The 72,089-nt window shown below is 40.5% G+C and overlaps 1 protein-coding gene across 1 annotated transcript; it reads right to left on the bottom strand.

Annotated features, from left to right (window-relative positions):
- Positions 1-29,760: 29,760 nt before the first annotated feature.
- Positions 29,761-65,686, bottom strand: LOC126336508 (uncharacterized). Its single transcript, XM_050000286.1, has 4 exons — positions 65,444-65,686; positions 64,691-65,158; positions 55,428-55,571; positions 29,761-30,009 (listed from the first exon to the last, which is right to left on the bottom strand). The coding sequence occupies exons 1-4, from the start codon at positions 65,535-65,537 to the stop codon at positions 29,930-29,932; spliced, it is 786 nt and encodes a 261-aa protein (XP_049856243.1). The 5' UTR covers positions 65,538-65,686; the 3' UTR covers positions 29,761-29,929.
- Between the last annotated feature and the right edge of the window lie 6,403 nt (positions 65,687-72,089).

The raw sequence follows: 72,089 nt of genomic DNA, 5'->3' as shown, positions 1-72,089 counted from the left end.
TCCTGGAAATTGAAATAAGAACACCGAGAATTCATTGTCCCAGGAAGGGGAAACTTTATTGACACATTCCTGGGGTCAGATACATCACATGATCACACTGACAGAACCACAGGCACATAGACACAGGCAACAGAGCATGCACAATGTCGGCACTAGTACAGTGTATATCCACCTTTCGCAGCAATGCAGGCTGCTATTCTCCCATGGAGACGATCGTAGAGATCCAGAATGAGATTTTCACTCTGCAGCGGAGTGTGCGCTGATATGAAACTTCCTGGCAGATTAAAACTGTGTGCCCGACCGAGACTCGAACTCGGGACCTTTGCCTTTCGCGGGCAAGTGCTCTACCAACTGAGCTACCGAAGCACGACTCACGTCCGGTACTCACAGCTTTACTTCTGCCAGTATCCGTCTCCTACCTTCCAAACTTTACAGAAGCTCTTCTGCGAAACTTGCAGAACTAGCACTCCTGAAAGAAAGGATACTGCGGAGACATGGCTTAGCCACAGCCTGGGGGATGTTTCCAGAATGAGATTTTCACTCTGCAGCGGAGTGTGCGCTGATATGAAACTTCCTGGCAGATTAAAACTGTGTGCCCGACTGAGACTCGAACTCGGGACCTTTGCCTTTCGCGGGCAAGTGCTCTACCAACTGAGCTACCGAAGCACGACTCACGTCCGGTACTCACAGCTTTACTTCTGCCAGTATCCGTCTCCTACCTTCCAAACTTTACACAAGCTCTTCTGCGAAACTTGCAGAACTAGCACTCCTGAAAGAAAGGATACTGCGGAGACATGGCTTAGCCACAGCCTGGGGGATGTTTCCAGAATGAGATTTTCACTCTGCAGCGGAGTGTGCGCTGATATGAAACTTCCTGGCAGATTAAAACTGTGTGCCCGACCGAGACTCGAACTCGGGACCTTTGCCTTTCGCGGGCAAGTGCTCTACCAACTGAGCTACCGAAGCACGACTCACGTCCGGTACTCACAGCTTTACTTCTGCCAGTATCCGTCTCCTACCTTCCAAACTTTACAGAAGCTCTTCTGCGAAACTTGCAGAACTAGCACTCCTGAAAGAAAGGATACTGCGGAGACATGGCTTAGCCACAGCCTGGGGGATGTTTCCAGAATGAGATTTTCACTCTGCAGCAGAGTGTGCGCTGATATGAAACTTCCTGGCAGATTAAAACTGTGTGCCCGACCGAGACTCGAACTCGGGACCTTTGCCTTTCGCGGGAAAGTGCTCTACCAACTGAGCTACCGAAGCACGACTCACGTCCGGTACTCACAGCTTTACTTCTGCCAGTATCCGTCTCCTACCTTCCAAACTTTACAGAAGCTCTTCTGCGAAACTTGCAGAACTAGCACTCCTGAAAGAAAGGATACTGCGGAGACATGGCTTAGCCACAGCCTGGGGGATGTTTCCAGAATGAGATTTTCACTCTGCAGCGGAGTGTGCGCTGATATGAAACTTCCTGGCAGATTAAAACTGTGTGCCCGACCGAGACTCGAACTCGGGACCTTTGCCTTTCGCGGGCAAGTGCTCTACCAACTGAGCTACCGAAGCACGACTCACGTCCGGTACTCACAGCTTTACTTCTGCCAGTATCCGTCTCCTACCTTCCAAACTTTACAGAAGCTCTTCTGCGAAACTTCCAGAACTAGCACTCCTGAAAGAAAGGATACTGCGGAGACATGGCTTAGCCACATCCTGGGGGATGTTTCCAGAATGAGATTTTTTCACTCTGCAGCGGAGTGTGCGCTGATATGAAACTTCCTGGCAGATTAAAACTGTGTGCCCGACCGAGACTCGAACTCGGGACCTTTGCCTTTCGCGGGCAAGTGCTCTACCAACTGAGCTACCGAAGCACGACTCACATCCGGTACTCACAGCTTTACTTCTGCCAGTATCCGTCTCCTACCTTCCAAACTTTACAGAAGCTCTTCTGCGAAACTTGCAGAACTAGCACTCCTGAAAGAAAGGATACTGCGGAGACATGGCTTAGCCACAGCCTGGGGGATGTTTCCAGAATGAGATTTTCACTCTGCAGCGGAGTGTGCGCTGATATGAAACTTCCTGGCAGATTAAAACTGTGTGCCCGACCGAGACTCGAACTCGGGACCTTTGCCTTTCGCGGGCAAGTGCTCTACCAACTGAGCTACCGAAGCACGACTCACGTCCGGTACTCACAGCTTTACTTCTGCCAGTATCCGTCTCCTACCTTCCAAACTTTACAGAAGCTCTTCTGCGAAACTTGCAGAACTAGCACTCCTGAAAGAAAGGATACTGCGGAGACATGGCTTAGCCACAGCCTGGGGGATGTTTCCAGAATGAGATTTTTTCACTCTGCAGCGGAGTGTGCGCTGATATGAAACTTCCTGGCAGATTAAAACTGTGTGCCCGACCGAGACTCGAACTCGGGACCTTTGCCTTTCGCGGGCAAGTGCTCTACCAACTGAGCTACCGAAGCACGACTCACGTCCGGTACTCACAGCTTTACTTCTGCCAGTATCCGTCTCCTACCTTCCAAACTTTACAGAAGCTCTTCTGCGAAACTTGCAGAACTAGCACTCCTGAAAGAAAGGATACTGCGGAGACATGGCTTAGCCACAGCCTGGGGGATGTTTCCAGAATGAGATTTTTTCACTCTGCAGCGGAGTGTGCGCTGATATGAAACTTCCTGGCAGATTAAAACTGTGTGCCCGACCGAGACTCGAACTCGGGACCTTTGCCTTTCGCGGGCAAGTGCTCTACCAACTGAGCTACCGAAGCACGACTCACGTCCGGTACTCACAGCTTTACTTCTGCCAGTATCCGTCTCCTACCTTCCAAACTTTACAGAAGCTCTTCTGCGAAACTTGCAGAACTAGCACTCCTGAAAGAAAGGATACTGCGGAGACATGGCTTAGCCACAGCCTGGGGGATGTTTCCAGAATGAGATTTTCACTCTGCAGCGGAGTGTGCGCTGATATGAAACTTCCTGGCAGATTAAAACTGTGTGCCCGACCGAGACTCGAACTCGGGACCTTTGCCTTTCGCGGGCAAGTGCTCTACCAACTGAGCTACCGAAGCACGACTCACGTCCGGTACTCACAGCTTTACTTCTGCCAGTATCCGTCTCCTACCTTCCAAACTTTACAGAAGCTCTTCTGCGAAACTTGCAGAACTAGCACTCCTGAAAGAAAGGATACTGCGGAGACATGGCTTAGCCACAGCCTGGGGGATGTTTCCAGAATGAGATTTTCACTCTGCAGCGGAGTGTGCGCTGATATGAAACTTCCTGGCAGATTAAAACTGTGTGCCCGACCGAGACTCGAACTCGGGACCTTTGCCTTTCGCGGGCAAGTGCTCTACCAACTGAGCTACCGAAGCACGACTCACGTCCGGTACTCACAGCTTTACTTCTGCCAGTATCCGTCTCCTACCTTCCAAACTTTACAGAAGCTCTTCTGCGAAACTTGCAGAACTAGCACTCCTGAAAGAAAGGATACTGCGGAGACATGGCTTAGCCACAGCCTCTACCAAGTTTGGAAGGTAGGAGACGGATACTGGCAGAAGTAAAGCTGTGAGTACCGGACGTGAGTCGTGCTTCGGTAGCTCAGTTGGTAGAGCACTTGCCCGCGAAAGGCAAAGGTCCAGAGTTCGAGTCTCGGTCGGGCACACAGTTTTAATCTGCCAGGAAGTTTCATATCAGCGCACACTCCGCTGCAGAGTGAAAATCTCATTCTGGAAACATCCCCCAGGCTGTGGCTAAGCCATGTCTCCGCAGTATCCTTTCTTTCAGGAGTGCTAGTTCTGCAAGTTTCGCAGAAGAGCTTCTGTAAAGTTTGGAAGGTAGGAGACGGATACTGGCAGAAGTAAAGCTGTGAGTACCGGACGTGAGTCGTGCTTCGGTAGCTCAGTTGGTAGAGCACTTGCCCGCGAAAGGCAAAGGTCCCGAGTTCGAGTCTCGGTCGGGCACACAGTTTTAATCTGCCAGGAAGTTTCATATCAGCGCACACTCCGCTGCAGAGTGAAAATCTCATTCTGGAAACATCCCCCAGGCTGTGGCTAAGCCATGTCTCCACAGTATCCTTTCTTTCAGGAGTGCTAGTTCTGCAAGTTTCGCAGAAGAGCTTCTGTAAAGTTTGGAAGGTAGGAGACGGATACTGGCAGAAGTAAAGCTGTGAGTACCGGACGTGAGTCGTGCTTCGGTAGCTCAGTTGGTAGAGCACTTGCCCGCGAAAGGCAAAGGTCCCGAGTTCGAGTCTAGGTATACACTCGCGCACACACACACATATCCTTCCGCACATACACAGACACAGGGGCCTTCACAAATGCAGACATTTGTAAAGGCCCTTGTGTCTGTGTATGTGCGGATGGATATGTGTGTGTGTGCGAGTGTATACCTATCCTTTTTTCCCCCTAAGGTAAGTCTTTCTGCTCCCGGGGTTGGTATGACTCCTTACCCTCTCCCTTAAAACCCACATCCTTTCATCTTTCCCTCTCCTTCCCTCTTTCCTGACGAAGCACCCGCCGGATGCGAAAGCTCAAATTTTGTGTGTATGTTTGTGTGTCTATCGACCTGCCAGTGGTTTTGTTTGGTAAGTCACATCATCTTTGTTTTTAGATATATTTTTCCCACGTGGAATGTTTCCCTCTATTATATTCTATTACTTATATCTTCAAAAAATGATTATTTTTGTTGATATATTTCTTTCTTTTTTGTTTGTTATAACACTGTCCAGACATGATAACTGTCTTGTTGTTTGCACAAAACATAGTTTTACAATCATCTGCATGAAAAATGAGCAACCAGAGGACTCATTTAACTAAAATATTTCTAGCAGACTACATTTAACACAACAAAGTACAGATGCCTTTGCACCCAAAATATGGTATTGTTTCTTATTCATTGGTTTTATATCAGCATTACTCAGTTTGTAGAACACATATAAATTATAAATATGTATAGGTAATATCACAGTTGTATGAATATATGAATATGAAGATGGTATCTGTTCTTTTGGACATGTCCGAAAGAACAGATACCATCTTCATATAGTTAAGGCTGACTGGCCATTGATCTTCTTGGGTGCGGATGCACACACATTGCCTGAGCTCTTACGGGACTCAGTAAGATTGTCTGCCACAAGTAATGAGTGTAATGGGCAGGGGCGCTATGAATGTAGTGTGAGGACATTAAATTGGGAATGTGGGTCTCATGTGGAGTGTGCAAGGGATAAATCCCTGCAATGCACTATCCTCTGGGCCCTCGGTGGCTCTGCATCTGCCATGTAAGCAGGAGATCCCAGGTTCGAGTCCCGGTCGGGGCACACATTTTCAACTGTCCCCATTGATGTATATCAACACCTATCGGCAGCTTAGGGTCTTGATTTAATTATCATTTCATTAATTATAGGAATAGTCAGCTTCTGTTCTGTAGCTAATAATAATGATGAACATTCTTTAGAGTGCTGCACAACACTACTCAAATTATTGTTAGCAGTATTTTCAATAGCATATCTCAGACTAGAGCATTGGCATTGCTGTGGACTGTTTGATGCAACAAAATGAAAATTACGTCAGATGTAGTTGGGAGCTTGAGGAAGCACGTTTTTATTTTTTCACTGTGTGCTCTGACAAAAAGTTTGTGAGAGGTAGAAACTGGACCCTGCAGGGTTCTTGAGTACTGTGACTGTTGAAGACCTCTGGTCAGAGGTCATACATCAAAATCGAAACTTTACATGGCAAAAACCCAATGGAAATCCACAGTGTGTTAAGTGAAGTTGTGGTGAGTTTACAGTTTCACGTTGGGTTCATCATTTTTGTGGCAGTCGTATGAGCACAGACGATAATCCAAGACCCAGAAGGACAAAAGCGCTAACAGATGAACGAAGTATAAAACTATTCAGTCATGAGCAAGCAGTATTGCGTAATGGACATGCTGCTGTAGTGTGTCAATGTACTTGTGTCACAAATCGCAATGGAGTGACTTTTCTAAATCAAATGTTCAAGACATTGTCCAGAAAGTTTTGAAGAAGAGAAAAGTGTTGGGTCTTGCCCACTCATCTCTTATAGGGTGCCTAAGGGATGCTGCATCCTCGGAATGCTATACAATTCAAGCAAGTAACATTAGTAGTTTTATTTCTATGAAGCAGATTGACAATACTTAACTTTAATGTACAAAGGGGTCGCAAGCGATGGGCGACATGCAATGTAAATCTGAGTCCCTGCATGTTTGACACACAGAGGCGAACGTGACCTGAAGGTTTAGGGAGCAAAACCAGTGGACTTGCCCACTGACTAGTTGATATAGGTGCAATAACTCCGTTATCTTCAATTCTTGAAGTTCAGCAGGAACTTTGTCCCATAATGCAGAGGGAAGACTTCCGGCCTGGCAAAATTTCGGCTGAGCATTGTCTTTCAGCATAATATGTGCAACAAAATTGTTAGCTGTGCCTAAACCTTCAGAAAAGAGTTCTGGGAATTCCTTTAGCAAGCTAGTTACACTGTCTTTTGTATTGAATGCAGACACTGAAAACACATTGTCCTGGATGTCAAAGCCAAACAAATCAAAAGAATGAACACCAAATATGTTCTCACACTCGCATGATTGTAGCACTGTAAAAGTCACTGTTCGCGTATGTAAGCAAGCATGGCAGGAAAAGAACATGTTCCGAGAAAGGGAATGTCTTGTCCATTATAAGCTGTCAGTTGCACACTAGTTTTAGACAGGCATGGGGAGCCTAACAGTTCATATATGTGATGATTTAGCAGTGTGACAGAGCCACCCCTGTCCAATGAAATTTCCCACAAAGAAATAAATGAACAAAAAGTTAGTTTGACTGGTGTATCACTGAAGAAACTGCATGCTTGCTAGTTTTGCAAATGCCTATTGCAGACTTTGAATATACCGCATTAATGACATGGGGCTAGTGACTAAAATTTTGTGAGTGGGCCGAGAATTCTTATGTTCCTTCTGTTGCAAACATACAGATTGCACATGTCCTTTCTTACCACAAGCGAACACTGAGCTTATTAGGAGGGGCAGCCTTGGCATTTGTGCCATGAATCTGTGTAGCGAACTGCTTACATGGCGTGCAGCGTTGTTTACTCTGCGAGGCTAGCGCAAGCCACCGATGCAGAATGGGGCGATCGCAAGCAAGAGACTCAATCTGACAAACAACTGGCTGCTCAAATGTATGAGCTGACACGGCACTGGAATCGTACTGATCGTGTATTTGCACAACCTGCTGAAATGATAGATCAGACTGTTTCAAAATCTGTTATCTGAGTTTGGCATCAGGTACACTGTACATTATCGCATCATGCAACATAATATCTGAATATAAAGTACTGCAAGCACATTTGAATTTGCATTTCCTTGTCACACCCTGCAAATCTTTTAACCACTCGCAGTAAGTTTGTTCTGACCATTTTTCGCAATTGAAGACTTGATTTCTAGCTGCTATCACATTCACTTGTTATTCATAATAGTTTGTTAGTGAGTCTACACTGCGTCATAAGCAAGTTCACTCAGAGTGGCATTAGGAAAGAGTTTTTGAATTAATCTGAACACTGCACTTCCTACGGTGGAGAATAGATATGGAAGTTTCACAGTACCTGGGATATTGTAAACTAGCATAGGGGCATCAAACTGGTGCAACCACTCGAGCCATTCCTTGTCTCGTTCAGTAAACTATCGAAAAGGTTGTATAGCAGCTGTAGTAGGCGGTGCTTGTTCTTTCGGCTGTGCAGCGTTGGCTAAGTGCTGCTGCACCGTATTGAGCAGTGAAGATATTTGCTGCATCTGAAACTGAAACATCTGCATTATCTGTGTGGCATCTACCGCTTGCAGCTGTGGCACTTGAGCAGCCGGCAGGACAGGTGGGGGTAAGGGGGGAGGGCATATTGGAAGAAACAAATGCAACAAAAAGACAAAAATATGTGCAAAGAGAATTCTGCAACAGCCACCTGAAGACACTGATTAGCAAAAACGAGAAGAAACTGCAAAGAAAAAACAAGAGGGATCTACAGCGCCAGCACAATATAAACGAAACATTTGTGGCCGTCGGGCACTGGGTTCAGAGGATTCTCATGGCCAGTTGTTGGGTCTTGCGAACCCATCTCATACAGGGTGCCTACGGGATGCTGCGTTTTCAGAATGCTATACAACAATTCAAGCAAACAACACTAGTAGTTTTACTTCTATAAAGCAGATTGACAGTACTTAACTTTTATGTAGAAAGGTGTCGCAAGCGATGAGTGACATGCAACGTAAATCAGAGTCCTTGCTATATGCAATGTTCCTGCAAGTTTGACACACAGTTTGTGGATCACTTCTAACTGTTCTTGTACCACTCTCTGCTAGGCTGTGCTAATACTCTGCGACTACTGTCCACTAATGTCCAGCCGAGGCTGGCAGGAGGGGTGCTTATATTCACTTCGGCTAGATGCCGCTCCTATCATGGTGACGTCCTGGTCAGCGCACTATTGGCCGACATTGTTGCACCACCTTCTATGGTCTTCCTTTCTTCTTCTTCGTTCCAGTGCTTGTGGTTACACCAGAACACAAAGTGTTTGCAACGTTTGTAACATACATCATGACACCTGAACGAAACAATGATGGGTAGACCCCTGCTGTGACTTCGTTGAAATGCAAAACACAGACAGTTCTTTTCCGGAGAACTATCAACACATTTACACACAACACAAAAGATACACACCTCAAGCCCTGTCATAATGTTATCTGACAAACAATTAGAAACTGTAAACACAACTAAATTTATCAGAATATGGATCCAAGAAAACCTAAAATGGGACAAACATGTAAGCTTCATCAATAAGAAATTAAAGTACCACCTGCTATTGCATGACAATTTAATTCTTACTGGCAGCATAACACAACAAATGATACAAAAATATACACTCCTGGAAATGGAAAAAGAACACATTGACACCGGTGTGTCAGACCCACCATACTTGCTCCGGACACTGCGAGAGGGCTGTACAAGCAATGATCACATGCACGGCACATCGGACACACCAGGAACCGCGGTGTTGGCCGTCGAATGGCGCTAGCTGCGCAGCATTTGTGCACCGCCGCCGTCAGTGTCAGCCAGTTTGCCGTGGCATACGGAGCTCCATTGCAGTCTTTAACACTGGTAGCATGCCGCGACAGTGTGGACGTGAACCGTATGTGCAGTTGACAGATTTTGAGCGAGGGCGTACAGTGGGCATGCGGGAGGCCGGGTGGACGTACCGCCGAATTGCTCAACACTTGGGGCGTGAGGTCTCCACAGTACATCGATGTTGTCACCAGTGGTCGGCGGAAGGTGCACGTGCCCGTCGACCTGGGACCGGACCGCAGCGACGCACGGATGCACGCCAAGACCGTAGGATCCTGTGCAGTGCCGTAGGGAACCGCACCGCCACTTCCCAGCAAATTAGGGACACTGTTGCTCCTGGGGTATCGGCGAGGACCATTCGCAACCGTCTCCATGAAGCTGGGCTACGGTCCCGCACACCGATAGGCCGTCTTCCGCTCATGCCCCAACATCGTGCAGCCCGCCTCCAGTGGTGTCGCGACAGGCGTGAATGGAGGGACGAATGGAGACGTGTCGTCTTCAGCGATGAGAGTCGCTTCTGCCTTGGTGCCAATGATAGTCGTATGCGTGTTTGGCGCCGTGCAGGTGAGCGCCACAATCAGGACTGCATACGACCGAGGCACACAGGGCCAACACCCGGCATCATGGTGTGGGGAGCGATCTCCTACACTGGCCGTACACCTCTGGTGATCGTCGAGGGGACACTGAATAGTGCACGGAACATGCAAACCGTCATCGAACCCATCGTTCTACCATTCCTAGACCGGAATGGGAACCTGCTGTTCCAACAGGACACTGCACGTCCGCATGTATCCCATGCCACCCAACGTGCTCTAGAAGGTGTAAGTCAACTACACTGGCCAGCAAGATCTCCGGATCTGCCCCCCATTGAGCATGTTTGGGACTGGATGAAGCGTCGTCTCACGCGGTCTGCACGTCCAGCACGAACACTGGTCCAACTGAGGCACCAGGTGGAAATGGCATGGCAAGCCGTTCCACAGGACTACATCCAGCATCTCTACGATCGTCTGCATGGGAGAATAGCAGCCTGCATTGCTGCGAAAGGTGGATATACACTGTACTAGTGCCGACATTGTGCATGCTCTGTTGCCTGTGTCTATGTGCCTGTGGTTCTGTCAGTGTGATCATGTGATGTATCTGACCCCAGGAATGTGTCAATAAAGTTTCCCCTTCCTGGGACAATGAATTCACGGTGTTCTTATTTCAATTTCCAGGAGTGTATATTACACATGGGTGGAACCGCCGAAAAGATATGGCATAATTTTTTGGGGCAACTCACCTGCCAGCAGAAGTTGCTTTATTGCCCAAAAAAGAATTATAAGGACCATAGGAAATGTAACAACTAGAAGCTCATGCAAGCCACTATTTAAGAATCTAAAATTTCTTCCACTACCTTGCTTATACATTTTGTAAGTTACATGTTTCATTAAGAAAATAATGGACACTGAAGACCAACTAGTGTAAACAAATTAAACAGTTCATAAGAACATTACACAACAGAAAATGGGACTGCAAAGTGAATATGCAAAAACAAAACTTAGACAAGATGGAGCCCCTACTAGCAGGGAAAAAACTTTACAATAAGTTACCAAACCACAATATAAGACAAAAAATTTAAGGAATTTTAAAATCACTCTTAAAACATATCTTTTAAATAAAATGTATTAAAGTGTTAATGACTATAAACAACCTTATATTATATAGAAGCTAGTGAACCTTGCGGGCTTTTATATATAATGATGAAGTGAGGTGGTGGCCCTCAACTATGTACCCTCAGACTCAAAGTTGAATTATTATAAGTTTTGGCTGGTTTTGTTGTCTAGGAGCTGGAATACATAGTTGCTGCATCACAAGCCAAATACTGCTGAGTCTACAGTATACAATAGGAATATACACATGAATCAAATGGTCGAAGGTTCCTATCACTTGGCAATCGCAAATGTAACGTAGAAATTTATAAATAAAAGATTGCAATAAATAAAATCTGCAGGCACTATCTTAACGACTTTAAATAATGAGTATGATAATAGAAGTAATTTTGAGAATATGGCATATTTCTGCAAAACACTTATTGGTGTCGACGGTCCAGCAATTAAATAAAATTAAGTTGAATAACAGGAAACAACAGATTCCTACTGTACATAATTAGTTATGAACAACCACATAGCTAACTAGATATTCACTTCTAAATGCACACTACGTCTTCACTACGGAAATCTCACAAGTGCACAAGTTGGCACTCCAAAATATTTCTATTTGTCGCAACCACGCGCAAACCACTCCACATTCTCCAAGTCTCTGCCGCAACCATACATTAATCGCGCTGTCACGTCCAGCACACCCTGTGTCCTGTCCTGTCCTGTACTGTGCCTCGTGCCCACTGTTCCGAACTGCCTTGTGTCCTCCCTGGAAAACGACCCTCCTCCCCCACTTCCATACAGTTTCTCCACGTGTCCTTTTTGGAACAATCGCTGTGACTGGCTAGAGCGCTCCCGCCCTGTCTCCAAGCCAACGCAGACTCACGAACATATTGAAACATGAAACTTTCTGGCAGATTAAAACTGTGTGCCAGACCGAGACTCGAACTCGGGACCTTTGCCTTTCGTGGACAAGTGCTCTACCGACTGAGCTACCCAAACACGACTCATGCCCGGTCCTCACAGCTTTAATTCCGCTGGTACCTCATCTCCTACCTTCCAAACTTCACAGAAGCTCTCCTGCGAAACTGCAGAATGGCGTATTGTATCACAGCCGTCCACAATACGAGCACAAAGAGTCTCTACATTTAGTACCGGGGTTGCATAGACAAGAGCTTTCAAACGCCAGCATACATGAAAGTCAAGAGGGTTGAGGTCAGGAGAGCGTGGAGGCCATGGAATTGGTCTGCCTCTACCAATCCATCGGTCACCGAATCTGTTGTTGAGAAGCGTACGAACACTATGACTGAAATGTGCACGAGCTCCATCATGCATGAACCACATGTTGTGTCGTACTTGTAAAGGCACATCTTCTAGCAGCACAGGTAGAGCATCCCGTATGAAATCATGATAACGTGCTCCATTGAGCGTAGGTGGAAGAACATGGGCCCCAATCAAGACATCACCAACAATGTCTGCCCAAACATTCACAGAAAATCTGTGTTGATGACGTGATTGCACAATTGCACGCGGATTCTTGTCAGCCCACACGTGTTGATTGTGAAAATTTACAATTTGATCATGTTGGAATGAAGCCTCATCCACAAAGAGAATATTTGCACTGAAATGAGGATTGACACATTGTTGGATGAACCATTTGCAGACGTGTACCTGTGGAGGCCAATCACCTGCTGATAGTACCTGCACACGCTGTACATGGTACGGAAACAACTGGTTCTCCCGTAGCACTCTCCATACAGTGACGTGGTCAACGTTACCTTGTCAGCAGCAACTTCTCTGATGCTGATGTTAGGGTTATCGTCAACTGCACGAAGAATTGCCTCATACATTGCAGGTGTCCTTGTCGTTCTAGGTCTTCCCCAGTCGCGAGTCATAGGCTGGAATGTTCCATGCTCCCCAAGATGCCGATCAATTGCTTCGAATGTCTTCCTGTCGGGACACCTTCGTTCTGGAAATCTGTCTTGATACAAACGTAACCTTGCCACGGCTATTGTCCCATGCTAATCCATACATCAAATGGGCATCTGCCAACTCCGCATTTGTAAACATTGCACTGACTGCAAAACCACGTTCGTGATGAACACTAACCTGTTGATGCTATGTACAGATGTGCTTGATGCTAGTACCGTAGAGCAATGAGTTGCATGTCAACACAAGCACCGAAGTCAACATTACCTTCCTCCACTTGGGTCAACTGGCGGTGAATCGAGGAAGTGCAGTACATACTGACGAAACTAAAATGAGCTCTAACATGGAAATTAAGCGTTTCCAGACACATGTCCGCATAACATCTTTTTTTTATTTGTGTGTGAGAAATGTTTCCTGAAAGTTTGGGCGTATCTTTTTGTAACACCCTGTGTATTTAGAACTAGTGTCATAGTTTCATAAGTAAAAAAATTTATTATGTGAATTTTTGAATAAGATTGTAAATAAAATAGAAAGAAACTTCCACATGGGAAAAATATATTAAAAACAAAGATTCCAAGACTTACCAAGCGGGAAAGCGCCGGCAGACAGGCACATTATCAAAACACACAAACACACACACAGAATTGCTAGCTTTCGCAACCGATGGTTGCTTCTTCAGGAAGGAGAGGGAAAGACGAAAGGATGTGGGTTTTAAGGGAGAGGGTAAGGAGTCATTCCAATCCCGGGAGCGGAAAGACTTCCCTTAGGGGAAAAAAAAGGACAGGTGTACACTCGCACACACATACACACACATATCCATCTGCACATACACAGACACAAGCAGACATATTTAAAGGCAAAGAGTAAGGGCAGAGATCTCTGCCCTTACTCTTTGCCTTTAAATATGTCTGCTTGTGTCTGTGTATGTGCAGATGGATATGTGTGTGTATGTGTGTGCGAGTGTACACCTGTCCTTTTTTTTCCCCTAAGGGAAGTCTTTCCGCTCCCGGGATTGGAATGACTCCTTACCCTCTCCCTTAAAACCCACATCCTTTCGTCTTTCCCTCTCCTTCCTGAAGAAGCAACCATCGGTTGCGAAAGCTAGCAATTCTGTGTGTGTGTTTGTGTGTTTTGATAATGTGCCTGTCTGCCGGCGCTTTCCCGCTTGGTAAGTCTTGGAATCTTTGTTTTTAATATATTTGAATGAGATTGTATAGACTTAAGCAATTTCCTTATTTTGTAAGCAAAGACAAACATTTGAAAAGAAGGAAGTGTAAAAACACAGCTTCACGGTAAGTGAAATGCAAACTGGAGCAGCGTATGACCCAGCTATGCGCGCTCAACAACGAGTGATTACATCAATACTAGGGAGGAGACATTCACCTTGTGCAAGCGCAACAGGCTAACTCGTGGTGTAACCAAATAGAAATACGAAGCTGCACAAGTATCAAACTCAATTTCAAAATAAGTAATAACATGTAACAACTTTATTTACTATCAGGGAACGACAGAATATAATATTGTATCAGCATGCAAAGTTGCGTCAATACTAGGATATATACATTGCAACTAGAATTATAAGAAATCATTACAACGAAACATACAGTAAGTGTTAGCTTACAAAAGATAAGATACCGTAGGAGATGTCAAAGTAACTTTCTTTGCAGCGTAAATGAATAAAAAGAATAAAAATGCAAGTGAATAAATATACAAAGAAATAAGAATGAAATATGAAAAAGTCTGCCAACGAATGTGATGACCAAGTATATGAGTGGCCTATGGGCTATAATTAGTTTTTAAGTCAGTAATAGACTTTTCTTTTATATATTGCAATGATCAGTGCACTGACATGGTGCAGAAGAAGAGATTTACGATGGGTGTTACAGGTACCAACTGAAAAAATGGGCCACACCTCAAAGAAATGATTTATTTATTAGTATGCCTATGTGTGCACATAAACATCGAGGCATGTGACCTCAAATAAAACTAATCAGTTCATATTGTGTGACATGTGAATATAAACGACGGCATTTCCATGTAATTGTAAAGAGGTAAGCATGACGTAATGCAAAAACTTCTGCGTTATGCACACAAAGCTACACATAAATAAATATAAGCAACACCATGGTGTATAGTACATGAGTAAATCGTTAATATGTTTCGTTTCCATGAAAAATGAGTTTCCTGATAAGTGATTTAAGAAGAACAGCATTTCCTCAGTAATACATAAACCAGTAGAATAGTAATTCCTTATTCCCTCCCCATGGCAGGGGTGGCGCCAAAGCGTAGTTAAGCCAGCAACGTGTAATGTAGAATCCCCATGTAAATGTTTTTCTCTATTTCTCCCTAGGAAAATATTAAACTCTCATGACTGGAAAATCAGATGTGGATGCATTAAATGCATATATAGTAACACAATGTAATGAAATTTAAATAAGTTATTTGTATTTATGTACAAATGTTTTTTATTTTTTAACAAACTATACCAACCAGTAACTGTTAATGAAGAAGGAATTTTGTAGTGTTTTAGTTTTTAAGAATTCTCTATGTTTGATACAAATAATGGGTGGAATGTCAGCCTTAGATGTAAGCCATTGTAATATGCACTGTTATGTCAAAATGTTTATGTGAATTTTAAGTGTACTATGAGCCATATGTAAAAGATGAACTTGAAAAACTAACAAAAAAAAGGAAAAAAAAACAACCCTCAAACACTAAAATTATTCTCACGACAAAGTGTATGACAAAATATATAGTGGTATCCAAATATGTTTGCAATAGTGCTATGAATCAATTTTGATAATGTTATGCTATGCAACATCTGATATATTAATCAGCAAACTACAGTTGTGCAAGTATTACTTACCTTGACGTCGGGTGTTGATGTGCAGTATTGACCCCACTGAAAATGTGGATACAACGGAAAAGATTTCTTCCTGGGCCGTATCAAAGGTGAATTATCTGCCAAAGCAAATTATTCAACGGATAGTAAGGCACTTGGTGTGAAAATGACACTAAAAGTGCGAGTGGAAGTGCGAACGACCGTGTACAGTAATACATGGAGCATTAACGGCTGTTGCACAGCCAATAAATATATTTTGTGCGCATGCCCACAGAGGCTGACAATGTTGCCAAAAGGACAAGTAGCCGCTCTCGCAGCGCTCTCATGTAAATACTTACTGAATTATCATTCCACATGTAAGTTATGTATTTCCGGTAAGATAATGTGTAAGCAAGACAAGCTGACATCTCCAACTCATGCACGACACCAAGTAATTGTGACTGTTTTATATGCATTTTGACACTATATTTTCTCTTTTCTAAACAACTCTTCGCAATGTATGTAAATGATCTGAAATCTTGAGAGGACCAACATGAATTCTACCCATTTTCAATACTGCCACACTCCCTCTCAACACACACTTGAGAGGCATTGTGTGCAGGAATGGAATGTCCTACCACAAGAACTAATTACAGACCTTGTGATCAGCATGTGAGAATGTTGCAGATCATGCACTGCTCCCTGTGTTGATCACAGCCCGTATTAAAAAACATGTCTCACCTTTGTAAACTCCAGGGGACCATTACGAATTGCATTAAATGTATTCACAATTGCGAATAATGACAGCCATCAGCTGTAGAACGAAATGACAACAATGAAAATTTGTTGCTGGACCAGGACTCGTACCCAGATTTCCCGCTTATCATCAGGGGGGGCAATCCGGGTACGAGTTCCAGTCCAGCACAAACTTTCATTGTTGCCATGCCATTCTACAGCTGATGGTTCTCATTATTCGCAATTGCGAATGCATTTAATGTATTCGATAACGGCTGTAGTCGCTACAGTGCCTGTTCCTTTGGACATGCATGCATGTCCAACAGAACTTTGCATTGTATTCAGAATAACACAAGCACTGTAATATCGTATCACAAATTGTGGTGACAACAGTGTAATTATTGCCTTTGAATAAAAGTGTCATTTCTGTTGTCTCATTGGGTATTTCTTTCATTTACATTCTGTACTTCACTCCAACAGTTCTTTCTATGCATGGTCCAAGTTTCATCGAGGTATATTAATTGGCGAAAGTTACTTTTGTCCTTAAGTTTTGCATGCCACTATACATTGGTTCTGACCAATTATTGACTGCTGGCCATTAAAGCTGTAAACTATGAAGGCAATATGCAACAAACCTGGAAATGGCGCGAAATGCCGTACTGGCTTGGATATGCAAATGATTAGCATTTTAGCACGGCTAGACAAAGTGAGGAGAAGTAACACAATCTACATGCTACACGTAAGGAAATATTACACAGTGAGTTTCTCATTCATAAGTCACATCTGAGTTATTTATTTGTGAGAGGGTCATGTTATTCCTCAAGTACGGAGAAAAAATTTTTTGTTTGTTTTCTTTTGTTTGGCTTCCAGAATTTGTACTCTGTTTCTCTATAAGTGTAAGAATTTGACAGCGAGAGGATTGTGGACTACTGACACTGTGATTATTGTACCACGATGTTGCACGCTCAAGTTGCTCGGGAGCACTTGCTCGGGATCCCATGACTGTCACACAAATATGGAATTGATTGTGTCAGGAGGGCCATACACAATCCCCTGCAGGATCTGAATGGTCCCAAATGTACCGCTCCTTAGAGGAGAGACATACTGTTCACTTGCCTGCGTAGGATCGTACAATGTATCTCAAATTAGGAAATGGATTTGTATGCACATAGATGGCCTGTCAGTACGGTGACCACAGTTGCGAGTTCTCTTGATGCAGCAGAAGAGGAGACATGCCGACAATGGATTTCCCAGTGATGACACTGGACACAGGAGTGAGTGGTATCACACTGATTTGCCAGGTGCGCTCCCATTCCGCATACAGTTTTGCAATGGAAGTCCCAATGTGTGGTGCATTCAAGGAGAAAGAATGTCACCAGACTGTATTCGGTCATACAGCCCCAACACCTGGTGTGCCATCATATCCCCTAGTTCATACAGCTATTAATTTGAACAGCAGGCATTCCATTTCTGAGAGGTCTCCATGACATTATCTTTCGAGAATATAAAACAAGACTGTGTGTCACCTGGGCTGTCCTGAGTTTGACTTGTCCTGGAAAGCACATTCTCCAAATCTCTCACCTCCTGAAAACCCCCACAAATTTAATCAAGTATTCTTCCGTACCTTCCCCACACACTGAGGACCTTGCCGAGGTGGAGTGGCTTGCGTGCCCCAGTGATACAGATAGCTGTACCATAGATGCAACCACACTGAAGGGGCAAATGTGGATAAGCCAGAAAACCAGGGCAGCAGCCCTTCCAGTAGTTGCAGGAGCAGCAGTCTGGATGATTGAATGGTCTGGCACTGGAACATGGCCATGCTGTGCTGGTACTGCAAATGGCTGAAAGCAAGAGGAAATTACAGCTGTTACTTTGAGGGGGGGGGGGGGGGGGCATGGAGCTCTACCACACCGTTAACACTTTCGCTGCAGCATTGGTGCAGATGCGCAACTCTCCAGTGCAGCCCGGCAATTTGCAAGTGTGGTGGCAACGTGCGGCAGTGCAGGGCGGTAACACTCAGAAACGACAGGTACCGCTCGGAACTGACGCTCCGAAGCACACCTGAGCTACAGGCTGACGTCAACACCTTGTAAGATCTGTAGGATCATGTTCTATACTGACTTAATGATGACATCTTAGATGCATTACTTCAAATAAGCTTCGACTGTATTGTGGTCATGTTTTAAAGTCTGTTTGCTGTCTGACACCTGTAGGGGTTACAGACATCATTTAAATGTTCGTGATTTGCTGATAATGTAACAAAAAATACAATTCAAACAAGCAACAAATCCACTGCATTCAGGGAAAATTTTGATTCCATGTATATCTTAATGCCATTTTGCAACTAGACTGAATAAACCGATAGTGAGCGGAACTCTCAGGAGGATGTGTAGAAATCAGAAAAGCAAGATTGGATTTCTACAGGTCAGAGCATGGTATGTTAGATCCCTTAATTGGCCTGGTAGATTAGAGAGATTAAAAAGGGAAATGGGTTGGTCAGAGTTTAGATATAGTGGGAATAGTGAAGTTAAATGGCTGGGTGAACGGGACTTCTGGGCTGGTGAGTACAGCATTATAAATGCAAAATCAATTAGGAGTACTGCAGAAGCAGGTCTAATAATGAATAACAAAATAAGAATGCGGCTAACCTACTATGAATGGCATTCTGAACACATTCTCAGAAAAACACCAGCTAACACACACCATAGTACAATTTTACATGCCTACTGGCTCCGCAGATGACGAACAGACTGAAAGAATGTATGATGCAGTACAAGAAATTATTATGATAATTAATGGAGATAAACATAGGAAAAATAATAGGATAATATAAACTGGGGAAAAGGAATGAAAGAGGAAGTCGCCTGGTAGAATTTTGCACAGAGCATAACTTAATCATTGCTGACACTTGGTTTAATAACCACGGAAGAAGTTTATATATATGAAAGAGACCTGGAGACACTGGGTTTCAGATTGATTACATAATGATTCTAAACTGTAAGGCATTCCAAGGGGCAGATGTGGGCACTGACTGAAATGAGAAAGCAATAGAGTGAATATGAAAGAGTAGCTTTGAGAGATGAAATAGGAAGATCACAGAGGATCAAACAGGTAAAGAGAGAAGGCCTAGAACTCCTTGGATACCACAGGAGACACTGAATTTAATTGAAGAAAAGAAACCTTACAGAATGCAGGAAATGGCATAAGCAAAAGGGATCAGACGTCTAGAAAATGAGACTGACAGAATGCGCAGAAAGGCTAGAGGACAAACCCAAGTGTATAGAAGCATGTATCAATAGGGGAAAGATGGATACCACCTATAGGAAAATTAAGCTTCTCGTGCACAGTGTCCACTTCAGTGGATAGCAACTTTTCTGTTTTGTACACCCCTGCTGTTCCTCCCTCTAAGAGCTCTGTTGCATACAGTCTCTGGGTGCAGAAATTAGCTACTCAGTGGTGCTGCCTTGTGGGCAGTGATATTTTTACTTGGGCTGTTGTTGACCTAGGAACTGGTATGTGTTGGGAAGGTGGCCTGCATAGAAAGGTCTTGAACCTATGGCCACAGTTGAAACAAATTCATTTTACGGAAGGCATTTAAAACTGGTAGGAAAAGTATAGTGGTATTTACAATATATCTGTCTAATAACAATCTGATTTGCATACTTTGCATCATTGTGGAGAATAAATTTTAAATGTGTGTCCACTAAAGTTCATGTGTGTTGTGATTGCAGTAACTTGTGAAAAATCACAAGTTGACATTTACCTCTACTTCAGGACATACAGGAGCGTCTACCACAGGACTCTCGACTATCTGATGGCTGATGATAGTAATGCAGATGAGGTCTGGGACATCTGCCATAACAGGCAAACAATGTAATTGTTCCAGAAACCTGTTCTAGCTCAGAGGAACCTGAAGCAGTGCCTGAATTTCCTGCTGTTCTTACACGTTTTGTGACCACTACCCTAGCCCAAAGAAGAAACGGGAAAGTGAATAGAACATAGAGTGTGGCAGAAAGTGGTTTTTCCATATCTGTTTCTCCATCTTTAGGGGAGAACAAAATAAGAACAGGTCAGAAGGCAACTGTTGATGTTTTCAATTCTCTGTTTTCTTTTGCTTTGATGAAAACCATTGTTTGCCAAATTAATCTGTATGCAACATAAAATCTGAAGGCAAAACTGTCTTGTTTGTGCCACAGTTGCAGAAGTTCTTGGGTATATATTTAATTGTGTTGTAAGCTATCACCTTGCAGTTTTAAGTGATCTGCCTGTGATCCTAATGGTTCGTTATCGGAGTAAAGGGTGAGAGATTTACATCAGCTATATGAGAAAAAAACTAAACTGTAGCCTAACTGTACTTGGTATAATGGTAATTATTTACTACGAAATTAGCTACAAGGGATGGTCAGGTTCCTCTTAAATAAAAAATGATGCCCTTTGGATTGATTTATTCACCTACAGACAATGTAAAACATGCCTAATTATTTCAGACTCAATGCTTTAAGGATTCTGACAAATTCTGCACTCCATGCCCTCCAGATAACTTACAGACAATTTAACATTCCAATTCCAACAAATTATGTCCCTCAAATGCGTTACTGAACACTTCACAATTCAACTTCACATATTTACAGCTCACAACTTGTGATAAAGCAGGTGGTTTCTTTCCATCTGTTTTGTTTTTCTACTCTGAAAAATAACCAAAATCTTTTTACCAGTTTTTGTCTTGTTTTCAATACATTTATTGGGTGACCTGTATTACTTACGTAAAAATCTAAAGTTCTTGTTTAAATCAAATTTAACTATAACGTGTTATTTAGGTTCTCACTTCCAGTGTTCCAATTCCATTTGTGAAACTAATTTTCATTAATTTTTCTGTGCCATATAACAGAGCTCTGATTAATTAACTTACTAATTAATAATTTCATGAAATTCAGTTTGATTTGCAATATTGCACTTATTCATGTAAACGATATGAATCACAACGTAGAAGAAAAATAGCGTTTACATATTTTTATAAATTGGTGGCCAGCAACATTTTCCTTAATCTAAAATTCTATTAATTTTTGTAGTCCATTAAAAACATTAAATTACAACCAGGCTATATTTCAAAGCATAATATATGAGCTGCATCTAGAGATGACATGAGTATTCAGATAGGAATGCACATGCGCAGGTGTAGAAAGAAGGTATGTGGGGAAAATGTAGTATAGTTTGTCTTGTGACTGCACTGGTTACCACACAGTGCTATGATAAAATGGCTGCTCTGAGACTGTCTCCCATCAACTGCGAGGTTCATGTGCAGTTATCAGATTTTTTGCATGCTCAGAAGCAATTTCCAGCAGAGGTCCATCACCAGTTGTGCCATGTGTATGGACATGACATTACAAAAGTATGGTCAGACATTGGTGCAGGCAATCCACTGAGGGACAAACCAATATTCATGACAAAGACTTTAGTGGCTGACCATCTCTGGTGACACTGGAACTGGAGAAAATTTTGCACAGCTAGAACTTGACAATTTCAGAGGCATTACGCTTGTGCATGACAATGCAAGCCCTCATATAGCAAATGCCACATGAAATGTGTTGAATCGGTTTGGATGGGAGATCGTCAACCATCCACCCTACAGCCCCGACTGCACCCTAAGTGACTCATTTCATCCACCTCATGAAGCGTCTTCTGGCAGGAGAACGTTTCCACAACAATGCTGAAGTGCAGACTCAAGTGACTTCACGGGCTCGAACATTGGCGACAGACACCTATGACATAGGCATAATTGATGGTGCACTGTTACGATAAATACCTTCACAATGATGGTGAATATGTTGAGAAATAGCAATGAATCTATTGTCATCCAAACTTACTTTCTGAATTCAATTTTTAAAACAGTTTGTTCTTATGTTTCTCTATAAGAAATTGGACATCACACAAATATTCATTCTACAGTTTGGGAGCCAGTGAAACACCATTCTGGATGTTGTAACATCCACATGATAAAGTTTTGGCTACAGTGCGACAAGAAGAAATTATACCTCTAAACATTATCTATTCGACGTATGAAAAAACAGTGAAAACTTACAAATATTAATTATTTATATAATATTCTATGATATAATTGGACATATCGATATGTATCATACAAAAACAATAATTGTAAATTGCTTTTATGAACTGCGGACGCATATCAAACTGAGGTCTGTTAAGAAATTGTAATTATTTGTAACTTTAATTTCTATTATTTGTGTTAATTACTTCTTTCCGCTGCAACGAGCGCAGCCATTGATGATAGCGATTTGTATCGCGTTTCTGTCTGTGTTTTCCTTAGAAACAAATAAAATGTTTGTTTGATGAGGTCTAAATAGTGCACAATATGAAAGTATAGTTTATAGAGTTTAATAATTATTTCAAATACTTACTTGTTTGGTCTAACAATAAAAAGTCTCTATCAATTGCCTGCCGCCATCTTAACAATTATCCCAGCGGCAAATTTAAATTACGCAACTCTGCAGACATAAATGCCGAATGTAATACAAATGTGTAAAAATAAATGTGCACCGATCATCACGAACTCATTTTAATGAAAATGTTTTGAATCAGATTGATTCTTTAAAAACAGTGCTCATAGCATGATCGTTATAACAAACTTTTCTAGCTGATGTATGGAGCCGAAATTAATTATGCACGAGTTGCGAAGGATATTGTTTCAGGTAACATACGTCAGTGTTGTGCGCGGCTGATATTCTGTGGTTTTAATGATCATTTTGCTGAAGATAACTGTTTCCATCATAATCCATAGTTGTATAGAATCTGTTGTATGAACTGTGATTTAGTGACACACAACTTGCAGACAACACTGTAACATGACGTTAACTTGGAGTTCTTTAGCAACTTGATCGAATCTTTAGCAGGGAGAAAAATTATTTAGTAATTACTCAATGTAATAAAATAAGATTAGCATTTCCATTTACAAATTAGTAAAATACCAAACCACTGAATAACCCAGCGAACGCCACAATGTGCACTTGTTATTTGTCTCAGATTTATATTATGCACATACCGCATGCAAGAATACACGTCCTGAAAACTGTGAAACTCATTAACTGTAAGTTTAATTGTGAATTCAGTATGTACAATCAACACCATTCTTCTCAACTGTGGTGGTATTGTGAAAAGTATATAATGTTATTGTCATCAAAACTAGCTATTGTTGCATTCTGTGATGGACTCATTTAATAAAACACTGAATTGTAACCCTCTTTAACAAATTGCTAAATGTCTGTGCTAAATACATTTTGGCAGGTCTGTCCCTGTTCATTCTCATTATGTGCCCATAACACTGAAGACTGCATTACTTTATGACACTGGTACAGGAACCGCGATAACAACTACTTTTCTATTCACCTCGCTTCTAATTTTGTCCTTTCTAGTTGTTTGATTCACAGTTCCAATGAATGTCATTTCTGTTGCCTGAATTCTGCTGAGGTCTTTCTTAATTAGGGTACAGGTTTCTAAATCATATGTAAGGAGTGGTACAAAATAGGTGTGGCACATGGTCGCTTTCGCATTTCATGGCATTTTATGGTCCCAGAGAGGATTTCTGATTTGACTGTAGAAATTGGATGCTTTCTGTATCCTGCTGAGTACTTCCTGCCTAATGCTGTTGCCTTTCGAGATCATGCTTCCTAGTATAGCGTCCCCAGTGAGGTAATAAGAAAACACTTAAAAAACAGTAGTTATAAAGAAGAGACGTTTAAAACTTGAATGATACAGATTTTTTTATAATGTACCCGTAAAATAATAATTTCTCTGTGTAAGTTTCGAGTGCAAAGAAATATAACAAAATGATCTAAAGAGATGACAAGATACGCTCTTTTGTTAATTTTTTAGTCGTCTTCACTTCTTCTCTTGTCTTGGTTGTGTGTAGACGGACATCTTGCAAGTGCTGACAAACGTAAGCATATTTGTATGAGTTAAGCAGATAATATATTGATTTAATATTATTGTGCACTTTTAATTTATAAGAGGTGATCCTGATTTCAAGTGTACCTTTCTTGAATTAACCTGCATTCAAGTAATTTACAGTTCAACAATTGCAGCGGCCGATGCAGCCAACGACGCCATTACGTGGCGATATTAACTTATGAAAAATTAGCACAAGCGAAAAACTCGCCTGCTATTAACATAATATTAATTTTTCTCCACAGCTGTCCGACATTGCAGAAAACGCGTAGCTTTAAGATTCTTATTTTCAGTACTAATGGAGGTAAGAAAAAATACTCTCGCACATGTGTGGGCCGCAATTGTAATTAATAACTGAAGATCTTTTGCTTTAAAGTGAACTGACTAGCTGAGGAAATTAATATGAAAAGTTTATTCCAATGTTCAACTTGTATGCTCATGTTTTAAAACTCAGTGAGTCTAACATTCATTAATTAATATAACAAATAATTTAAGATTAATATTGTTAAAAAGGAGAACTTCACAAAAGCATTTAACCTTTAATAAAAATTGAATGAAGATTTAAATCCAAATAGAGGTGTTTTGCAGGATATGCTTCCTGCAACCACCCTAGAAGGAAAACAAAGACAGAGGATGAGATGGTCAGATGAAGTTAATCGACACCTCATGTTCTGTTATTACCAAGCAACAAACCTAGGAACCAACACAACTGGATACAGATCACAAGTATACACAACATTTACTACCAGATACCCAGAATTAAAATTTTTAACAGAACAACGACTAGCTGATCAGATCCGTGTAATAATCAAAAATAACAGGATACCCCAGTCAGAATTAGAAAACATCAAACAACAAGTACAACAAATACTGGAACAAAATAATGTGCAATCAGAAGAAGAAGAAAATACAGTAATGGACTCACACATCCTAGATCAAACAAACAAAGAACAACACGCATCAATTAAACAATCAGAGGAAAACGAAATCTTAAGACTGCCACCAGAACAAGTACAAATAGAACACGAAGTGACACACAGGTTAGATATAGAAGAAAAATTTCAGCTGACATATATAGAATACAAAGACACAAATACAGACATTAGACCATTCTTGCATAGACCGCCAAATAACCCACAAGTCGAAACAACAATAAAAACTATCAACACAATCATACACAACAAAATAAATGAAAACACAACTATGGAGATGAAGCAACTTGCACAGGATAGAGTAGCACGGAGAGCTGCATCAAACCAGTCTCAGGACTGAAGACCACAACAACAACAACAACAACAACAACAACAACAACATACAACACAGAACAAAATTATAAATGAAGAACAAAAAGGCTGTTGCAAAGGAGCACAAGGATGTAAAGAGCAACTGATAATAGATGCTGAGGTGACATATCAAGCTAAAACTAAACAAAGGTCGCTACACTACGCATACATTGATTACTGAAAAGCTTTTGATAGTGTACCCCACTCATGGTTACTACAAATATTGGAAATATACAAAGTAGATCCTAAATTGATACAGTTCCTAAACATAGTAATGAAAAATTGGAAAACCACACTTAATGTCCAAACAAATTCAAATAATATCACATCACGGCCAATACAGATTAAGCGTGGAATATACCAAGGAGACTCATTAAGTCCTTTCTGGTTCTGCCTTGCTCTGAACCCACTATCCAACATGCTAAATAATACAAATTATGGATACAATATTACTGGAACATACCCTCACAAAATCATACATTTGCTATACATGGATGATCTAAAACTACTGGCAGCAACAAATCAACAACTCAACCAATTACTAAAGATAACAGAAGTATTCAGCAATGATATAAATATGGCTTTTGGAACAGACAAATGTAAGAAAAATAGCTTAGTCAAGGGAAAACACACTAAACAAGAAGATTACATATTGGATAACCACAGCGACTGCAAAGAAGCGATGGAAAAAACAGATGCCTATAAATATCTAGAATACAGACAAAAAATAGGAATAAATAATTCAAATATTAAAGAAGAACTAAAAGAAAAATATAGACAAAGACTAACAAAAATACTGAAAACAGAATTGACAGCAAGAAACAAAACAAAAGCTGTAAATACTTATGCTATACCAATATTGACCTACTCCTTTGGAGTAGTAAAATGGAGTAACACAGCCTAGAAGCACTCAATACACTTACACGATCACAATGCCACAAATATAGAATACATCACATACATTCAGCAACAGAAAGATTCACGTTAAACAGAAAGGAAGGAAGAAGGGGATTTATCGACATAAAAAACCTACATTATGGACAGGTAGACAATTTAAGAAAATTCTTTCTAGAACGAGCAGAAACTAGCAAAATACACAAAGCAATCACTTATATAAATACATCGGCTACACCACTGCAATTTCATAACCACTTGTACAACCCTTTAGATCACATAACATCAACAGATACGAAGAAAGTAAATTGGAAAAAGAAAACACTACATGGCAAGCACCCCTATCATCTAACACAGCCACACATGGATCAAGACGCATCCAACACATGGCTACGAAAAGGCAATATATACAGTGAGATGGAAGGACTCATGATTGCAATACAGAATCAAACAATAAACACCAGATATTACAGCAAGCATATTATTAAAGATCCCAATACCACAACAGATAAATGCAGACTTTGCAAACAACAATAGGAAACAGTAGATCACATCACAAGCGGATGTACAATACTAGCAAATACAGAATACCCCAGAAGACATGACAATGTAGCAAAAATAATACATCAACAGCTTGTCTTACAACATAAACTTATAAAACAACATGTTCCCACATACAAGTATGCACCACAAAATGTACTGGAGAATGATGAATACAAATTATACTGGAACAGAACCATTATAACAGATAAAACAACACCACATAACAAACCTGACATCATACTCACCAATAAAAAGAAGAAATTAACACAACTAATCGAAATATCCATACCCAATACAACAAATATACAAAAGAAAACAGGAGAAAAAAATTGAAAAATACATCCAACTGGCTGAGGAAGTCAAGGATATGTGGCATCAGGATAAAGTTGACATTATACCAATTATACTATCAACTACAGGAGTCATACCACACAATATCCACCAGTACATCAATGCAATACAGCTACATCCAAACTTATATACACAACTACATAAATCCGTAATTATTGATACATGTTTAATTACCCAAAAGTTCCTAAATGCAATATAACATATACCGTACAGTTAAAAGGAAGTCACACTTGATCAAGGTCCGCATCACTTTCCACTTTTGACCAGACATAACGTCTGAGATAAGAAAGAAATAATAATAATAATAATAATAATAATAATAATAATAATAATAATATATTAAATTACGACAGCTGACGGATGCGAGACTAGGTACTTGAACTGGAAAACCGATTCTCCTTTGACTCCTCCTAGAAATATATCTGAGGTAGTTTCTTGCCTGTTGATGATCATTTCTATTGTCTTTGTTTTACTTATTTTTAGTCCAACATTTTTGGATGTGTTGTTCCAATCATTAAGTTTCTTTTGAGCTGCAGCTTCTGTCTCTGTAATTTCTAAATTTTCATCGATTGCCCTTTTTGAACAGAGGGACGATGACTCCTTTACTCTAATCTTCTGGAATTTTGATTTCTTCCCAAATAACTTTTCTCTATATAGCCAATTTAAGCCTAATATTCCTGTTGCCTTTATCATATCTGAGTTGAGACCATCAAAGCATGTCAACTTTCCATTCCACATGCTCTTTAATGCTGTTTCTAGCTCAACATTTTATTGGGTGTCCGTTGGTTTGGACTTCAATAATTACTCTACAGTCATTGATGGTTGTGTTGCTCTCATCTCCATTTAGCAGCACCCTAATTGCTTCATTTGCTCGTATTAAATTGTCATCTGTTTCCAGCACAGGGATATTTACATATTCATTTTGTTTAGTTCTTAGTACTTTGTATAATAATTTCCTACTTCACTGATAGTCTTCCGCTATTCTTGTAGTGAATCCTCAAGCTTCATCACTTTCACTGCTGTCTTCACCTGATCATCCCACCAGGGTGCTTCCTTCTCTTTTGGTGTAGCACTTGTTTTAGCACAGATACATGTGGCTTCTTTAATACGGGTTTCTTTAATCAAAGACCATTCTTCTTCTACTCCCCTGTTCTCAGTTTTCGGGCATTTGGCTGTTATTCGTGCTTCATAGTTCCATTTACTTTCCATGTCTTTCAACAGTCAAGTCTTAATCTTTGGCATTCTCTTTTGTTTAAATTTTTGCACTTTAACATCTTTTAGGTCAGAAATTAATAGCCAGTGGTCACTATCTAGGCACTCACTGGGTAAGACTAACATCTGTAACATTTTCTATCAGTGATGACAAAGTGTCTCGTAGTCTTAATGTCACCATCCCAGCTGTATCTCGTTATTTTTTGACTTTCCCCTCTTCTGAGACCACGTGTTCTGTATGGTTGTTTCGCATGTGGAAATCAGTCAGGTTCTCTCCTGGGTTTCTGTTCCCATAACCATGAGAACCGATGATGTCTTCACATCCCAGTCTTTCTTTACCAACTTGAGCATTCAGATTGCCCATAATGATGGTGTTCCATTATTTGTTCAAGTTCATTAAGGAAATGCTGATTCTCCTCAGTGGTACATCCTGTCTGTGGTGCATATACCAGCAAAACAGTATGCTGTGTATAGCCAGCTCTTAGTCTCATCTGGATGATCTTGTCACTCACATATGCCTATATCTTTATCGATGACAAGGCCAACTCCATTTTTGGGTTCACTATTGTTACCACATATCCATTTCTCAGTGATTTCTTCCCACAGCTTTTCCACTTTGTCTCACCCAACCCCAATACATTGAGCTTAAACCTGTCCATAAGTTCTACTAGTTCTTCATATTTCTTTTTGAGAGGGGGCTTGCGTCTCTCAGCATCTTTCATGAGCACCATCAGGCATTTGCTCATCATTATTTCGAGTGGTACTAGAAGATCTGTCATTTCTTGTGTTTAATTCATTCTTATATCCGATGCTTGGTTTAGGTTTGAAAGCAGTATATACAGACTTACTAGGCCTGATACAGATGAGGATCAGCCTTTGAAGATCTCTCTTCTCCACAAGGCAGTGGTGTCCTCTTCTAATTGTCCCAAGGGAAGATGGGTTGCCTCCTCCACCATCTCTACCGTTTTGAAGGTCTCCTGTTCTGAAGCTGCCATTAAGGTCTTTGCCCATAACCCTTGGCATAGGTTTCACGTTATACCCCGTAAAGTAAGTGTGTGTGTGTGTGTGTGTGTGTGTGTGTGTGTGTGTGTGTGTGTGTGTGTGTGTGTGTAAATAAATAAAAGAAATGGGTACCTAACATGCCCTCATCAGAAAGCAATTACATGTCAAAATTGCAAGGCAATTGGCCAAGAACTTTCTGAGATACATGATCTTGAACAATCTAACACTTACAGTTTTATTTATATAGATTAAGTGGGATGAAAGGTAAGTCAACAACTTTAACCTAATTGTAAATACTTTATTATCACAAACAGCTTACATAATTAACAAACACTGTACATGCACTACATTATAGTTGATCTTTCCACTGTTCACAAATTTACACATGTTTAAGAATTTTTTTATTACTAAAAACTACTAATTCAATTTAATATTAAGGTTTTTTAAAAGACTTCACCACTCCAAGTCTGCCATAGGGACATCATCAATGAGTGGCTCTGGGTAGCAAGTGTCATCCACTTCAAAAAGTTCATCTGCAAAATAAAATCTTACTTCAGAATTTTTTATTATCTCTGTATTGTTGCGCCTTTTTTTCCATCTGCAAATGAGAAAGCCCCCTCCCCATTTGAGAACACATTTCAATAAGATTGCTCTGGTAAGCATTTGAGCATATTTCAATGAGAAATTTAACATCAAAAAGACATTTTTATCTGCAAAAAGTAATTTGTTAATACTCAGGATCAACAAGAAATGAATGTTACAACCATGCTGTGGGCTTTTTGCTATTGGTCTTCTCATGTTCTTTCGCAATGGTGTGTTACTGGAGCAATCTGTGCAGTTTTAGGCAACAATGACAACTTTTCAGTACAAGTGTTCCAACATTTAGCAAGTGACTGTTTTGATGCAGCAATGGGGATTTAGACTTACTTGAGGTCAGTTACACGAAGACTTTAAAATTAAGCATTTCCACGACTGACGATTGACTTGGGAGGGGTGGGGGTGGAGAGGGATGCTTTTGGACTTATTTGCAGGCCTCTGATGTTAACAATATTTACTGTGAATATTTTTTTAATTGTAAAGCCACCACCTGTTAATGTGGGAATGAACAGAATGGAATCTTTATTGTCACATGACATTTTATATACAATCATATGATTGAAACATTGGTGACCTGCCAATGGATAATTCTACACCTACCTAAGTATACCTCAAAACAAGATACACTAAAAGGAAGCACATGGATGTTCCTGGACACACATTACAACATAAAATGATAAATACACGTTAGATTTCTTAAAATTTTCCTCAGTGGCTTAAAATCTTTCTTTTTGAGTATTTTTCATGTTTGTTTCTCAAATTTATTGACTATGGACATTTTAATAAGTGCACATACTTCCATGAAAGGAGTATATGTGTATACATCTAGATATTTACATACACAGTTTACACAATACAATACAAGTATGGACCTACATAAAAAGAACATATACCTCCATTAAAAGAGAACGTAAGCATAAACATAGAACATAATGTAGGCAAACAAAGCAAATGTTTTATCTCCTACTTGTCTTCCTCGTTTATAAAATCGTCCCCATTGGAGTAACATTTGCTTTTTAAACATTTTTCAATGTTTGCACATTTCTAGTTTGCAGTCCTAGAATTTTGAAGAAATTTTACTGCTAAGCTTCAAAGCCATGTAATCTTCTTTGTGCTTTGTTTCATAAGCAGGTGCGAACAAATTTCCTTAAAAAATTTGTGTGTTTTTTTAGCTCAAGAGAAGTGTTTGAAATATACACATAGATAGGATTATCAGTAAGTCAAGGCCTGCAAATAAAGGTTTGCATGATTGTCTACGGTTGTTCCAGTCATAGCTCGGATAATTTTTTTCCTGTTGCTTGAACACTTTAATGCTGCTTCCTTTTTCAACACCCCAAAAAATTATGCTGTATCTTACAACTGATATAAAATAGACATGATACACAATTTACACATCAGCAAAGTCAGTTACTTTGTTTAGAACCCTCATTGCATAAACAGAACTATTTAACTACTTCAGTAAGCAATCCACTTGATCAGTCCATTACAATTTCTTGTTTATGGTCACTAAGAAATTTAACAGTCTGCAGTGATCAGTTCTCTGCTTTCATAAGCTAACTGTCCTGAAGTGACTGTTTGTGTCTTTGTTAGGTTTAGTTTCATAGCATTATTATTTATCCAATTTTCTAGTTCGTTTTGTTTTCAGTGATAATTCTTCATTGTTTTTACTGCAGACTACTGCTGTTGAATCATCTGCATACAGAATTATATCTGAAGTTACCTTACCTGGTATGTCATTTATATAGTATAGAAATAGTAATGGGCCTAGAATGGACCCCTGGGGTACACCTGCTTGTATTTCCTTCCAACTAGCGCAAGATTTCTCACCCTTCTATTGAGTAACAACCCTCTGCTTCCTATTTTTGAGATAACATGTGAACCAACTTAAAAAAAATTCATGGAAGCCATAAGAAGCTAATTTGAGGAGCAGCTGCTTATGGTTTACCATTACAAAAGCATTACTGAGGTCACAGAAGATACTGGATACTCTCCTTGTTATTGAGGCATTTGCATAATTTTAGTGATTAGTTCATTAATAACATACTCAGTGCTTCAGCCCTTCCTAAATCCTTACTGATTATCGAGAATAATGTTATATTTTTTTGTATTCTTCTAATTGGTTACACACTATTTGATCAAATATTTTAGAAAAAATTGGTAGTAATGATACTGGATGAATATCTCCTATCTCCCCTTGTCTCTTCTTTTGTGGATAGGTTGAATTTCCGCAAACTTCAGCCTGTCCGGAATAGCAGCCCTCATCAGATGATTGATTTATTATGTGACAGAGTTGGGGTGCAACATCATCGCATACAGCCTTTATTATTTTTGTCTGAATTTCCTCCCAGCCCCCTGACTTGAGATTTTTTAGGGATTTTATAATGTTAGCCACTTCATAATGGGAAGTAAATTTGAATACTCCTAATGTGTGTTGCATTATATTGGGACTTATCTGTGGATGAGGGAGATTATCAATTTTGTTGTTGTTATGGTCTTCAGTCCTGAGACTGGTTTGATCCAGTTCTCCATGCTACTCTATCCTATGCAAGCTTCTTCATCTCCCAGTACCTACTGCAACCTATATCCTTCTGAATCTGCTTAGTGTATTCATCTCTTTGTCTCCCTCTATGATTTTTACCCTCCATGCTGCCCTCCAATACTAAATTGGTGATCCCTTGATGCCTTAGAACATGTGCCACAAACTCCTCTTCTCCCCAATTCTATTCAATACCTCCTCATTACTTATGTGATCTACCCATCCCATCTTCAGCATTCTTCTGTAGCACCACATTTCGAAAGCTTCGATTCTTCTCTTGTCCAGACTAGTTATCGTCCATGTTTCACTTCGATACATGGCTGCACTCCATACAAATACTTTCAGAAATGGCTTCCTGACACTTAAATCTATACTCGATGTTATCAAATTTCTCTTCTTCAGAAACGCTTTCCTTGCCATTGCCAGTCTACATTTTATATCCTATCTACTATGACCATCATCAGTTATTTTGCCCCACAAATAGCAAAACTCCTTTACTACTTTAAATGTCGCGTTTCCTAATCCAATTCCCTCAGCATCATCCGGCTTAATTCAACTACATTCCATTATCCTCATTTTGCTTTTGTTGATGTTCCTCTTATATCCTCCTTTAAAGACACTGTCCATTCCGTTCAATTGCTCTTCCAAGTCCTTTGCTCTGTCTGACAGAATTACAAGTCATCGGCAAACCTCAAAGTTTTTATTTCTTTTCCATGGATTTTAATTCCTACTCCGAATTTTTCTTTTGTTTCCTTTACTGCTTGCTCAATATACATATTAAATAACATTGGGGAGAGGCTACAACCCTGTCTCACTCCCTTCCCAACCACTGCTTCCCTTTCATGTCCCTCTACTCTTATAACTGCCGTCTGGTTTCTGTACAAATAGTAAATAGCCTTTCGCTCCCTGTATTTTACCCCTACCACCTTCAGAATTTGAAAGAGAGTATTCCAGTCAACATTGTCAAAAGCTTTTTCTAAGTCTACAAATGCTAGAAATGTGGGTTTGCCTTTCCTTAATCTTTCTTCTAAGATAAGTCGTAGAGTCAGTATTGCCTCACGTGTTCCAATATTTCTACGGAATCCAAACTGATCTTCCCCGAGGTCGGCTTCTACCAGTTTTTCCATTCGTCTGTAAACAATTTGCGTTAGTATTTTGCAGCTGTGACTTATTAAACTGATAGTTCGGTAATTTTCACACGTCTTAACACCTGCTATCTTTGGGATTGGAATTATTATATTCTTCTTGAAGTCAGAGGGTTTTTCGCCTGTCTCATACATCTTGCTCACCAGATGGTAGAGTTTTGTCAGGACTGGCTCTCCCAAGGCAGTCAGTAGTTCTAATAGAATGTTGTCTACTCCCTGGGCCTTGTTTCGACTCAGGTCTTTCAGTGCTCTGTCAAACTCTTCACGCAGTATCGTATCTCCGATTTCGTCACCATCTACCTCCTTTGCCATTTCCATAATATAGTCCTCAAGTATATCACCCTTGTATAGACCCTCTATATACTCGTTCCACCTTTCTGCTTTCCCTTCTTTGCTTAGAACTGGGTTTCATCTGAGCTCTTGATATTCATACAAGTGGTTCTCTTTTCTCCAAAGGTCTCCTTAATTTTCATGTCGGCAGTATCTATCTTACACCTAGTGAGATAAGCCTCTACATCCTTACATTTGTCCTCTTAGCCATCCCTGCTTAGCCATTTCGCACTTCCTGTCGATCTCATTTTTGAGATGTTTGTATTTCTTTTTGCCTGCTTCATTTACTGCATTTTTATTTTTTCTCCTTTCATCAATTACATTCAATATTTCTTCTGTTACCCAAGGATTTCTACTAGCCCTCGTCATTTTACCTACTTGATCCTCTGCTGCCTTCACTACTTCATCCCTCAGAGCTATCCATTCTTCTACCGTATTTCTTTCCCCCATTCATGACAACTGTTGTTCCCTTATACTCTCCCTTGAACGATGTACAACCTCTGGTTTAGTCAGTTTATCCAGGTCAAATCTCCTTAAATTCCCATCTTTTTGCAGTTTCTTCAGTTTTAATCTACGGTTCATAACCAATAGATTGTGGTCCGAGTCCACATCTGCCCCTGGAAATGTCTAACGATTTAATACCTGGATCCTAAATCTCTGTCTTACCATTATATGATGTATCTTCTAGTATCTCCAAGGCTTCTTCCACGTATACAATCATCTATTATGATTCTTGAACCATGTGTTAGCTATGATTAAGTTATGCTCTGTGCAGAATTCTACCAGATGGCTTCCTCTTTTCATTTCTTTCCCCCAATCCATATTCACCTACTATGTTTCCTTCTCTCCGTTTTCCTACTCTTGAATTCCAGCCACCCATGAATATTAAATTTTCGCCTCCCTTCACTACCTAAATAATTTCTTTTATCTCATCATACATTTCATAAATTTTTTCGTCATCTGCAGAGCTAGTTGGCATATGAACTTGTACTACAGTAGTAGGTGTGGGCTTCCTGTCTATCTTGGCCACAATAAGTTTGTTAGAATTTATAAAATCCTATTGAATTCTTCACATGTATGTCTGGAGTTCGTAAACATTTTCCCATCTATTTCTAATTTAGGGTTCACCTATTTTAGTCTTGATAATTTGCCATACCACTTTTGGTTTATTTGTGGCATCTGATATGTGTTTACTGTTTGTCATTTGCCTTCACCTGTTGAACTACTTTGTCAAATATTCTTTTGTATTTGCTTACATAGCTGACAAACTCTGCATCATGGTTCTTCTTTGCTTCCATGTGTAGTTTCCTCTTTCTAATACTGGAGATCCTGATGCCTTCAGTTATCCCAAGTTTCTTTTTTTTTCCTCTCCAGTTTTTGTCATGTGCTGTTATGAAGGGGAACATTCATTGAAAACACTCATGCATTCTGATACAAAAGCATAGTAGTTTGTGCCTACTGAGTAGTGCTTGCTGAACGACTGCGAAGTTCCTTTTTAGTCTTGAGACAAATGTATCCACATTTTGTTGGTTGACATTTCTGACTCCATTTCACTGTTACAGTTTTATCTAAATTTGGCACTGACATAAAAAGGGCTGAACAGTCAGGTATCCCTAATTCTAAGATGAACTTTTCTGTAGCACCATAGTTGATACTGCTCATTACATTATCTACACCTGTACCAGCTAAAGTTTAATGTTAAGCCATTTGTAAATAATACGCCCCTCAGAGAAATGGCAAATCCATCATCAGCTCTTACACTCATGTTGAAGTCAGCACAAATTATAACCTTTTTACATAAATTTTCTACCTGCAACCTACACAGCAATATTTCAAATTTGTCTTGAAATGCACATGTAGCCGAATAGTCAGGGATATGATATATGCTAATAATTAAACAATGCCTTCCAAAAGTTCAATGAAGCAGCTTTGAAATAATAGTTCATTGTTCAAGCAATTTAAAATCTGACTGACTTAAAAGCTTGGTGATTTCTCTACAAAAACTCACTGATGAATTGTAACCGGCAAGTGAGTTTATCAAGTTTATATTTTCAGTTTTAAGCCAGGGTTTGTTTAAGCATATAACTTTTACAGAACTTGGGTTCCCCAGAAATACTTCTAGTTCATTTAATTTGTTGGTATTCCTACTGACAGACCCCCTTTACTAAAATGCATTATGGAATTATTATGAACTAAATCCAACACAGAATCATTTAACTGATCATCTGCATGAATCTTTAATTCTAAATTGCATTCCATTATTTTATTTCTTGTGGACCAAATTCCATGGGAATTGGTCCACCCCGTTAGTTTCCCTGTGAAGGCACACCCAGCACAATAAATGACTTATTTCTACTTTTGTTGACCAGAGAGATATCTTCAAGAGCATCGCGTATGTTAGAAGCTGGCCTTCTTTTACCATATTTGTTGAGATACATTCCATGGTTTGTATGAAACAGTTTCTTTCATAATTACTAATGTCTGTCACCTTAACATTCACCAACTTGGCACTGAAGCTTCTCAGCTTCATATTAGTAAGTCTAATTTCATTGTTAACGCACGACCAGTCTGGTAAGTCATACCTTAGTGGCAATGTTGTTACGATGACACTGGTGAAATGCAGGAACCGCAGCTTCTTAATCAAGGCACTAGCTTTGTTCCTATAGAAGTTATTAGCACCCCCTACGAGCACAGCACAATCAGTCTTTGAGAAATCAGAACATTCTTCGTTAACACTCACCGTTATACTACTGTAATTTGCTCCGGATTTTACACCGCCAGAAACTTTAACATTGTCTTCCACATTGTTGATCAATTGTTCCTGCATGTTTCACTGCCAAAGAAGCCACAAATTGTCAGACAACAATACAGTATTTTTGTTCAACAATAATGTTGCTATTCCATGCTCAGCTTCCACTGTGAGTATTTCAGTTAAATATGGATAGGTTAATTATTATCCTCAAGCGCAACTAGTGAAACAATCAATGCCAGGGAGCAGGAGGCCAAGAAGAAGAAGAAGTAGTTCAATGGCAATATAGTGATAATTATTTATCTTAATTTTTTTGGTGTGTGTGTGTGTGTGTGTGTGTGTGTGTGTGTGTGTGTGTGTGTGTTGACAGAACACGCCCAATCCCTGAGTGTGTTGGGTATAGTGAGAAACTATGTCGTTTGCTTACTGCAAACCATAGCAGCATTACATTCGTCAACAAGACATTCCTATCTGTGAAGTAAACATATGAATTACTTTCACTGGTTGTTGGAACAAAAAAAACTGAAGCTCATAACTATATCAGTACAAGTTAATGTTAATGGGTGTTGCGTTGAACGATGATGTGGAAACTGCACAATATTTCAGTGAGACAGCTACTTCTCAGTTTCAGGTGCTTACTAACGTGCTGCTGCAGTGGCTTGCCAGTATATACATTGGCTCGCTAGAGAAGCACAGGCGCCAACAAGTGGGGCTATAGCATAATTGTGGACGAATCAGAGCAAGGCAGTGTGCAGTGTCCCCTATCAGAGGAACGGGGCATGGTCTTTGCGTTTGTCATGCGGAGAAAAAATGTGGCAACACAGTGAGACTGCTCAAGAAATAAGATGAGAGGCCTGCAGGCCCATAACCAGGATGCCTGCACCCAAGCAGAACAACACTGAAGAAAGGAAAGCACTCCATTTTTTAAGAGAAGACAGAGAAATAGTAATTTTACCTGCTGACAAGGGAAACACTACTGTTCTTTGGCCTGCAACATCTTACTTAACATGATGATGGGATTTACTGCAGGACTCAGCAGGTACAAGTGCCAGTTCCACCATGACTTTATGGGCTGCTTAAGATCCATACGGACGGGTGTTCCACTTTGGCCCACTTTGTGTAGTGCCAGGCCCCCAACATATTACCTAGTAAAACATCTGTCTTCTCTTCTGAGTCCATGCATGCATGTCTGAAGGAACATGCACTGGTGTGATTACAGCCATTATAAAATAAATGAAATGTATTTGCAGGTGCGAATATGGACTACTATCAGCTATATAATTTAATGACGACAATGAAAATTCGTAATATGTTTGCGTGGCCATCTTCCGAAGCAGCTGTTAACACTGTTACTATAGGTTATCCGTCTTGAGCTGACTGCAATCTTATTAATAAGAATTATAGAAGATGCATTTTGCTTTTATTTATAAAGGGTCTTCTGTAGATTATTCTATAAATTGGATACATATGTTTGTACATTTTTTTGATTGTTTTAGGTTAGAAACAGCATTTTATTTATAAAGTTGGTCTGCAAGCTACTTATGGTGTTTCTTTACATAATCTGCTCCTTCCCTTCTTGCTAGCAGTGGTTGGTGTCTACAGGCTTCATTTCACATCTGCACCTGGAAGTTTTTGGCATCCTGCAGTATTTCCTGCGGTGCACTATTTACAACTGACTTTCTTAACTATTTTTCATTCTACACTGCCACAGTGTTTACGCCTGTTTGTTTGGTTTCATTCACATAGTGAGTGTTGCCAACTTATGGTACAATTTGTGTGTGTGTGTGTGTGTGTGTGTGTGTGTGTGTGTGTGTGTGTGTGTGTGTGTGTGTGTGTGTGTCGGTCTGAATGTTACTGAATCATTTCTTCTCAGATCATAAACAGGAGATATTCATTCAATTAATGCCTGTGTTTTCTTTCACACATTCTGTTACATACGCAATAGAAAACACACACATTTGCAAAATTATAAAGGTTTAAATAAAACTACTACAAGTTCAATTTTGTAACCCAGTATGTAGTTAACACTTTCCTAATTCTCACTTTGTCATTAATTTAATTCTGAACATTTTATGAAAAAAACTTAAAAACTGAATTGCATACAGAACATTACGTACCGTTTCTACATGAAAATGTTATCTGGAGGAAGTCAATACACCTTTTTTTGAAAATTCTCATTATTTTCTTTTAAGCAAACATTTTGTCAGTTAATTTATTAGTTTAGACATTACCAGTATTCACAAATTTCTAACTTTAAAATGTAATTACTTTGAAAATCCCTTACTAAGAGGGCTTGCTGAAAACTATTATCTGTATTTTTAAGTAAAACTCTTTAAGCTTTTTATAAACAAAGATTATTAATATTCTACATCTTAATTCTTCAAGTTTACATATATATTTCTGTACATACACACCCTGGCGATTAACACACTACTCCCAATAAGAGACCAGTTTGTTGATATCACAACTGTGGACCTACTGATGGAACCACAACGTCACCTCTGCTTGCACTGCTTCACATATATCAAAAGTGAAGTCCTCAAAGGTGTTCTTCAAGTTTTGGAACAGATAAAAATTAGATGTGAGAAAGTCAGGATTGTACGGAAGACAATCAATGACAGTGAACCAATGTCATCAGATTGTTGGAGATGTTGCACCACTTTTAAGTGTTATGGCATAGTCAGACTGAAGGAGACGAATTCTTTGAATCTAAAACTATTACAGTAGACTGTTTCTCAGACACCAACACAGTTGCATTACACACCACCATGTTGCATGCTACAATTCTCAGGCCTCTAGTGGTGGAGGTCTGCATAGATGTAGACATGAAGAATAAAGATATAGAATGTTAATAAAAATTTTTGTAGAACATTAATAATGTTTGTTTTATTTAAAAAGCTTTACGGGTTTTCAAACAACAAATTCAGTGACATCACTTTTCTGCAAGCCCTAGTACAATTTAATTGTCCTGATATTTCTGTTCATTAAAGTATGCTTTTTGTTAAAATTCATCTTTTGATTATAAAGCTAAGGTTTTGTTTCCAGAACAATCACGTTACAAAGGTAGGTTATAAACACAGTCAAGGTACGTCAATAGTGGATTTCAGTTTCAGTACCTGACTTGTTCTCATTATTAGTATTTTACCCACGAGTTCAACCTGGTCTGAAGCCATTTAAATTTCGTTATGTGGAAATGAATTTTTATATTTTGTGAAGATTAGAAGCAGAAAGATGGAAGAAAATAAATGGCAATACGAAATGCGCAAACAAATGTTTCATCTGCGAACATTAAGGTCTGGAGCTATTTTGACGGCACCAACAGGCAACTGTAGACTATTTTAAAATTTCATTCCCTAATGAATTTATGAAGTAATTTTCTTACTAGAAGCACACTTTTATTGCCTGAGGTTAATACAACTTGCAAAAAACCACATTGCAAGTTACTGGACTTGTCTGAATCAGTACAAACGTGTTTTCATGTTCAAGATGAAATGTTCTGCAAACAGTACATTCCAACCAATTTCCACATTCCACTAGATCAATATCTTCATGGTAATGAATCCAATGTTAAGATTCAGTTCGAACAGAGAAGATACAACATGTTGCAATGAAGGCCACATGATGCTTGCTGGTGCGACACTTATGTTCCCACTGAGATGACACTACATCTGATACAGTTCGCCACATGACGAGCACCAAGACAGCATAAATGCTGTTTCTGTGTCAGTTACTATCTTGAGCTCTTCTGTGAGGACACTGTGGAGTATCATTATTTATAGGAAAAAAAAAAAAAAAAAAAAAAAAAAAACAAAAAAAAAAAAAACACTGGGCAAGAAAAGGAGGTATTGGGTGTAATTATACAATGCTATACATATAAAAAATATGTTTGATTGTGGTTTCTTGTGAGATCTCTCCAACACAAAAAAATTCCTCCAATTCTGCAGAATGACTTCAGACAGTTTCTACTTTTTGGAGCAAATAGGATCAGCTACTCTGACAAGGGAGGACATAAATTTTCGACTTGCTATTTCTCCTGCTGAGGAGCTTCTCATTGCAATAAGGTAAGTTGATGAAAAAGAGGGAACAATGTTAAAAATGCCACCACGAAAAGTTAATTTTTGTAAGGCCACCTAGTATGATACTTCATTCAATTCAGTACATATATAAATAATGGTCAAACATTAATATCGCTTGTATACTATTTCTACAACTATTCAATTTCGCAAAGTATTGTACGATTCAGCTCGAGAAGTATTCATATGAATATTGCAGAATTTAAAGTGAGATCAGAAACCATCAACGGTAGAGCACTGGAAGCCAAATTGTGCATAGGCGTAGGCAATGTGCCTGAAGAAGTGGGAGAAGCCCACGATGATAAAAATACTGACATGCCGTCCTCAGCTTCACCCAGCTGCTCATTCAGAAGTAACTCACATTAAGTTTCAGATCTCTTTTACAACTGTCACAAAGTTTTTTGAAACCAAGGAACATAGACTGAAAAATTCCAGTCAGTATCATCAGCTGATGATTCCTGGGATGTTTTACTTTCAATAAGTTTTTTCATTTTGGGCTTCGACTTGCATTGGAGGCTTACAAAAATGAGGAACACGAGGCAGCTCCACACTTCGCATACTAGGAGGCAAAGATCCTCGTGTGCGACCCATAACTACCAACCAAAAGAAAAACAGTTCATTATCGAGCTGTGATCTTGAACTGTAAGAGGCACAATTTTTTTTATATTTTTTTTAATTTTAAGAATAGTTTTCTCAAAACCAAATGAGAAAGACTTCATAGGGGAGCACATGTGGTACCAACAAAACAATGGTTTTTAATTTTTACATGGAAAGTAAAAGTTTTACTGACAAAATTAACTACAGAAACAGATGTAACTTGGCTTCATATACATGAAACAGTTTATTCAAGCCACATAATATGACTTGAAATTTCCCGTCTCCATGTATTGCACGACCTAAGTTGCTTGATGTGACAGCAATTCGTACTGTGCTGGGCAACCTGACAGATAGGTACTGGGGTCGTATTTCTGTCATCAGACTATTAACAAGAGAAGTAGTTTCAGCTGTTCCTATGGGCGTCACCATTGCTGGCTGCTTCTGCACAGTATCACGACTCATATCGCCTCAGAGTGGTAACTGTTACCTGAATGTTGTTTACAAAAATTTACGTGATAGCCATTTTCACGGAAAATTTTGTTTATCAACTTTAATTTTTTACAAACCATGGGTAATTTCATTATTGCTCCTTGTTTTATTGATGGGACTAAAAACATCCTAAGAAGCTATAGTTACTAACATATACGCTGCCGCAGTTACTGGAAGACATCACACTGAACTTAAAGCAATCAATGTGGTAGCAATGTTTGGTTTTGGTTTTGTTTTGTTTTGGGACACAAGAAACAACTGGGCCCCAAGTCAAACCTACTGGCATAATGGAAGACAGCTAAAACGGGTATGTAGAAATATGGCTATAAAATACACCATACAAAAATGGAGGCCCAAAACTAAAAATTAACTGGCCTTCACCATATTGCTTTGGTGGATATAAAGTAAAACGCGGTCGACAGCCCGCGCATCATTTGCTAAAATGGGCAATAAATCAGATGACAAACCCAAACAGGAATATAAACAGTTACAAAATGGACATTCCATCAGGAAGTGGCGGACAGTTAAAACTTGGGTGCAATGTGTAAAAAGTGGTGGGGTAGTGCCACTTAGCAAATGACGATGGCTAAAAAGGCAGTGCCCAATATGCAGCCTAGTTAAAATGACCTCCCCCGGCGGGAGGGCCAAGAGGGGTTGTCCAAGCCGCTGGGAGAGGTTTAATAAGCTGGTGTTTATTCTTGTGAAGGGAGGACCATTGGCGATGCCAAAGGGACACCACCTCCTGACAGACAGCAACACAAATCATCGGAGGGAATATTGATACTCGCAGGCTGTGTATGAGGACTGCTGCCATGGCAGCAGCACACGTACTCTCATCTCGTTTCCTCGCAGACCGACATGACCAGGAACTCACAGGAGCACCACACTGGCTCCACCAATAGTGAGCAAGTGACAGTTTTACTGGACCTGCTGCACTATGGGATGGGAGGTGTACAGCACATATAGACTTTGAAGGACACTAAGTGAGTCTGAGCAAAGGACACATTGAAAAGGCTGTATCGCCAGATGTACTCCGTGGCCTGATACAAGACAATGAGTTCACCTGTAAAAACTGAGCAATGTGCTGCAAGCTGAGAGGGAAAGACACGGGTGCCAATGACGAAGGCACACCCGACCTCACAGTTGGTTGGTTTGTTTGTGGGGGCTGAAGGGACCAGACTACAAAGGCCATCGGTCCCTTTTTCCACGACCATAAAAACCCACAAGGAATATAAACATCAACAGAGGAAACCAGGGACAAAAAAACAAGGAATTAAAAGCACAGAGTTTTACAGTGGTTGGTGGACCATGGAAACAAAAAAGGAAAAGCCAACCACCAAGAGAGACACTAAAAACCCCAATCTAAAACTGTAGGCCAAAGGCCAGATGCAGCACACAAAAGGGACAAACCCTCACATAGAGCGATAAAAGCCCTCTGCTCAAATAAAACTCGAAACTACGTTTGCCACTGCAGTGTCATCTGTTTGAAGTGCAGGGAGTGTATCAGGCAGTGCAAATGTCTGCCTGAGTGCAGTTAAAAGTGGACAGGCCAAAAAAATGTGGACCACTGTCAACACCGATCCACAGCACCATGGAAGCGCGTTCTTGCGGTGCAATAAATGACCATGCATCAGCCAGGTGTGCCAAATGCGCAGGCGGCAGAGAACAACGCAGTACTTGCAAGAGGCTCGCAAGGAGGAGTGCCATACACCAGTAGTCTGCTTGATGACCCAAAGTTTGTTGGGGGGAAGGCAGGATGCGCCATTCAGCACCCCAAGCACCAAGGACTTTTGCCACACTACCGACTGGATATCACATTCCAAAAGGCCAATCTCCAGGACCGGAGCACTGAAAGCCTGTTCGGCCAGCGTGTCAACATGTTCATTACTCAGGACGCCGACATGACCTGGGATCCACACAAAAACCACAGACTGGCCGCAATAGACAAGAATATGGATGAACTCCTGGATAGTCATTACCAGACGAGAGTGAGGAAAACACTGGTCGAGGGCTCATAAACCGATCAGGGAGTCACTACAGATAATAAAGGTCTCACCTGAGCGGGAGCGGATGTACTTTAGGATGCGAGAGATGGTGACAAGCTCTGCAGTGAAAACACCACAGCCATCCAGCAATGGGCGTTGTTCAGAATGATCCCCAAGAGTAATAGCATAACCAACTTGACCAGCAACCACCGAACCATCGGTGCAGACCACGTCAGAGCTGTAAAACGCAGCAGGGATGGAAAGAAAGTGGCGGTGGAGGGTCTCAGGAGGGACTGAGCCCTTCAGGCCCTGTGCCAAATCCAGCTGAAGGCATGGGCAAGGCACACACCACAGAGGTATACGTATATGGGCCCGGAAAAGGTGTGAAGAGGGAAAAACTCAAGCCCCGAGAGAAGAGCCTGGACGCGAACCGCGATTGTACACCCTGACTGGGGCCATCATTCTGGAAGATGGACGACTGAGTTGGGGAACAGGAGGTGGTAATTTGGATGCCTGCGCAAACTACAAACATGTGTAGCATAAACTGCCAGTAGGTGTTGGTGCCGGATTCTCAATGAAGGGACACCAGCCTCCACAAGTATGCTGTTTACAGCTCCAGTTGCGTGCACTGAAGCATGGGGTCAAGCAACCACAACGCGGAAGGTGATAAACTGTAAGCCACGCTCCCATAATCAAGACAGGACTGAATCAACACCTGATACAATCTTAGGAGAGTAGACCAATCGACACTAACTGGTGTGACTCAAGCAACAAGGACTGTTAAGATGGCGCCAGCACGTTTGTTTAAGCTGCTGAATATGAGGGAGCCAAGTCAAATGGGCATTAAAAAGCAATCCCAAAAACCGATGCATCACCACCACAGCAAGAGGTTCGCCATCAAGATAAAGCTGTGGCTCAGGGTGAACAGTGCGACGCTGGCAGAAATGCACGATGCAAGTCTTGGAGGCCAAAAACTGGAAGCCACGCTATACGGCCCAAGACCGCACCTTGCTTATAGCGCCCTGCAGATGCCGTTCAGCAACCGCAATGCCAGTGGAGCTATAGTACAGGCAAAAGTCATCAGCATACGAAGAAGCCAATACGGACGTTCCCACAGCTGCAGCAAGACCAGTGATAACAAGTAAAAAGAGGCAGACACTCAAGACAGAGCTTTGTGGGACCCCATTCTAATGGACTAGGGAAGAACTATGGGAGGGACCAGCTTGCACGTGGAAGGAATTAAGGGACAGAAAATACTGAAGAAAAATCGGGAGCGGGCCCCTATGACCCCACCCATGAAGGGTGGTGAGGATGTGAGGTCACCGTGTTATATCATATGCCTTCCGCATGTCAATAAAGTCGGCAACCAGATGCTGTCGGTGAGCAAATGCCATATGGATGGCAGACCAGATTATCGGTGGCAGAGCGGCCCTTACGGAACTCACCATTGGACGGAGCCAGAAGGCCCAGAGACTCAAGGAGCCAACTCAACCTCCTGCTCACCATGAATTCCGAGCAACTTACACGGAACGTTGGTGAGACTAATGGGGCGGTAGCCATCAGATCCGAGAGCCATCAGCGTAAACAAAGTTACTATTGCAAAGTTCCATGTGAAGGTCGTGAAACTGACGGCGATAAACCGAGGCTGGAGTATTGTCTTTAGGAAGTGAATGAAGGCAAAGGTTAACATGGGCCACTTCATAAAGCCAAGGTGGTGAAGGGTTCACACCCACCGGAAAAGTTGCAGGTAGTGTGAAGTTAAGCCACCGTAGAAAGTGCTGAAAGCAGACTCCAGAAGGTAACAGAAGAGGGACGTGCCCCATACTGATGATCAAAGGAAGCATCAATGAAGGAGGCATAGGCTGGATGGTCACGAATGGCACACAAATGGCATGCGTACCTACTGGGGAGAAATTCACGACAGTAGGACAGTGGTAGTTCAGCAGCTTCAGCACACAAGACTCTCAACCGGGCTAGTGTATTAGGCGCCCGTGGCCAAAGTGATTCCGTGACGGTGGACAGTGTTGAGACGGCGTAAGAGGGATGGGCGTACAGGTGCATTAACAAAGCACCCATAGTTGAGTTTTGAACGGACAAGGGACTGGTACAAACAAGAGGAGGCTGGTTCGATTGCACCCCAGTAAGTACTACTGAGGACACACAGAAGATGGAGGAACTGCATACAGCGGACTGTCAGGTAAGACACATGGGAGGGCCAAGCGTGCCTCCTATAAAGCATGAGCCCCAGAAATTTTGTAGTTTCGACGAATGGAAGGGCAACGGGACCAAGAAGAAAAGAAGACGGGAGAAACCACTTGTGTTGCTAGAAATTCATACAGACAGATTTGTCAGTGGAAAAGCAAAAGGCATTGTTGATGATCCAGGAGTAAAGACGATCAAGACATCTCTGAAGACGCGCTCAATGAGACAGGTCCGTAGAGAACTGCAACAGATGGCAAAATCATCAACAAAAAGGGATCCGGACTATAGGGAAGAGTAAAGCTGCCAGTCAGCCTTAGAAAGCTGCCACTTGGGCGTACACGTGAATGGGGTAGGAGTCAATGGATAGCACACGGGGAATGGTAGCTCGAATAGGTGTCAGAAAGAATGGACCACTCAAGACGAAGGGCAAGCTGGGCAGTGCAGAAGAATAGGTCCAAATTGGAATAGCTGTGCGAGGAGTCCGAAAGGAAAGTGGTAGCTCCAGTGTTAAGGCAGAAGAGGTTAAGTTGGTTAAGAAGTTCAGCCAAGAGGGCACCTCACTGACAGGTCCTGGGAGAAACCCAAAGGGGATGATGCACATTGAAGCCACCGAGTAGCAAAGATGTGGGAGATAGCTGCCCAATAAGCTGAAGTAAGTCTGCCCTGGTGACATCAATGATGGAGGGAGGTAAATGGTACAGAGGGAAAAAGGTGGGGAAGGAGGAAAAGGCAAACGGCAACATCTTACAGATGGGTAATCAGGGAGATGGGTTGACTATGAATGTCATCCCGTATGAGCAGCACGATGCCCCCCCCACGAGGTGGAATTCCGACCTCAGGGGGAAGTTCAAAACTGATCGGTAAGTAATGTGAAAACTCAAAGCGGTTGTGAGGGTGCACTTTCGTTTCCTGAAGGCAGAGTACAAGGGGATGCTGAAAGCAGCCGTAAATCCTCATTGTGGGACCGAAGGCCGTAAACGTTCCACTGCAGGGGAGTCGGAGGATCATGCTCCATGGGGTCCACAGAAGCATTGGATTGCTTGTGCGGTCAGTCTGTGGAGTCCAATGCTGAAAAACGATTGGTGGAGTGTACCGGCAACATGACAGCCGGGTGGGCTAAGGTACCACATGGCGGCACCGTCGAAGAGGATCTTCGATTTGGTGAAAGAGAAGACCGTTTGCTTTTGGTGGATTTGGTTGAGCCTTTCCGGGTAGAGAAAGACTCGGGTGTTGTTTGGCTGGTGGGAAGGAGGATGTCTACACGGGAGTACTCTTTTTGTCCTTTCCGGCCCACCGGTTGTGTAGCTGGTGGCTTAGTCTCGTGAGGTGACAGTTTGTTGCACAGCTGGATGAGGGGATGGCAATGCTACCTTGACACAGGGAGATTTCACAACCTCAGAGCTGAATTTGAGGTTGCATGTCTGTGTCCATGTCCTTCATGGAGCGAGGGGTAACAAGAACAGAACTACGGGTGCCAGATGGGAGAACTCAGGGTTTGCGACACGCCAGTAACTTGCGAGCGACTGGGTATGGCACTTCACTTATTCCGTTACCCAGATCTCTTTGACAGCCTACTCATCAAGATACACAGGAAAATTCTGAGAGACAGCGGCATGGCCGCCACTGCAGTTGATACAGCAGGGAGGAGGAGGCGGCAGACAATTGCCTTCCTACCACAGGTTACACATTTGGCTGGGTGTCAACAAGACGTTCTAGAGTGGTTAAAATGATGACACTGGCAGCAGCACACTGGGTTCAGAATGTACGGCCAGACTGTGATAACTTCATAGCCTGCTTTGGTCTTGGATGGCATCACCTCTCTATCAAAGGTGAGGAAAAGAGTACGGGTGTTCACTAAGGTGGAATCTACCTTTGTAATGGACAGCAATGACACCCTGATCAGAGAGGTAAGATTTGATTTTGGTCTCTGTTAGGCCATCGGACAGCCTGGTGTAAATTACACTACAGGAAGAATTCAAAGTTCTATGGGCCTCAACACGAACAGGGTGCCCATGGAGAAGCGAGGCAGCAAGCAGTTGTTGTGCTCAAGGATCAGAAGTTGTCTCCAAAAGCAAAGTGTCATTCTGTAAACGAGAGCAGGATTTCACAGGGCCAGAAATTGCATCAACACCTTTCTGAATAATACACAGATTTACCGTAGTGAAGGACTGATTGCCTTCAGTACGTGAGACTACGAGGAACTGTGGTGCAGCGGGAAGGGCCTTCGAATCACTAGCCTCATTATGTTGAGGTTTCGTAGACGTTGGTTGGGAAGATGAGTCAATGTGAGAAAATCCCCACGATTGCCAGCATCTCCGATGGCATGCTAATTTTAACTGTGGGCTCCCTTCACAAGGGGGCGCACCTCCCTTATGTGATTGTTCACACCTCCCAAACACCTGACAGAGGGACCCATCAGCAATTTGTGAAGGTTGCAGCTCAGGCAATCACCCCTCCCTTGGCCTGGCCTGTACCAGGGGGTACGCGCGAACCCTACCTGTCAACCCGGGGCTTGGAATTATGCATTACCCAGTGACTTGTTACGAGTCAGATGCATGGAATGGCCTTCAGGAGCACACAGGGAGGAAGAAGAAAAAGAGGATCCTCTAAAAGTGAAGTGGAGGAACGAGAGATTGGAAACAAAGAAAGGAAAAGTGAGTGAAAGCAAAAGTAAGGTGAGACTGTTCTTACATCAGCAACAGGCAATACAGAACATTCCCAATAACATCCCAGACATGTTCCCTAAGGGAAGGGAAAAAGAATAGCGAGAGGATAGACATTCAGCACGAAAGAGGGAAAAATGCTTCAAAGGCTGGGGTCCCATGGTAGCTAAGCACGAACCTGTCCTGGGAGGAGGAGGAGGGTGTATCTGAGGAGTATTTCCCAAAAACCATGCAATGACCAGGTCTGCTTGCACACCAGGCGAAAAAACATGACATGCCATATTCCACGGGTGCATTCTGCATTAAGCCCATATATCACTGAATTTTCTCTTTTGTATGTCAGTATCATAATTTGACAGCTATTAACTTTAAAAATTATTTATGGTCGTCAGAAACTTGGCTACACTGATCGCTACAATTTAATGCAAAACACATCTCAATAACTTATTTGTTGTGGATATATTTTGGGTGGTCTGTATGAGCTGCCTACCCCTGTCTAAAGGGCTTACTTCAAAGGCACCAGTCGCAAATCAGATCATCCAGTGGTTCAGTAGCTGTAATGGTGATGAGGCCACTGATCCGTAAGCCATATTCCTTTCGTTGAGTCTATACAGAATGAGGGCTTTGAGAAGGTCCAAGAGAGTGGAGGGGCCTGCACCTCAGGAGGTGCAATTTTTGTAACTATGGGGAGCAAGATGGCATCATAGTTCCTGATAATTAACAATGAGCAGAAAGGGGTGGGCATCCCACAATAATAACTTTTCTTTCCTCTTGACTAAGGTAGTTTGACTGTAGTTTTAAATATTGATAATTTATGTGGAATAATATTCATGTGATTAACATACTTTGAAATATTAAGTATTTTAAAATTTGTGATTTGTAAAACTCAATAAAATTAAATTCTAATGCCAGGTTAAAAACACAGAATTCCTTGACATGTTCCTGATTCTTCCATGTAAAATGTAATTCCCTGAGAATTCCAGGTTTTCTAGAAGAATAAACATGCAAGCAGTTCAATCTGAAGTTAAAGTTCTGGGTGTGGATAAATAGTTTTACATCGGCAGAATTGCATAATACACATGGAAATTGAGAATTGCAAGCCATAGGTGTTGGCCTAGACTGTGCTTCCTTTATGACACCTTGAATGAGTTCAGAAACACAGATCAGTGGATTAATATCTTCCATGTTGTTGATTTTAGTCCGAGTCATTTCTCAATGCTAGTCAATTCTGTGCAAAACCTCTTCACCTCTAAATAGCTACTGCACACTACATCCATTAGCACCTGATTATTGCATTCGTGCATAGGTCTCCCTCTAGAATTTTAAACACCCCCCCCCCCCCCCCCAAATGCCAGAAACCCTCCATTACCAAACTGATTTATTCTTGAGGACTCAGTATGTATCCCATTAATTGCCCTTTCTTTTTTCCTGGTATTTTGATTCAGTACATCTTCATCAGTTGTTCGATACATCCTTCTCACCTTCATCATTCTTACACAGCACCACACTTCACACAGTCCTTTTCTCTTCTTACCTCAATTGCTTATTGTCCACATTTCAATTTTGTACAGAGCTATATTCAAGAAAATATGCCCTAACATTGAAATTCTTACAACATGTTAAATTCGTCCTTTTCAGAAATGCTTTTCTTGTTCACCTTTCCAATTTGGCCAGGCGATCAGTTATTTTAATGCCCAAATAAAAACAATTTTTAGTGTTTCATTTCCCAACTTTATTCCCTTTACATCACTTCTAATACATTCCATTACCCTTGTTTTACTTTTGTTGACATTCATCTTATAACCTCTTTTCAAGACATTATCCATTTCTTTCAACTGATCTTCCACATCCTTTACTGTCTCTGACAGAATTACAATGACATCAGAAAAGCTCAGCATTTTTATTGTTTCCTCCTTCAGTTTTACTTCTCATTCTAAATGCCTCCTTGTTTCTCTTAGGCATGGTTCACACTGAAATGATATGACATGTTTCAATAAGGGTCACTTATTGGTGCGACTTACCATATAACATGCAACAAGACAGCACAAACCACATTTCAGTTTCAGTTGCATCGTGAGCTATTCTGGAGAGGATGTTATTGTGGCTTGTTATTTAAAGCTAAAAAAATTGAGAATAAAAAGGAATTCCTGGATGCAACCGTAAAACGCTATAAATATAAAACATAGTTCAACTAGGGTTTTTCTCAAGAGCTATCCCAAAACAAAAACAAACTGCACAAATTCTAGAGAATGAGTGCAGTCAGTTTCCATTATTTGGAATAATTAGTATCAGCTAACTTGACAAAGTAGGAGACAATCTTCTGATTTGCTACTTCTCCTGATAGACTACACATTGCAATAAAGTTAAGCTGGTGAAAGTGTTTTAATGACATTAAAAACTCTGCTACGAAAGGTTTGTTTTAGTACAACCACCTAGTATAGTACTTCATTAAATGTGGTACACAGATAAACAATGGTCACAAATTAATAAAGCCACGATGTTTCTACAATTGTTCAATTACGCTAAGTGCTGTACGATTCAGGTTGAGGAGTATTTAGAAGAAACAATTCTGGATCTGAAGAGAGATCAGTCATCATCAATGATGTAGCAGTGGGTGGCAAATGTTGCATATCTGCAGAAACAGAAGAAGCCAATGATAAGGAAATTTCCGATGTATTGTCAGTTTGTCCAGTTGCTCATTCAGAAGTACAGGAATTTAGCTTTTAGACCTGTTTTACACCTATCACAAAAGTTCCTGACGCCAGGGAGTACAGACTGGAAAGTATCCTGCCAACACCATCAGCTGATAAGTGCCAGATGATTTTCATTTCAGTAAGTGTTTTCATTTCAAGCTTCGCCTTCTATTGGCAGCATACAAAAAAAAGAAACACGAGACAGTTCCACACACTACATAGCAGGCAGCAAAAGCCTGGTGTGTGGTGCCTAGCTGCCAACCTTGTACGAGACGATCTCCAATGTATCTCATGTACTAGGCACATCCAGAAAGTGAGTTTCCCTATTTTTTTAAAACTAAGGCAACACAGTTACATGAAAAACTTTATTGGCAAGCAAGATTTGAGCTATTTTTTGACACTGACACTAAAAGAACCAAGACACTTTTCATATTGTGGAATCAACATTTGTATTCCTGTCGTAGAAGTCTGCTGCCTATGAATGTCACCAGTGTGCCTGGAGGCATGATGTATGCTGGATGATCAAACAGCTCTCAGCTGAACTTCTGTAAAACAGTGCCTGTGTGCCGAGTCGTATTGGAACAGGCATTGTCACTGAGCAGCACAACACCTGCAGTAAGCATTCCACACCTCTTGTTCTGAATGGCACATTGCAGTTTTTGCACTGCTGCACAGAAACAGTCTGTGTTCACTGTTTCACCTCTGGACAGGAAGTCAACAAGCAGAGTGCACTTCCTGTCTCACAACACCATGCACATTACTTTCTGTACCGACATGGTCTGTTTAAATTTTTTCTTGACCGGAGAGCCACTGTGACGCCAATGCATTGACTGCTGCTCTGTTTCCAGGGTCAAGTGGGAAAGCCACGTCCCATCGCCCGTGACACTCCTGTTGAGGAACTCATCACCATCATCATGATACTGCTGGAGAGATGCCAGACCTGTTCCATAGTGTTTTGCTTTGTGCTTGGGTGTCAGGTTTTTTGGAAACCACCTGACACGCAATTTCTTGAACAGCATGTGCTTGGTGTATTTCATACACCAAAGATCACGATATCCATGGAAAGTGGCCGGCAGTGCCAATCAGATTTGGTTACACTGAAGGTCATCAACAGAAGTAAGAGAAAAGATTTAGCAGCAGACGCATCCAATTAAACTAAAATACTGCGACTGATATTTACAACTAATGGAGTGGTAGGAGCTACTTGCCAGCCAATCCTAGTCCTTTCTCGAGTGCCACATGCTCACTGTCTAGTCCACTTTGTACATACATGCAGAGCCTTGCCTAACATGGCAGTTGCCACAAAGTTATTTCAATAAGAGTATTTAATGGTAGGGCAACCAACTCATTCCACAGGAAACTCGTGCTAAAACCAAGGCTCAGATACCACAGTGATGAACAGAATGCAGTCATATATGATGACCAAGAACCCTTTATGAGTTCTGTATCACTGCGGGGAAAAATTATTTTTCTCTTCTGAAGCACATTCTGGATGAAATTTCAAAATACGGACACTATGTGAGCAATGATCTCTTGGATACATGTTTTTCAAAGTATACCTCAGTATAATGAATGGCAAGAAATCAGCAGCAGAGTAGTTTTAACACCACAGATGTGGTATGGAGACCATTGAACGATGCAGTCATCTTCGCCATAAACAACAGAATCCTTCCAGCCGCACTGAATCCAAAGAGTGGCACATACCGAATGAAAGAGTGATTGTATGTACTAGAGAAACAGATGCTTAGGTTGAGGTTTCATATCTAAATCATCGTTATCAGATAACAATAAACAACTTTATCAGCAGAAAAAAAAGAAACATCTCACCAAAACTAGGCTAAATTTAGGACATGCAGAAGAAATATATAGACAAATTATTAGCACTCTTCGAATAACAGAGATCCTTCAACAGTATCTACTATCGCACACGAACCTGTATTATAAAATAATGGGAAGTCCAGGATGGACTACAGCAAATGGCTGCTGCAGCCGGACTGAATTGTGACAGCATTTGATGGGAGCAGCAATCTGATGATGGGATACGGAGGAGGTATGGAGTGGGGAGGGGAAGGCGGAAATAACAGAGGGGGTGGGGGCAGGGGTTTGAGGGAAGGTGTACTGCTACTTGTGAGTGTGCAGAAATGGTAGGGAGACAAGGTAGTGCTGTAAGCTGTAATTGGGATGTTTGTGGGATGGGGTATCAGGAAATGAGAGAAGTAAAGAAGGAGAAAAGGACTAGTGGGTGTATAGGTGAAATTGAAGGCTTTGTTGTGCTGGAGTGGGAGCAGGGAAGGTGATAGGTAAGCAAAGGACATGGACTACTAGGAGTTAGGAAAGATCCAGATAGTGCAGTGATGCAGTCATTGAAGTGGGGCACATTGTGTTGGGCAGCATGTTCAGTAACTGGATGGTCCAGCTGCCTCTTGGGCACTCTGCCAGTGGCCGTTCATGTGAACAGACAGCTTGCTGGCTGTCTTTCCCACATCGAGCACAGAACAGTGATTGCAGCACAGTTTGTACATCACATAACTGCTTTCACAGATAGCCCTGCATTTGATGGAATACGAGATGCCTGTAAAGGGACTGAAGTAGCACAAGCTCGAATTAGGGAAGGACAGGGAGGAAATCGGTTGAACTGTTTCAAAGGAACCATCCCAGGTTTTGCCTGGAAGTGATTTAGGGAAACCACGGAAAACGTAAATCTGGATGGCTGGATGCTCTGGCATCTAGGTCTATTGCAGGGATTTCCATGGGGCAGACAAGGGTAATGAGTAGGTTTGGTGAGTAGCAGAATACTGCTTTGGAAGGGTGAAAAGGACAGTGTGTAGGATACTTCTTATTTCCAGGCATGCCACGAAGTATTCGAAAAACTGTTGGAGAATGTGTTTCACCTGCTACAATGCTGGGTGGAACTGATACACAAAGAGAGTACTCCTTTGTGGATGGAGGGTGGGTACATGAGAGGTGGTAGATGACTTAGAGAGGCTAAGAATGGCAGACACTTTTCTAAACATGGCTGGATGAGAAATTTTGGACTATGAAGGCCCCCAGTGACACCCTGGGTGTATTTAGAGAGGAACTGCTCATCACTGCAGATGCAACAGCCATGGGTGGCCAGGCTGTAGGGAATAGGTGGCAACTGTCTACATGGAGTTATTGCTATCCCATGAATAGATTAGCATAAGAAGGTGCCATGCGGGGGTCTATTGCTGTACCATGGATTTGTTTGGAGGTGTTGCCTTCAAAGAAGAAGTAACTGTGGACAAGGATAGAGTTGGTCATGGTGACCAGAAAAGGCAATGTAGGTTTGGAGCGTCGGGTGTTGGTGGAAGGTAGTGTTCAACAGAGACAAGGCCATGGGCATTATGGATGTTGGCATAGAGGGAGGTGGCAACAATAGCGATGAGCAGGGTGCTGTGTGGTAAAAGAACAGGAATTGTTAAAGAGTCACACCTACTAGTCCTTGCCCCCCCCCCCCCCCCCCCACCCGAACCTCACCAACTGCACCCAGAAACCCTACACTGACCCACCACGTCCCTACACGCTCCCGCTAGCAGCATTACAACTCCCCCTCACCCTGCTGTTCCCCCCTCTCCCCACCCCATGCTGCCGCCATATCTGACACCACTGGACTGCTGCTTCCATCAGGTGCAATTGAAACTGTCAGGCTGCAGTGGAAATGGACAGCAGTTGTATGTGATAGTTGAGCTTGTATGAATGTGTGTGTTTAAATTTTAGAAGAAGGCCTTTTGGTGAAAGCTAAAATTTATAGCAGTCTTTTGTCATGCCTATATGCAACTTAACATCCCCTTTGTATGGTGAGTAGCACTCTTATCTGTTTCATAATATTGCTGTGTCATAAAATAAGTTTACATATGAATGTATAACTTACCAAAATTATTTTCATCCGTTGGATTTTGTGCACTGAAATGTTCAACACCTGGAAAGTCTGGTTCTATCTCATGGCTTGGTTCCAGATTAATTATCCTAGCAAGGTCGTCTTTATTATCCCACAAAGGTTCCAGCAACCAACCACCTACAAAATACATAAAAAGCATAATTACAGGAGCAAATAAAATAACTGTGTTACCCTTTCGTAAATGAGCAATATTATTTTCTTACACCTTTTAAATATTGCATGTGGTGGTTCACGGACAGCTTGCTGCAACAATACCAGTCTAAGGTACTCAAGTGACACTGACAGCTTTCTTTTGCTGCCAACGTAGTCAGAGTTTATTAGCAGCAGCACTAATATTACAATGTTATCTACTTTTATACACGAAAGCAAATGTCAATCACAGAGTTAATGACGTACCAAATAAAACTTGGTTCAGTGAAGAAGACAACTGTGGTAACAACAACAAGAACAACAACATATACTGCTCTTAAGCAGTGTCTTTCTTACTCCTGAATTTTCACGTGTCTAAAATTCCTTCGTTTTCAAATTATTAATGAAAGTTTACACTCTAGCTGTTTGGAAAACGTCAATACATAAACTCAAAAAGTGATCGACACCACGTTCTCTTGCTTCTGAACACATGTGCACTCATCGAATCATGGATTGTAATATTCCTTCCAATCCTCCCTGACAGTTTTCAACAGTTTCGCAGGCTTCAACGACACGTCAACTAAGAGTTTCTGCATCCGGGTGGTCTGCTGCACAGACCAATTGTTTAAGGTGTTCCTAGAGATAAGAATCCAAAGGACTGAGGTTGGACGGAACATGCAGGCCACAGAACTGGTCCTCCTCTACCTGTCTTATCTATCACAGTAGACACCAGCCAGTGCATCCCGAACATTGGGGATGAAATGTGGAGCAGCTACAGCATGCACAAACTGCATGTTTCTTCTTATTTGAAGAGGTTCGTCACCTAGCAGGTCTTTGACGGTGTTATGAATAAAGTCCCTGTAGACAACACCTGTAAGATGTGATAGAAGAATGTATGGCTCTACCAGACAGTCACCTACAATTTCAGCTGGCCCATTAAACTGGTGCAGATGTCTGATCTGTCTTGTAGCAAGAGGACTGTGATCGGCCAGTAAGTGTTGGCTCCATGCTAAACATGAAGATGTATTACATACCAGGGCACTTGTATTGCACCGATATGAGACTCTTCTTTGACAGCCTGTAGAATATGCTCTTCCTCATCAGGCATATGAGTAACATGTGGTCTTCCTCCATCAATGGCCAGTGGTGTAATGACCCTTTATCTCAGTAACTTGACTATACGTACCACCAAATATCGGATGACACTGTTGCCTTCAGTTTGGAAATGCTGTCTAATATAGCTGCACTTTCAGTTAACACACTACCTTCAGTACACACAACAAGTTTCCACAGCAATACAACACCATCTAGGTTACACTGAGTCAAACTAGTGCAATGATAAATGAAGTAGTTTGGTTGTAACTGGAAGGCTGTTTGAGGTAAACTTTCATTAATAATTCAAAACTGAAGATTTTCGAACATATGTTTATATGAACTACTTCCCCTTGTTTTGGTTTAAGGAACCCGTCCCTAAAGTTTGTGAATTTTTTTTGAAAACCCTGCACCCCAATTCCCGGGAGGTGCAAGTGCCCCTTTTGCAGATACCTATGAAAGTCTACAATGTTTATGTACATAATTCCCAACAACAGATGTTGGTAATTTCCAAGCAAGTTTGCCTATCGAAGCAGCAAGCTTAAAACAATGGATACCGAATGTGCGATTCTAAATCCATCATGCGACTGTGGTGGCAGGCGTCATGAGCGTGTTTATAATGGTCACTACAGCAACGACAAAAGAGGGTTCCAATTACAAAGGAAACGGCTTACCTCACTTGTTGCCAATGTTGTCTTTATGAGAAAGTCCATTTAATGTGTACGCTATGGGAAGCATTCCCTTTTTGTCATAACGTGCATAAACTCTGGCAATGTCACACAAAAATATGGGTAGTGTGTCACTTTTCCAACAAAAATTCAAACAATTTTCTACATTGCATAAGCATGGAATTAGATTCCTCCACTTGAGACAATCGGCCAAAGAAACGTCTACAATACCAGGCATCCCACTCACTACCGTCATAAATCATTTGGGTTCTGCTAGCATCTCACAAATAATTTATCATAACGCCAGCCACCACAGTCACGTGATCAATTTAGAGTTGCATGTTCGACATATATTGTTTGCACCCTGCGGCTTCGATTGGCAAACATTCTTGGAATTTACCTAGCTGTTTCTGGACAGAATTATTGAGGCATATTGGCATAACATTATTTGCACACTGGCAAATAGGCATTAAATGCAAAACATTTGCAGTCCATCCTTACTGTATGCAAAAATCTCAGATATGGTATGAGGTGCACTGCTCTGCAGCATAAGCTTTTACAAAGCTGCAGCCAATGTGTATTTGCTCACCTCAGTTACTTGCTACACAACATTCAATTACACGATAACTCTTGCTTCGAGACCCTGTAGTTAGTGGGAGGGGAAGAGCATGACAAAACTTCTCATAAGGAAAGTTGTCTGAAAAAAATATAAGGTTTACAACTGTGTCATTGGTGTGGCCTTCAGTCGTAAGGCTGGTTTGATGCAGCTCTCCAACCTACTCTATCCTGAGCAAGCCCGGTATGTGGAACTATACCCTTTTGAACCCACTCACTATATTCATTTCTGTGTCTCTCTTTACAAATTCTATGCTTTACACGTTTTCCCAGAAGTAAATTAGTGGTCCCTTGATGTCTCAGTATTTGTCTCTATTAATACATCCATTCTTTTAGTCAACTTTTCCCACAAATTTCTTTGCTCCCACTTCTATTCAGTACCTCCTCACTTGTTACATGATCTGCCTACCTCATCTTCAGCATTCTTCTGTAGCATCATATTTTCCCAACTTTTATTTTTTTCTTGCCTGAACTGTTTATCGTCAATGTTTCACTTCCATACGAGAATACACTCCAAACAAATACCTTCACAACAGGCTACCTAAGACTTAAATCTACGTAATATGTTAACAAATTTCTCTTCTTAAAAGACACCTTTCTTTCCACTGACAGTTTACATTTTATACCCTCTCTACTTTGGCTATCATTAGTTACTTTACTGTCCAAATAGTGAAATTTATCTACTACTTATAGTGTTTCATTTCCTAAACTAATTCCCTCGGCATCACTTGATTGAATTTGACTACATATAATTAACCTTGTGTTGCTTTTGTTGGTGTTCATCTTATAACCTCTTTTCAAGGCAATATACATATGCTCTTCCAAGGCCTTTACTGTCTCGGGCAATTACAATGTAATCGACAAACCTCGAAATTTTTATTTCTTTGCCCTGAACATTTAATTCCTTCAGCAAATTTTTCTTTGGCTTCCTTTACTGCTTACTCAATGTACAAATTGAATAACACAGGGGATCAGCTACAACCCTGCCTCATTCCCTTTCCAACCACTGCTTTCCTTTCATGCCCTTGAAATGTGTACCTGTCATCTGTTGTCTGTACGAATTGTAAGTAGTCTTTTGGTTCCTGTATTTTACCTACCCCTGCCACCTTCCGAATTTCAAAGAGTGTTTTCCAGTCAACTCTGTCAAAAGCTTTGTCCAAGTCTACAAATTCTATAACAGTAGTAGATTTGCCTTTCCTTAACCTATCATTAGAACAGAAGTTCTAGAGTCAGGAATGGCTCATGTGTCCCTACATTTCTCTGGAAACTATACAAATCTTCCCTGTGTTCAGCTTCTACCAATTTTTCCATTCTTCTGTAAAGAATTTGTGTTAGTATTTTGCAACTATGACTTATTAAACAGATAGTTTGGCAATATTCACACCTGTCACCACCTGCTTTCCTTGGAACTGGAAGTAATACATTGTTCTTTAAGTCTGCGATATTTCACCTGTCTCCTACATTTGTACACCAGATGGAATACACTAAACTCTCACTAATCTGGCCCTAAGTAGTCCAGCCCCTAGTCCGTCAAGCAGAAATGACACGTACAACAATGCCATTAATTAATTATAATGTTACACATCCCACAAGGAGGAGACATTAATGAAGAATATGTTGTTAGGTGGTTGAATGGGGGAAACTGTCAGGTAGACCAAATTTTAACAGATGAAGAAATAATAACTGAAAGTGTGTAGAAAATTGATGACAAAAGGGGAGAGGCGAAAACAGGAGGAAATGGCATGAAAATGTCACACACCACTGATGCTGAAGCTGTGGACGTTTTCCTGGAGTACACTACGCAACTAACACACATACATTACTGATGTGATGTAATGCTTGTAAAGCAGTTACATGCCAGCATCACGTCATTGATGCGACAACTAGAAGATTTTGGGCAAGTTTAATGGCGAGTGATACTATTGTATACATGCACTCTCAAGAACTAAGTTTTCTATGAAAATGACTGTATCTTTGGATTTAATGAAGTGTAGTCCCTATGCAATTAAATTTTAGACACACTTAATAATTCAGCACCCATATTTGAATGGAATGGACAGTTTAGCATAGTTTTGTCATGGTTGGCTTTCTCCAGGCTCTCAGTAGTTCCAATGGAATGCAGTCTACTCCAGGGGCCTTGTTTTGCCTTAGGTCTTTCAGTGCTCTGTCCAACTCTTCTCATACCTATTTCATATTCATCTATGTCTCTTCCCCTTCCTGTAATACGGCCTGCAAGTTCGTCTCTTGTATAGGAGCTGTACATATTCTTCCACCTTTACCTTCTTTGGTTGGTACTAATTTTCCATCTAAGCCCTTGACACTCACTCATAAAACTGCTTCTCTTTTCTCCAAAGCCCTCTTTTAATTTTCCTATAGGAGTTATCTATTTTGCTTCCAATTCCTTACATCTGTCCTCTAACCATTCCTGCTTAGCCATTCTGAATTTCCTCTCAATCTCATTTGTAAACATTTATGTTCTCTTTCGCCTGCTTTAGCAGCCTCATTTTTATATTTTCTTCTTTCATCACTTACATTCATTATCTCGTGTGATAATCATGGATGTCTGCCTCATTATTTCACCTACATGATCCCCTGATGCCATCACAATTTTGTCTCTCAAAAATGCCCATTTATCTTCTACTGTATTTCTTTAACATGTTCTAATCAATCTTTGGCTAATGCTCCCTCTGAAACACTCACCCTCCGTTTCTTTCAAGCTATCCAGGTCCATTTATTTAGTTTTAATCTACACTTCATAACCAATAAATTGAGGTGAGAGTCAACATTTGATTCAGGCAATATCTTCAGACTCAGACTTACCATTATATAATTAATCCGAAACTTTCTGGTGTCTCCAAGTACACAACCTCCTTTCATGGTTCTTAAGCCAAGCATTAGCAATGATTGAATTATGTTCTGTGGAAAATTCTACCACGTGGCTTCTTCTTTTATTCCTCTCCCCGGGCCATATTCAGTTGCTATTTTTCTTTCTCTTCTTTTTCCTTCTAAATGTGTTTGCTATGCTGTTCATAGTAGCTTACCTTTATTCCTATTTTCTTAATCATCAGTAGACCTACACCTGCATTACCCCAATTGGATTTTGTATTTGTAACCCTGTACTCACCTCATCGGAAGTCGTGTTCCTCCTGCAACCGAACTTCACTAATTCCCACTATATCTAATCTACACTTATCCACATTCCTTAATAAATTTTCTAGCCTTGCTGGTTGATTAAGGGATTAATATTCCATGCTCCAACCCATAGAATGTCAGGTTAGTTTTTATGATGATATCTGAGACAATAGTGCCCACCTGGAGATCTGACTGGGGAATTTTTTTCCTCCAAAATAGTTTACTCAAGAGAATGACATCGTCATTTAACCATACAGTAGAGCTGCACGCCCTTAGGAAAAATAGCTGCTGTAGCTTTCCCTTGGTTTCAACTGTTGGCTGTGCCAGCTCAGTAAGGCCATGTTGTTGGGTATTACACGACCAGGACTATCAGTCAACCAGACTGTTATCCCTGCAACACTGAAAAAGAGTGCCCCTCTCCAGGAACCTTACGTTTGCTGGCCTCTCAACAGATACCTATGATTACTTAAAAAAACCACCTGGTCAAAGTTGAGGTGAAAACAATATTTCCAATCCTGTACCTCAAAAGATCGTCTAAATACAATCTTTTTATTAATATAACGTTGAGTGTAATGTTAATAGTGCTCGATGTTTTCATGCTGTAGCCTGTGTACTTGTCATGAAATGCAAGGCTGGCAGTCGAGCAGTGTAGGCATTATCAAACGGCTGCTCCGTGTTTGATACTTGGTTGTGGTGTCTCTAGATCTGATCCCCTCCCCCCAAATGTGTTTGATAATATTCTGATAATGGGAACACCTTTCTTACCTTTGGAAGTAAAACATATCCGGAGGTGTGATTATAGCGATAGCACTGAAATGTATCTCCCTTTGTCAACCTGAAACATTTACTTTCTCCGAGAGGTAAAAAATTTCCATCGTATGACTTGAAAATCACGAGAAATCACAGCGGAGCACAGAATTATGAGACAGGGCCATCGAAATGCGCGCATTGACCCACAAACAGCTTGGCACCTGCATTTCATCATATGGTTTTATAAAAAAGGTAAAGAAAAGTGTTCATATTATCAGAATACCAGACAATGTCATGACTAAGAATGAAGCACGTTGGTTGTCTAATGCCTTGAGTGCTCGATCACCAACCTGCTTCTGATAAACATTATGATTTAAGGCTATCCAAGCTACACACAAAAATGTTACTAACTCCAACATTATTAAGTTTGGACCCAGTATTATATTAATGTAAATGTTTAAAATGATCTTTCAATGTATAGCGAAGAAAATATGATTTTCTGTCATCAACTTTGACCTTAAACTTTCTCAAAAACTAGGGAGTGTCTAGCAAAAAGCCGAAATGTTTGTCTTTATTTTCAATATAGAGCATCTTTGCAAAACTTGATTCATCTGTGAGCCACACGTCAAACTCTCCACGTAAGGTTAGCAACAAAACTAACACATCACTGCTGATTTTTATTCACTGCACCTAAGAATAAACAGTATACTTAGAGAATGGCAATCCCTCCCCAGGGGCAATGACTCACTGTAATTAATGTTCACATAAAAGAAGCACAGGATACACACAAACTGATGACTATTATTTGTACCACTTGTGGTACCCTTAGGTGAAGTGAATCAAATTATGGGCAACGTGTGACTGTTTTATCTGAATACTTCACGTATTTTTTATTCAACCTGATCAGCTCAGGGCCTTTATGCTCTCTTTTTACACTGGACCAGGTTTTCACACAGTAGTTTTCACACCATTATTACCTGAGAAATAACTATTTTAATGTGATAAATATATTAACAGACTTAAAAATGATATGAGTACCAACAGTGTTAGTATTACTGCTACCGATTATGCTGCCGCCACCGCCACCACCACCGATTTGTGGCAAAGCTTATCTTTAGCTCATGCATTTTTCCATTTATATAATAAAATGTGAATTGAAGTGTCTTAGCACTCAAGTGATTTCTGCAGGGGGCATTTCTTACCAATGCTTCATAACAGATGTTACAAATATACCACACAGTAAAGAATGTAGTTTTATTAAAATGTATGCTGTATCAGTAAAACACAAACAAGCAACAATTTACCTGTAATTAACATGCATAAAACATATTGCAGGTAATATCTATATGGCAAATGTGAGGCTAAATTGCATGAACAACTGATCACAGTGTCTTGCTAATGCCAAAAGGAGCAACAGGTTCAATGAAGTACTCCAACTTCAATTGTACTACTGCTTGAATACCAAGGGCATCAGCAGCTCTTAAAATGAGTCACAGATTTGAATTATACATATTTCAGCCCAAGTGAAGAGGTGCAAACAGGCAACAGGCTGCAAAGAATCATTTAGCAATCTTTTTGAGAACGTCGCCTTCCAAATGTCAAAAGGTCAAAGATAGGCTATGGTCATGTAACAAATTTGGCTATGACAATTCCAAATGCATAATACCAGTATCAATCTTAAGAGATTTAGGGGATAGTCAGTGGCTGATTCCAGCCCTACTCCACCCAAATTGCACTTCCATGTTTTAACCATTGCACTGCCTTGTACCACCTGGTTTAAGATTTTTCCATCAACATTGGCACTTTGGATATAGGCCTACCAGTTACAATAAATGACTAAATCGAATATTTAGCCTGCATGGACATGAATTACTTATGAACATAAGTACAGGCAATGGAGAAGTAGAAAACTTGATAAATTTTAAGGGTCACACAGCAAAAATTCATTGACTTGCCCATAATTTTAGGCAACCTGTCAGTGTTACAGTGTACATTGCAAAAGTGACAGTATGCACAAGAAACCCAGTTTTATATCGCTCCACCTGGCTACACAAACCAAGTATACTCGCTAAAAATGAGCTGCTCAATCAGAGCAGTTCCTGTGTTGTATGTGATGCGGTTTTTGGGAAAATGGGAGGGACAGAACTATCCTAACCTCCCCACCAGTGATCACATAATCATAATGTGTATGCCACAAATAAATTCAACACACTAAACAGATAGCATAACATTCTGAACGTGGAAAAAAAATTCTGAGTAATTAGCAAGCTTTTAAATATTTAAGACATTATTTTCTGTGTAGGCTATAGTAAGTTTTATATTGTTTCCTGCAGAGTGTACACTAGTGACTCGTACATTAGCGAGCCCAGTAGAATATATCAGTTACTTCCTGTCCCTTGCATTTCTACTTTCAATTTCTTTTCATTTAATAACTTATTATGCACTCCAATCACAATGTGGACAATATATATTGGTATTCTCCTAATCATGCACCATGCAACGTGGCCACTCCAGTCTTAAATGTTCTGGACTCGTATTTGGGAGGACTGGGGTTTGGTTCCCATCTAAGTACTCTGACTTGGATTTTCCACAGTTTCCCCTTGTCAGAAAGGTGTGTGTTACTGATACAGCATACATTTTAATAAAACTACAGACATTCTTTGCTGTCTGGTATACGTGTAACATCCGTTATGAAGCATTAATAAGAAATGCCCCATGTAGAAATCACACGATTATTTTGACAATTACGCTTAAATTAAAATTAAAGGGTAGTATAGTTACATAGCAATGTGACAATGAACAAAGAAACATTTGTATCAAAAGAAGTATTACTAAAAGGCCAGTACATACCAGCACTATCATCTGGTGTCTCACATCCTTCACAGTACCCATAGATCTTCTGTGGCGATTCTTCCAGGTCACAAGTATCCAACTCATTCTGATTGGGAAGAAATACTTCATCTAATTCGGGATCTGATGGTTCCTGACAACCATCATTCCAAGTATCTACAAATATTGAAACTTTTGTTGCCCCAAGAGTTGAATTCTTGGCTGTTGGCTTTGATGTGAAATGGGCCTTTACTTTCTTAGGAGACTTGTCCCTTTTACTGATTTGAATACCAGATGCCTTCGCTGAATGGTCACCATGGATATGATCTTCAGAAAACAAAGTTTTCTTTATTGATTTGTTAGGTGACAGGGAACGCAGATGGGACTGAGTATCTGCTGTAAGAGTATTTTTCACTTTGTTGCTGACATCGCCAAGAACTATTTTGCTGCTTCCTAAACTCAGAGGTCTCAATTTCTGATTTAGCTCACCTGAAAATACGCAAAAACCATGACTGAAAAACATGATAGGGGTCAAATAGCTCCTATTAAGATATAACGTAACCACAAGTAATTTCCACAAACAGCAGCATGAATAAATTAGCATTTTGAATAATACAATACCGTACTTAACAGAAGCAGTTTGTAGGGACCCCTGACTCATATCACAGTGGAATTTATGAAACGGGATGTACAAACGAACAATAAAAATTTATCATTTGAAGCGAAAAACAGTACACGAACAGCTATTATTGGTTAAATCGCATTACGGCTTACCTTTGATAGGTATAGAACTGCTAAGATGCGTCTTCGGAATACTATTATTCTTACGAACAGTTACTGCTTCCCCGTTTCCAAAGATCTCGTACATATTTTACGTTTGCGGATAAACAGTAAGTAACGACCAACCAAGATGCAAGGATTTGATCAATAATAACAATCAACTCATCAACACAAAACTGCATACATAGAGCAAACACATATCAGTTTAAATTCGTAATTCCGCTCGATCTATAGGCTGCCAACATGACAAAACAAAGATCGTTGGAGATATAAAATATCGATTCTCTGTATCTCGTGCTATGTACTACATGAAATTGTACGTTAATAAATAATAATAATTTTAATGTCATTAACCATTACGGCAATGGATAACGTCAAACAACTAATACTACTCAGCTGATAATTTAAAAGGAAAAAAAGAGGCTAGTTACAATTACATGTTCCAATTGCTTAATTTCGTTATATTGTAGAATGAGTTTGCTACAAATCAGTCAGGCAGTGTTTGTTTGAGGGCTGCTTGTACAATCACAAGCTAAATATGGGGATAGCTAACCGAGAAAATTCCCCAGGTAGTTTTATACACAGAATAGTGAAAATGTCCAGTTAAGTTGGCAGCAACTGAAGAGCACTCTGGGTATTTTGGCATACGTCATTTTAAATTTACATATTCGTCGTCCTCAGAAATAGCGTGTTACGCACATGATAAGTGTTCCCCGTCGCAAAACTATTCATTTGCAGATACTTCGAGGCTGGTAGATACTGTAATTACATGTGGGGGGCCCCACAAGGTTCCATTTTAGGGCCCTTACTTATTCTTGTGTATATCAATGACCTTTCATCAGTAACATTACCAGATGCCAATTTCGTTTTTCTTCCCGATGATACAAACATTGCAATAAATAGCAAATCAAATGTAGTCTTAGAGAGATCAGCTAATAAAATATTTGTGGATATTAATAACCAGTTCCTAGCCAATTCTTTGTCACTAAGCTTAAAAAAAACATTACATGCAGTTCAGAACTTGTAAGGGGTGTCCCACGAGTATATGCCTAACATAAGATGACAAGAAGATAGAAGAAGTGGACAGCTTGATAATAAATTCAACTGGGAGGAGCACACCACAGAACTGCTAAAGCATCTTAACAGATCTCTTACTTTCATTCCATAATGTCATATGGGATTATTTTTTGGGGTAATTCATCAAGCCAAGCTAAAGTTTTCAGGGCACAAAAACGTACAGTAAGAGTTACACATGTTGTGAACTCAAGGACATCCTGCAGAAGTTTGTTTAGGGAACTAGGAATTCTAACTACTGCTTCCCAATATATTTATTCCTTAATGAAATTTGTCACTAAAAATATATAACTTTTTGAAACCAACAGCTCAATTCATGGAATCAGTACCAAAAATGAGAATAATCTTCACAAGGATTTGAAGTCACTTACTCTTGTACAAAAAGGTGTGTATTATTCAGGAATACACATTTTAAATAATTTGCCAGCAGCTATAAAAAGCTCAACAACCAATGAAATTCAGTTTAAGAGAAGCCTAAAGGATTTATTGGTGGCCAACTCCTTCTACTCCATTGATGAATGCTCAGTAGAACCAACAGGGTGGTTCATTGATAGTGACCGGGCCAAATATCTCACCAAATAAGCGTCAAACGAAAAAACTACAAAGAACGAAACTTGTCTAGTTCGAAGGGGGAAACCAGATGGCGCTATGATTGGCCTGCTAGATGGCGCTGCCATAGATCAAACGGATATTATCTGCGTTTTTTTAAAATAGGAACCCCCATTTTTTATTACATATTCGTGTAGTATTCAAAGAAACCATGAATACGACGAACTTACTACGTGCATTACCTATCTGACATAATAATAAGAGTGGTAACATTTCAGGTATGTCTTTCATTGCAACAAATGTGAGCTTACAAGCCTTAAGGACAGTCTTATCTGTGATACGGTGTTACCTGATATTTCCAGTATCGTGGTAGTGCTTTACATCTTGAGTTATTGCGATACAGAGCAGTGTTTTCTAGTGGTGACTTGTTGGAACCATTTTCAGTAGTTAAACGATTGTACCAAGGAGCGACTAGAGGACCTGCTAGACAACTGCGTTATGTGGGTTGCATGCGAAGCAGGTGAAATGAAATCCAGGTCGTTCGGATACTTTTGAGCACGACTGTACATCTCCATTCTGTCATGCAGTGAAACGTCTTGTAGTAACATCGGTAGAACATTACGTAGGAAGTCAGCATACATTACACCATTTAGATTGCCATCGATGAAATGGGAGCCAATTATTCTTCCTCCCATATTGCCGCACAATACTTTAACCCGCCAAGGTCGCTGATGTTCCATTTGTCGCAGCCATAGTGGATTTTCCGTTGTCCAATAGTGCATATTATGCCGGTTTACGTTACCTCTGTTGGTGAATTATGCTTCGTCGCTAAATAGAACGCGCACAAAAAATCTGTCATCGTCCCGTAATTTCTGTTGTGCCCAGTGGCAGAACTGTGCACGATGTTCAAAGTCGTCGCCATGCAATTCTTGATCCATAGAAATATGGTACCGGTGCAATCGCTGTTGATGAAGCATTCTCAGCACCGACGTTTTTGAGATTCCCGATTCTCGCGCAATTTGTCTGCTACTGATGCGCAGATTAGCTGCGACAGCAGCTAAAACACCTACTTGGGCAGCATCATTTGTTGCATGTCGTGGTTGACGTTTCAAATGTGGCTGAACACTTCCTGTTTCCTTAAATAATGTAACTATCCGGCGAACGGTCCGCACACTTGGATGGTGTCGTCCTGGATACCGAGCAGCATAAATAGCACACACCTGTTGGGCATTTTGATCACAATAGCCATACATCAATACGATATCGAACTTTTCCGCAATTGGTAAACGGTCCACTTCAACAAGGGTAATGTATCACGAAGCAAATACCGTCCGCATTGGCGGAATGTTACGTGGTACCACGTACTTATACGTTAGTGACTATTACAGCGTCATCTACCTCAAAGGGAAAAAACTGGTCCAACTAAAACACTGATATTTCTTTACATACTACACGAATATGTAATAAAAATGGAGGTTCCTACTTAAAAAAAACGCAGTTGATATCCGTTTGACCTGTGGCAGCGCCCTCAAAAACGCAGTTGATATCCGTTTGACCTGTGGCAGCGCCCTCTAGTGGTCCAATCATAGTGCCGTCTGGTTTCCCCCCTCAAGCTAGACGAATTTCGTTCTTTGCAGTTTTTTTGTTTGATGCTTATTTCGTGAGATATTTGGCCCAGTCACTATCAATGGACCACCGGAGTACAATCTAACTTCTGCACCATTTCAGTGCAGTAATGTGTTCGTTGTAAATAAGTATTATTTTCTTATAAATAAAAGATCTTTTTTATTTTAGATTCAGTTAATTCATGTGTGTAAAATGATTCTTTCATATAGTGTTCATTCTACCTGGGACCTGTGGAAGGTACATTAGCTATTTGTTTCAGTTGTAAATATTTGACATGTATTATTGTTTTTCTGACATGTTCTACATCCTTGAGGACTTCCTCACTAAGGATCAATTGGAGTGAAAGTAAATCTAATCTAATGAAGAGTGCAGTAGAAAACACGAAAACTACTGCAGTCTCATTCAATGAAACTATTAGTACAAAACATTTAACTAAATTGGTCAGATAGTTATATTGAATTGAATTTTATTTGATCTTGTGGTATTACCTGGTTTACAGCAAATGTACACGTAACAAAAGGACATGTCAAAAATATAAAAAACTTTATTATCACATACTTCCTGACTATTCTAACATCATTGATCATAATCATCAATATTTCCAAATTTAAGGTGTGCAGTATTCACCGACACTCTAAACTTCCTTGTAGATTCTTTGAAAGCTTAGTGCCATCTATGTTGTCATACAGATTTTTAGTTAGACTTCTTAGTCATTTGATACCTGAGTACTGCTGTCCTTTTTTAAGCAAATTATGTATAACAATATGACAATATATCTTAAACTTAGTTAAATAATAAGGTATTTGTTGTTTGACCAAATCTTTCTAGATTTCTGAACAATATATGGGAAAAATCCAGCAGTTTCCATTCACAAACAACTGTACGTAGATTGATTGAGCAGCAACCGAACAGATGTACCACCTGTTATTTTTATTCATTTTTTATTTATTTTTTGTTTGAAAGGAGCATGTAAATATTACGCCCAGAAAATGTGGCAGAGGCAACAGATTGATGGCACCCATTACATGCAATGCAATTCCCAAACTGTGTACAGTGAAACACACGAGTTGATAAAGTTGTCAACAGAAGGATGCCACAGACAATTTGATTCAGAAGCAATAATTCTCCACACGATAGCATTTCATTAAATGTAGCTGTATGGTAGATAGTGAAGTGTAAGTAGGCCCATAATATAGAAGCAACTGTCAAATGTGGCCTGATTTGTAACATATTTGGTCTTTTCAGTCTATCCAACAACCTGTGACAACACAGACATTATTGAGATTGATTTGACTAAAAATTCTGAGTGGTGGTACCATATAGTGTGCTGTTATATTTACATGTTAGAATAATTAATTAGTTACAGTAGCAATGAGTGTTTTACAGAATATGCCCTTGCTGAATTATTGACATCCTGTTTCTATGATGATGTGATTATTAATTAAATTAAGGGTATATATGAAGAATGAGATGCAAACATTTACAATAAGCAAGCATTATCTTTTATAATCTTGGGGTAGATGTGTACCTATGGCGTATATAAAACTGAAGGCAATTGTTATTGTATCTCGTCCTAAATGTTTGAGGAACAGTAACTATTTCATAAATAATTTTAGCTTGTCCAATCATCCCTTGCAGCTAAATATAATCTGGAAGGGAAGGGAAGTAACTGGAGGCATACACCTTCATTGTGTACACAGTTATCCGAGCTTAGAACTGAGAGTTTTGTTTTCAGAATGAAAATACCTGGTCTGAAATGTGAAAGAATTACCAGATTTGCAAATGGTGCTGCTTCAAAAGTAGGTTGGCAAGAACCAGAGAAGGGAAGAAAAACTGTATTGGTTAAAAAAAAGAGCATAAAGCTCAAAATTAGGATCAGAAAATAAAAACTAAAACAAATGATTTCAAAATAAAATATATTAATTTATATTCACCTGTTTATTTTGTTTTCATTTAATTACATTAGAAAACTGAAACTGTTAACAAAACTATCCATTGTATATATTGTCCTGTGTCATACACATCATTTGAATAATTCTGCTGGCTGTGCTCTTGCCAATACCAATGAAGTCTCCAATGGACAGAAGGAAATCACCACAGGCAAAATATTTTGAGGGTCCATAGTAGCTGGGTTATTGGTGGAAAAAGAGTCACTTCTTAAAGAAAAAAGAATGACATGAGAGAATTCAAGAGAAATATAGAAACTTAACTTGCCAGCCACTCTCTCTAGTGCTATTTTTATGTAGGTTCAATAACTAAAGATTCCTGTGTGTTGAATGACAAGTACCTGTGTTCTTATAACATAAAGATAACAGTTACTTTATGATGAATGTAGATGTGGTTATGTAAATAATACTAATTACTGGAAAAAAAGAGCTGTCTGCTGTAGCTTTCATTAAAAAAATGATTTTCCTGTTAATCTCAATGTGTTAAACTTAACTTTTCTAGGGACAAGTAATTTATATGCTTATGGGAATAACGCTAGGTGATGAACAATTTTTTTGCTTTGAAGCAGTCATCAAATTATGGAACATTGTTATACCAATGGGAGAAAAGAGCACATAGTATTTTCTGCTACAGATGGGGCCGAGTGAACTCAGGACAGTGTCCTATCAAACGTTTTTTACGTTAAACAATGATAATAAGCTATCAGTTTCAGAAAAATGCTATTTCAGACAAGTACAATAGAAGATATTTCAATTTAAGTTACCTTCAACTAATTACAGTTTGACAAAGGAGGGCACTGAAAATAACTTGATATTCAAGGAATGTTCCAGACACATAGCTTCAGTAATTGGATTCTTGCTCTGCTCTTATTCCATACATATACAGCTGTAAAATTTGAAAATTTCCCGGCGAATCAATTGTTCAAATAGATTTCAGGCTTGCAGCCGGTCGTCGTAAACTTCTTCGCACGATATTTCGGCTGGACAACTGCCAGCCATCTTCAGGTGAGCCGAACGAGGAGTTTCGCAGTTCCACCAGCGAGGGCGCTGTTGCTGGGCGGTGTGGTTCTTCTGTCTCCGCGGCTGCAACGGATGCGCGGCAGTACTATCAGCGCACTATATAAGACGGAACGGAGAACGTCTTCGTCAGTCCTCGTTCGGCTCACCTGAAGATGGCTGGCAGTTGTCCAGCCGAAATATCGTGCGAAGAAGTTTACGACGACCGGCTGCAAGCCCGAAATCTATTTGAACACATATACAGCTATTGTTTTATGATAAATATGGGTGGGATTATGGGGATTGTATAAATAATTTATAAACCCGAAACCTATGGTCTATAGCTGGGGAACCAGCACCTCTTCTTTTTTTAAAAAAAGAAAAAAAACTAACTTTTTTCTTATTCTTACTGTGTTAAGCTAACTTGAGTAAGCATAAACAGATAACGA

The sequence above is a fragment of the Schistocerca gregaria genome, chromosome 2, assembly GCF_023897955.1.
Source record: "Schistocerca gregaria isolate iqSchGreg1 chromosome 2, iqSchGreg1.2, whole genome shotgun sequence".
Taxonomy (NCBI): Eukaryota; Metazoa; Arthropoda; class Insecta; order Orthoptera; family Acrididae; genus Schistocerca; species Schistocerca gregaria.
This window is presented reverse-complemented; position numbering and strand designations above follow the sequence as displayed.

Bases quoted from the DNA above. Each gene is read 5' to 3' on its own strand.
- LOC126336508 (XM_050000286.1), bottom strand. From the start codon at position 65,537: ATGTACGAGATCTTTGGAAACGGGGAAGCAGTAACTGTTCGTAAGAAT. The intron at 55,572-64,690 runs GTATGTACTGGC...TGTATTTTGTAG, and splicing joins GACACCAGATGATAGTGCTG to GTGGTTGGTTGCTGGAACCT. The intron at 30,010-55,427 runs GTAAGTTATACA...TTTATTTTGCAG, and splicing joins AACGGATGAAAATAATTTTG to ATGAACTTTTTGAAGTGGAT.